Below are 72,089 nucleotides of genomic sequence, written 5' to 3'. Positions count from 1 at the left end.
CATACTTCATTTGTTATGTAATCCTGAATGTTAGTGATATCAAAGTCCATTATCTTGTTGGGTAGGTTGTCTATTTTCTTTTTCATTTTGTACTAGTGTTAATTTGTTTTGCTGTTCCATTGATGGTCTTATCTGCTCTATCTTTGGTACATAACAATATTATAGTATCTATAAAGGGAAGGTAATTGTTATTATATTGTTTAATATTAGATTTAGTCATACCATATGTGGCTTTCTTTGTCATATACAATCTTGTGTCATAGTTAATTGTTTTTCAATTTCATCTTTTTCAGTGTTCTTTGGTCTCTTGTGTATGTCAATCAATCTATTTGTCTATTTCCCTTGGTTAGTTTTATAAGTCATTTGACTACTTTGTCCCTTGTGATTTTCATTAATGTATTGATACAATTATCTACTCTTTTATTGATCCTACAGTTCATGTATATATATTTTAATATACAATGGAATCCTCAACATATTATATGTTTATATTAATAAATGATCTCTGTCTATAGCATTATTCCCATTGTTGTTGACAAGTTTCTGTTAATTTTACTGCATTATATATTGTGCACATTGGACTGTATTTTTTAAAGGATTTATATGATCAATATATAAATCATTTACTCACTTGCAGTCTCATTGTCAATGTTTTATTTGAGAACTAAATAGAACATTATGTTAATATTGTTTGTTAAATTATCATTTGAAAATAATAATTATCTAATGTTTGCATCTTCTAAGCTTTAAGAATTTCTGATAGAAGTATCCTCTTAATTGTTAAACTGTCAATGTTGTAATATGTCTTTAGAAAAATGATTCATAGTAATATTGTATATTATAATTTACTATTCATATTTTGTACAACTCTTTTGGAGCAATTGAAGTTGAACTATTTTACAATACTTTTGTTTTTTTAGTACATATACCATATAAGATATATCTGTGTATTCTCTAAAGACAGACAATTCATTGTATAATTAGCAAAAGTATTAAAGTTGCATACAACTTTCTTTATGTGACATCAAGTATGTGAAGTCTGGGCAATATATCAATGATGGCATTTGTAAAACATGTATTTCTTAGATTTTGTAGTCAACTTCAACTTCAAGAAACATTTTGCTATGTTATCTATTCTTGCAGTCATGTCTTAATGACTTATTACTACAATCTTGTAATATATATTATTCATGGCATCTGTAGTCGCCACGCCTATCTTCATGAATTTTTGATATACCATTCCTGTCTTTAGGCATTCGTATCCATTACTTTACATGTATGCATCCATTTCTTTGTTTATTCATCCATTACTGGAAAGATATCTATCCATTAGATATTCACCTGATCTTCATCCAGTGTTAGCTTTTAAAGGTGCTCCGGCATCATTTCCAGTCAAACCATATCAAAGACATTTACAACGCTATCTACAATGGAGTGATACTATTAATAAATTAGCAATGGAGTATATTAATGATGTTATGGGCAGAGCCAAGTTTATTGGAGTTCACATTAGAATTGGAAGTGACTGGTATAATATATCTTGTTATAATGTATGTATGTTTAATAGAATAGAGCTTGTGAACATGCAGTGATGAATTTGATCTATTAGATAAAGTTTACTTATATATTGTGGAAAAAAAACATTTAGAAGAATACACTGGTACTAGAAAAAGACAAATAAGGACAAAGACAATGTTATCCTAGCGTGAGAATATCCATTCACTTCAAACCATTAGACACTTTTTATATCTAACAATCTATTTTTATAGTTTTTATTAGTGGTGAATTATAGCAAAGCCTAGAGAAATCTTAGTATTGTTCAAAAGGATCCTCAGTGTCATCAGCTATAACAATGGTGATATGTATAGTTATAGTAATAGCACCAACAGCTATATACCAAACAAGGAATTACAGGAGGTACTCAAATTTTTAAATAATTACCATTTTAACCGTAACTAATATTTTTAATATCATGTCTTACTTTTTTAAACATATTGTCAATATCAAAATTTGAATACATCTAATAAACCAGTTTTATTTATGCTATGCTTTGTAATACCAATTGTATGTTTTATGTATAACCATACAACTTAAAGGAAGTTCGTGGAATGTTCTCTATAAAACACTGACCAGTTATACTAACATCACTTCCCAGTAAACATTGCTTCCAAGTGGTTAGTTCGATTTTATAAAAAAAGTTAGATTTATAAAAAAAAACATGTTGTGTTGCCCAAACGATTCCTACTCGCTCACCCACTCAGGCTTCCACTTAGGCTCCAGGATTCCCTGCTATTGCTAGCTGGGACCGCCACCTGGCTTGGTAACCCTCGTCTTCGCGAGGTAATCCTGGCTGGAGCATCGCCCTAACTTAAAACCAGCCGTACGGGATTCCAGCTCTTAGGGAATGTCGCATTCAGGAACCGGGAACCACAATACACCAGCCTCATCTCGTTTAAAGGGAGACTACCAGCCCTATCCTAGTCGCCTTTCGGATACTCCGTAGAGTATGCTGGTAACCATCTCAGAGGTCTGATGCATTGCAGAACGCTGGCCCACAACACAACCTATCCAAGGTTGTTTTTCATTTCCTTTTATATGTACTGCAGATTTTGTCTTCATGCTCTTGTGGGGCGCAATCCTGTCGGTTATGAATCTCATTAACGGTAACTATGAATGTTTAACGGACGAAGTAGGAACAATTTTGTAACATTTTAACATTGTTCAGTTTTGTGAAGTATTTAGTAAAGGTTTTAAGTTGTTTTAATGAAGAAATGTCCGCTCTGCTGTTACTGATTATAGTGAGGAAGATTTGCAGTGGGACTACTCCTCATTTTCTGCCTTTGTCAAGAGAGAACGTGATGTATTTGGTAAACCAAGTACATTTTGGGGCTACAAAAAAAAACTTAACTCATTAAAAGAGGAACTTTAAAAACATTTCACACAATAATATATAGTACATAATATCTATTATATCTATTATGTAATAGATATATAAGTTATTTAATACAGTTTTTTCTTATTTTTGGTCTGTGTAATTTGTCGGAACAAGACCATACTCCATATAGTGATGGATGTCAAGAGGAACCCTGGAGGCCATGATGTAATGATGACATCATACCTATTAATACTAATATTAACATAATAGTCTATATATCCTACTTGGTCCTTTAATAAAAGGTCACAACCAGCCAACCTAATAGGAGTCTTGACACTTCAACTAGAGCACAAGCTGGACTATATCATAGTGGATGTTACTAAATTGAGTTGGTAAAGGGTTAACTTACTGGCAATCAAATATCATCCCAAGACTGGTCAGACATAGGAGGATATAAATGGCCACACCCACTGCTATCAGATATGGTATTTCCTACCAAAAAGATCATGTGATTGTCATGTGACACACATTTATACCTTGCTGTTAACAACGTAGAACTGTGTAAATATTATTAGTATCATGAAGTGGATAAAAGCGTAAATACTGACCCACCAAGAACAACAGGATTATAAGGGATTATATCATTAGGAACCTAACATTTAACAATCACATGATTATCAAATGACTTGGTTACCTCAGGGACATCTTTAGGATTTCCAAGACGTGTTTACCTATTGACCATCCCGGTCCTTTTATTAATACATACAATTTTATTACATAATCCTTTTGTGGACCAAAATTTTTTAGCAATATATACAATATGATGGACCTGTAGTCACATGATTACAAATAATTACATCATACCTTACCTGAGCCCAGAAAGGGTTAAAGCGGTGTTATATTATGAACTAGTCCCATAATATATTTTTATCACCTTCAGGTTCAAATGTACCAAACCATTCTATCCCAGATAATTAATACACCAGCTAGTGGGCGGGTTATGATAATAACTGATAATGTTATATAAACACATACCATAATTTTTTGTCAATACAATAACGATTTCGACCTATATAAATGTAATATCTAATTAATACAATAATTATCAGGGGCTAACCATGATGTACTCTGTGATGTGATGGTGTATTAAGAATATATTCCAATGGTCCAAGTCTAATTCAATACACTAACAAGTAAACAAGTTATATAAACTGGTTTGTCCAGTTATAGACAATACCTCAGTATGGATCCAAAAATGATACAACAGATGAGTTGTTTATGAACTAAATATGTGTGGGCGGTATATCCTAGCGCCAGTGGTAATACACCCACTATAATAATAGAAATGGACATTATAATAATAGAATGGACACTATAATAATAGAAATGGACATTATAATAATAGAATGGACACTATAATAATAGAAATGGACACTATAATAATAGAATGGACACTATAATAATAGAAAATGGACACTATAATATAGAAATGGATGCTATAATAATAGAAAATGGACACATATTTATTTAATTGTTTTTACTTACAAAGAAGTAAACGTTGCAAAATGGATTGTCTTAAAAGCAGTTGATAAGTTATATTCCTCAGAACTATGATGATTGATGAGCCATCCAAAATATATTGATTTCTATATTATAATAATGTTATATAATTTATTATAATACATTACCATGAGCTAGTCTATGAAACCAGTAATATCCACAATCAAATGCTAGAACCGATATCCACCATGTAATGGGTGATTGCCATGGCAACGTAACAAGTCTCATATTCTCAAATACCCAAACATAGACATACACTTCAATTCCTCTGAAGAGAACTACACTGAGTGTTATCATGAACATACCATGAGCTACTGATCCAAAGGCATCATTGATTCTAACATGAGGTAGACCTTGTAACCATCTGATAATAACTTCAACAAAATTAGATAAAGAAGTAGGGCGTGGTCTATAACAAAATGTCGTTAGTATATTATTTTGAAAAATGGTTATCTAACTTGCTCTACATTTTTTGGAACTTGTTCTAGTCTCTCAAAGGAAGATGTGTTTGGAGATACGAGATAAAATAATGGAAGAAAGCCGTCAAAAATATCGACTAACTCCTTCAAGTGCACTCAAGTTACTCTCCATATTTTACTATTTTACGGAGTAAGTAAACGGAAATGTTCTGAATTTTGTGCAGAAAACTCTGTAAAGTCTGAATACCACGTGTAAGATACTGAGAATGGCTGAAGAAGTCCTTATTTCGAAGTTGGTGCTTCTGCCTTTTCTAAGCAGTTCTATTATATGGCGTGACTTGACTCTGACAAGTGTGCCTGGGATAGGCGGGTGTTGATAGCAGACAGGAGACAGTAGAATGGGTGGGAGCTTACCATTATGAAGTTAGTGGTCAACTCTCGTCACTCTGCAGGAAACGGAAGTATCTTATGTGAGCACTAAATAGAATAGTAATTTTATAATGTCATCGACAGCGCATATTCAAATGATTAACAAACTGGAGTTAATGGAGTTTTATCTTTGGATCTTAACTTAGCTAGTTTATGGTCTACGACTTAATCTTCCATAGAATATGGTCATTTATTGTTTCAGAGTAACTATCTATGAACTAGTATCACATGTGCAATTTTATTGGGACTGGTTCAATGGTCTATCGACTAATATTACCTCATCCTGAGACCATTGCCAAGGTAACGGTAATGATGTCATTATGATGTCATTTCTTATTTTTATAGGATTCTAAACTATCGCTACTGGCAAAGGTCTTCCTCCTTCAATTTTTATGTTTGCACAAATGATAGTTTTAAAGGTAACAACATGGCGTCAGTAAGTACAAGTTTAATACCTGTATTGACGTCATGTACCTCATTGATAACAATGGAGGGTGTGGCCACCTTCATATTGACATCATCTCATAGTAGTGCATTATATTGTGTTAAACTATCAGCTCTGGTACATCTGGTAATAATAATTATAATGTAATACTGAGATATCCTAACTATATAATAGGTTTACCTGAACGTTTCCAATACAACAACAACAATGATACAGGCGACTATGGAATATCCTTTCCCCATGGAATAAAGTAAAAATTAATAGTTACTACTAGCAATTACTGTCATAATGATAGACGTAACAACTGATGACCAACGCCCCCCTTAAGTTTAGATATACATTCTTTTAATGGAGAGTAGTGGTGTTAACTTTATGTTACGATCTTAGTCTACGACTGTGGTCCCCTTCAGGTGGGTGTGGCTATACTGATGTCATTAAAAAATATTATGTTGCTATTTTAGCAACGTGACTGTTTAATGGATCACACTTTAGTTCATTATTCCTCCAGTAGTGGGCGGAGTTAAAGTATTATTAATAATTATTACAACCATTATTATCACTTATTGATTATTCAGTAATGTAGACAAGTTACTATTAAAAGAAGTCGATAACTAGTTCATCTGAAGTTGACGATTTGCAGTGTATTTAGGATTATCACCAAGATCTCAATTGGTTAATTAATGGGGTGTGCAAGTAGGTGTGGTTTATCCCTTGCAGATCAGTGTCTTTCAATTGATGTTGATTGATAAGCAGGTTAGTCTTGGATCATATAGCTACGCTCCTTTTTCCTTGCCAAGTAATTAGTGATGGGTGTGGTTATTTTTATTTAATTGTTAACTTATATAGGGACTGTCACTTAATAGATTTGTGTTTATCAGATGATTACTGGTGGCGCGTCTTTACTAATGGGACAGACTCTCATCCAAGTCATTAATTGTTATTATAATGATAGGTATAATATATTATTACATATATATATTATATATATTATAGTCTTAATGGTAAAGTGAAACAGAGCTGTTCTCTTACCATATGCTTCATCAGAGATTGTATTACCACTCATAAGGTCCTAGGGTTAGCTCCCTGTTATTATTAATGATTATTAGCACATTATAATAGGAGGGATATTTGTTTTTGAATTATTTAAACCTGGTCATGTGACTCCTCAAGCTATTATTAAAGGATTACAAGTATCTTTCCCTCTAATTTTTATATTATTATGTTCTTAATTAGTTATATGGGTATTCCTGTGACGTGGGTAGTTCCCCTCGTAAATTAAGAGAACATGTAATTCACAAGATTGAAGAGGAGGTATATTTTTAAGCCACACCTTCTCGTTATACTGAGTATTATAGATACGTATTGCTGCAGGATCTCTAGAACTGAATCCATTAGAATATCGTGACCTGTGTTTGAAATGTTGGAGTAAATTTTTACAAACCTGTTGTATACAATACGAGCAAGTGGGTGTGGTCTTATTATAGTATATATATTGTGATGTTTGTTTTTATAGTTGCTACGGAAACCAGTAGGTATCCAATGTGATGCTCGTACTGGCATGGTGACATTGTTACAACAAAGGGACAATGTCATTTTTATATCCCAGTCAACTCAAGTAACCTCAGTCCCATACCAATATAGTCTTAGTCAACATGGGAATCAGTCTTCTGATCATTTTATTTGTTGCATGTGTTTCAATTGTTAAATGAACAGGTTAATCAGGTCACATGACACTCCATGATGTATAATTGTTTATGTAGTTGACACACGAGGTGTTTGAATCTTTTATTGTTGAATTATGTTGCCATGACAACCCATTAAGTCTCTCCCAACAAATTGCAGAAGTCTTATTGTCACAGTATTGTTAATTAATTAATTAAATTATAGTAAAAATGTAATTATTTGTGTTTTTATTAGAGGAGCTCTTCCATTTTTAACAAAATTAGTGAATTGTAAGATCATTGAAATAATGGTATTTCTTTTCTATGATATAATTAATGTAGGTTTGGTCTATTTTCTGATGTTACTATTGTTTTGGATCAAATGATTACTCATGTCATGTGATAATGAGGACATGTCACATGATGTGGTAGAGGAATCAGATATAATGGAAATATTCTCAAGTTTTTAGCGTCTCAATTGATTAGTTGTGGATTACGTGATATTTTGTTTACAAAAGTTAAAATGGTGTCATGACCTCATTATATTATTATCAATATGGGAACAGACACACTTAATAACTACATTAGTAAGTATATAATGCACTTAATAAACTACATTAGTAAGTATATAATACACTTATAACTACATTAGTAAGTATATAATACACTTATAAACTACATTAGTAAGTATATAATACACTTAATAATACATTAGTAAGTATATAATACACTGTAATAACTACATTAGTAAGTATATAACGCACTTAATAAACTACATTAGTAAGTATATAATGCACTTAATAACTACATTAGTAAGTATATAATGCACTTAATAACTACATTAGTAAGTATATAATGCACTTAATAACTACATTAGTAAGTATATAACGCACTTAATAACACATTCGTAAGTATATAACGCACTTAATAACTAACATTAGTAAGTATATAATGCCACTTAATAACTACATTAGTAAGTATATAAGCACTTAATAACTACATTAGTAAGTTATATAACGCACTTAATAACTACATTAGTAAGTATTAACGCACTTAATAACTACATTAGTAAGTATATAAACGCACTTAATAACTACATTAGTAAGTATATAATACACTTAATAACTACATTAGTAAGTATATAACGCACTTAATAACTACATTATTAAATAATAAAAAACTATTATATTTATATCTTATTTTATAGGAGTCTATTATCATACACTCAATACAAGAATAAACTAGTTCAGTTAATACACAATTATCATTTATTATATTGGCTATCACAACAATGACCACACCCCATCACTGGCACAACATTGTAAGACTCGGTTTATTATATAATATTATATCATTATTATTTATAGTGATATTAATAATTTAGCTGAAACTCCATATATCAGAGAAAACATCATTTGGTATGAAGATTATCAATTATCTATTATATTATTATAATTATTACAGTTAACGAAGGGACTTTAATTGAATTATTTTACATCAATGGGACGTAACTATTTAGGACAACTTGTTGGACAATGCATTCCAGGTACTAGTCCAGTTTATGCTTATTGACACATATGTTGCCATGGTTACTGAATCAAATGATACAACGACTGTATCCTAGACGTTATTAAATAACATATCTTAATAAGTAATGTCGTCTTTGATAAACAATCAGATTACATCATTTTTATTGTCGTAATATGCGACAACAGGATGTAACTGTCTGGTTTATTTCCTTTTGTTAATAAGTAATTAGTGATAATTAATTGATATAAATCTGTTTTGATGTCTTAACATTATAATATATTTAGTTGGCCATCAACCAAACAGTATATTAATATATGAATGTTTATTATATGGTGGTCAATATCTTAATATAGTGGTAAGTATTAACTAGTTTATGTTATGATGTTTATGATTGTTTACTAGACTTTCCATAAATATTGTCAACAGTTTGTTAAAGATGATATATCAAGTCAACAATTTTATTTGGGACAGAGTTTATTATCTTTAGGATTAGTTGATAAAGCTATTCAATGTTTTATTACTGCTAGTAAGGGAGTGGACATCAGGTTAGTAATAAGGGGGTGTGTGTCATATTTATATAGATTGTTGCTATAGAGATGGTCCTACAAAATGTATCAGACATGATAGTGGTACTTATTGTTGAAGATAATGAGCGACTAGAGAGCCCTACATTGTATTGAAGGTATCTTAACTGTTACTCAATATGCTACAAACTGTCCTTGATAAAACTCATTCAATGATGGTAAAGTTATATAATATGTTCTAATTTGACGATATCTTCTTAACAGCCTCTCTTCTGGTCAAATCATTTAAATATTCACTTATTTTGTGTCAGTATTATTTAGCATATCATGCTATAAGGAATAATCCTGATCCTGAAAGGTAATTATGATGTCATTATTGACCAATCAGATTGTTTTATTTTAGACAACGAGAATGCTTGCGTCTTTTTATTGTTGTATTAACTGAACAAAGGACACTTGTCATTATTGTGTGATTATAATTATACTGATTAGAAGAAGAGGGTTAGCTACTTGTATCTTATTATAATGTGTGTGTGTGTGTGTGTGTGTGTGGGATGTGTGTATGTGTGTGTGTGTAGGTGGAGAATGTGATGGAAATGAAAGCTCGTAGTGTGGATGTATTAAGTAATCGCTATTTATGATCTATTGTATTGTTATCATATGTCAAGGGAAAATTATTGGAAAGGTAATCTTACAGTCACACAGACAATATGTCATTATATCATAATAGCTGCACATATTCATGTATGAACAAGGTCGTCGTAGTAACCTGGAGGTCACCTGGACTGACATCATTACAACATCAAGTATATATGATAACGTACATATTATAATATATGTACATTGTATAGGCTAATAGTTACCTTGTGTCATGACATTACTTAAACTGTCTAATTCCAAGTAATCATTGGTTACTAATACCTGATAACTTACAAACTACTAGGAGTGAGTAATATTTACTATATAGTTATTTGAGTGCATATATAGAATGTCAAATAATACGTTACAAGATCTAATTAAGGAGTATGGTCTAGTTCGGTGCTAAATAACTCTTATTAGACATCAGTCAACACTCACTGAACATTTGTCAGGTAACATAGTTTATATAGTGTCTAGTCTAACACATATATTGTATTAGGACCTTATGTTAGTGCTAATGAAGTTTGTACATTGCTAGTACAAAAATGAATTGTTTGATGTATGCTATTAATTATCAAAACGTTATACTATAACACTTGTACCCATCTTTGAAAGCCCTTGCCGGTGCAAGGTACATGTGATAATCATGTGACAGTCATGTGATGCTGTTTACAGGTGTGCTCATTTAAGTTTGAATGCATTTAATACAACCAGTAAGTATATATTTAATGTTATTGTTGTTATTTGATGTAGTGAGAAAACCACACCCCCTGGTCATGGCTTCAACACAATGAAGCATGTGATACAATGACTCTTTCAAGACAACCAAGGTATTGTTGTTTTGATGTGCAAATATTCATATTATATTGTGTCAGTATATTAGATCAAGTTTGGAATATGTTGCGATATTATTTTGAGATAAATGTTCAACAACACAATGTCAGTTGTCTTCAAAGTTGTGTTGTAAAGAAAAACTACTCAGTAGAATATCATGTACCACAATGGCTTGTTGATAAAATGAAGGTATTATATATAAAAATGATAATTATAATAATATTATTGGTAATAGATTACTAATCCAGGTCAATTATTATATATATATATAATTTTTAATCGCCTTGAATCTGCTACTGAGTTGGCAATTGAGTTTATAGATGCTGTATTAGGACCTGGTAACGAATATTTTGGATTAACGAAAAAATAGTAATCACTTATAAAGGTGTTCATTTGCTGTATGTTGTTTATTGTTATTATATTTAGAATGGACTTCATGCTACTTGTCCCAGTGTGTGGTTACCGTATAATTCATTGGACCAGTTATTTACAAAGGTATCCTCGTCATCGCTCCATGAATTACATGATACACTGAAGGACAAATTAGAGCATTATTTGGAGGGTACTGCTGAAAATGTTAATGACAATATGTGATTGTAGGAATGAAAAAATAGTAACAAAAGAAACAATTTATACAAAAATGTCCTTACTACAAAAAGAGAATAATAGTTCAGAAAATGTTTATAGTTAGGTTGGGACCCTAAAGTGATGAAATTAAATATTTCGTTTTTGTGGCATTTAATTTTCGTTCATTGTAATTGCTGTTCCTTGTTCACCTCCGGCATTTAGTGCTTTTTGTAATTCACAAATGATCAGACCAAGTAACGACCCTCCAGATCACAAACAAACTGATAAAACATATCGTTGATTGTGGACCTTTCTTGATAATATTTTTGTCATAGTAATAGCGGAGACCACGACTTAATTTTCTCATAATTCATAGTTGGTTTGTTCTTGCGCTCTCCCCAAACGACGTGCTACCTCAGGAGGATCAACAATTTTAAATTCCCATTCTTTTTTGTATTCCATTTAATACAGGACTGACTCTCACGATCGGTAAGCAACTCTAAGAGAAACTGCCATAACTGAATTTGAGAACCAGTGTTAAATTCAACTTGAGGTGGGTCCTAAGATAAGATCAATTATTTATAATAATAAAAGATAATAAAATGATAAGATACAATATAATGATAAGATATAATGACATATGATAGTCTATGCTAACTGAACTGTGGGGAGAAGAACTTGTGGTAGCACCACTCAAAGATAACCCAGCCACTTTACTAGTAGTTGGGGTACGTCCTGAATTAGATGTTGCTGGGATACTACCAGATATGGCTTGTTAAGAATCACTTGAATTAACACCCAAAGATGAAGCGTGAGGTAGTAATGATGTTAATGGTGACCCCACTTCTTGTTGAGAGGTGGATTTTGAAGACTTTGCTGTGAAGTTGTTGTAATGTAATACTGGAGATAACTTTGGGTTATTGCAGCCGAGAGGTTGCTAGGCAACATAGGATTATTAGGAGTGATTGAAGGACTTGTTGCCTCTGAAGTGATGGGTATTGGTGATAAAGGCTGAGGTGATGACGTTACCATAGGACGGAATTTGATAATGTGGTTGCACTTGTAGCAGTTGGTGGTTTTTGTGGTGTTCCAGTGGGTGTGGGTCAACCCCACCAAAGCTGGATTTAAAGCAGCAGCTGTTTAGGGGTCTATAGGTAACCACACTAATGTATAATTACTAGTCCCTGGATAACAAACTAAACATTGGAAATAAACTCGGACTGTTGCCTCCTCCTGACACAGAGGATTAGTAGAAAGACTTGTGGGAGAAAATGCCGACAACCTAGTAAAGATAAACAAATATTGTTATTGTTAAAAGTAATCACATATGTTGTTGAAATAATGTTTGAAAAGTTGGCCTACATTGGGGTAATTTGTGGCAGACGTTTCTGGACCACTAGGATCTAATGCATTTGTGGTAGTAGAGGTACCATTAACTACAACAGGTTTTCTCTGATAAAGCCGTAGGTTTCACCAAGCTATAAGAGAGGTCAATATCTCTGAGGAGAGGTTAAGTTGATTAGCCAAAGTTGTAGGAGAACGTTAGTACTAGTTGATGTAGTAGTTGAAGAAGCGTCATTTTTGGCTACCTACATCAAATGAAAAGAATTATAAACGCACCAATCTAGACTAGACATCAGCCATTTTAGTTGATATTCATTTGGTCGGCCACAGCTACCGCTGTGTGAGAGGAAGGAAGCGCAACACACCACTAGACCTACCGGTAGCTCCCCCTTGACAAGATTCACGGAAGCTCCTGGATTGATTTCTGAAGACATTGTGGCGATAGAGACAGAAGAGAACAACAACTCTGGAAAACTCCTTTAGCGATAAAACCGCAACTAGTTAGTTATAGTCTGAATGTAATAAGATAATAATAAGTATTGTCGCTATAAAATATAAAGAATAGAACGGATACCTGATTTTTGATAAAACTCAAGGCAATGAAATCAGAGTTTAACCAGTAATAATGGAGAAGAGAAGATGAGGTAAGAAAGAGACTTCCTTTTGACAGACAAACTAAGGGAAGTTTACTTCCCTCGAGTGAGGAAAATATCACGTGACTAAATTATAATACCATGTGACTAAAATTAATAATAATAATTAATTAAAATTAATTAACTGCAAAAAACCAATGAATTTAATTATAAAAAATAACTTTCAGTGTGTGCATATGCTAAATAAGGAGTATGTATGACTAATGCATGTAACCCGATCATTTGTAGAGGAGAGGTGGACAGAGGTGACGGTAGCTATGGGGAATGGGCGGGGCTGTTAATGTGAACAGTCCTTGCAAGTTCATATCCTGAGGCATATAGGGAAGCACCGGGAAAACATCATCATATAGAGGATTTAGTTGTTGACAACGTTGACGTTCTATTTTAATAGGTTTAGAACCTTCAAGTGAATCACCTTTCAGTTGCTGTTGTAATTCAACAAATGACATTCAAGAATTGATCAAGATACACACAAAAACGATAGACATAGCGTTTTACTGGTACTTTGTGGATTATATTTTTGTCATAATAGGAAAGAAGACATCGACTAATTTCTCGTAATTCATTTTAGGTTTGTTCTTAGTCTGATCCCCAACGGTGGCAAATTCTTCAGGATCAATAAGTTTGAATTCCCATTTCGACCAGTCCCATGCTATAATTTTTGACAATTCTGATCTTCGTTCTTCCATCTCTATTTCAGTTAAAACAATTCAATAAAAAGGGTGCACAACTGAATAGGGGGCCATGTACCTGGAGAGGAGGTGGAGAGGAGTAATTAGTAGGTTTAAAAAGGGGGGGGTTTTTTTTGCTTTTACCTGTGTTAGGTTCTGATTTGGTTGAGGTGATGAACAAGGAGAATGACTAGGGAATAGGAGATTGGTGAACTGAAGAGGGGAGGGGCCAGGAGATGTACGGGAGATGCTACAGGACTACTATATGGAGTAGATAAATTCAGATCCACTTGGACTGCCCTGGACGTGATAAGGGCGGGTGGGGGTGGAGGAGCAGGCCACTCCAATTGTGTGCCTGTCCAAACATGTCCTCAGATTTCATATCTGAATAGAACAGTGTGAGAAAGTAGGATAGAAGTGATGAGAATCTTGTACTTGTTAAAGGTGAAACCCAGACCAGTTGAAAAATCTGTAGACATTGTAGTTGGAAGACAAGAACCCACCATCTGTAAATAACTCATTAGCTGTCAGAGGATAACCGCAAAATTTGATCTAAAATGATATTCATCTGTCTAAATTGAGAAAGACTAAATCTAAATTGACTTACAGGCACAGAAGCTTTGATTTTCTCTAAAAAATTATGAAGAGCAGGTCCACTCTCTTTAGCTAACCCTTGAAACGGTTGAGCAGTAAAATGAGCACAACTGAGCACCAGTGATCCCTTGAAACAATTTGTATATTAACCATCAACTGATACTCAGAAATACACCATTGTGCAAACTGTAGTACTTGACTCTCTGTCCATTGACTTGGATCTAGAATGATATATATATATAATTTACTGTTAGAGAAGCTATCCAAGTATCCATAACCAGGAGGCAACTGGGTGTCTGTGAAGAAACTTGTGCCCAGGAGTCATCGTATTGATGAGTTTAGATAATTCTCCAAATGAGCCAAGTAATCTAGCCCAGTAAGTTTTCTCAATACGTACAGGACGTCACAAGTTCACTACAATAAAATGAGAGAATATTGACTAGAATACTATTATAGCAAGACTAACAACAAATGAGAAGATCTGGCCATTATGCTCCCTTATCACAAATATGAGGGCATACAGTACTGACTAAAGACATGTTTTAGTCAACTAAAAACTTGTACACACAAGTATACAAATATATATTACTGGTCTGCTGAGAACAGGACATTGTGGTCTGACCTCATGTGACAATTAAATATTAATATATTTAACAACCCACACATTTCACATCATTACATTAGAAAGGACAGGATGTGGCAGGTAGGGCACTAAGTCTTTATCAAAGAAATAGAATTCTTAAAGAAAGGAAAGACCACATCACTGTGACACCCACAATAGTTCCTAGTCGAACCCATTAAAAGAAGTGGGTGATTTCGGTCTAGACAGCTACTTTGTATGAGGTTAGTTTAAGATGGGTGGAAGCCTCCTTACAGAAAGAATGTACCTGAGGTGTCATCAGGGCTGATAGGGATATTGTGGATGGTAAAAGGTGGGCGGTTGGAATGTTAACAGGCACTGGACAGAAACTACGACTCCTTCCAGGTTCCACCTAAAAAATTGAGCCATCATTAATGACAATTAGTTATAGTCTTTAGGTGGGTTACAGGTGGAAGTTGTGTAGTGTATGTAATATACAACTACGCACAAAATGTCTGATGTAGAAGAATGAGGCGAGGATGGAACGATCTTGGATTTACGAGAGGTGGAAAGAGGTTGGTCTTTAGATCTCTCGTCTCATCCTCATTTGGTCAATACTAATTGTGCGTTGGGGGAATACTAAACTAGTAATACACATACAGATATAATATTAATAGTAATATGTAGTGGTAACTTGCTTTAGGAGTGTGGTCATCAAGACCCATATGCCCTGGCTAAGAATATACAGTAACCATAAAGCTGACTGAGATCATTCTACCGGAGTATCCCCTAAACCTACAGTATTCTTCGAGCAGAATGTTCTATTCATATCAGATATATCATTATATGAGTCACTGAAGGGAAAATGTCTTGGTGGACAATCCTGTGACCTGGAGGATCTAATGGACCTCATTACAGCACCGATAAGAGAAATCAGTTACTATAGTAACCACAAAGTTAGACCTGAGTATTTTGCGTAAATCCTTGAGTTTTCATTGATGGGACGTCGACTGTGAGCCCTCTCATGCAACGATTCGCTCCAGGCCTATTAGTCAGAAAGGTGTTGGTGAAAACACAATCCTAGCTTGAATCCAGCGTCAGAGTGATCCTATATTAAATAATTATTAATTGTAGAGAACTTAGTAGTGAAACTAACATTTGATGGTTGGCGGGCAGGAATCGATGATGCCTTCATAGAGCCAATGTCCATGTCTGAGATTACACATGCACTTTGTATAATCTAGTACGTTAGCTTTAATGCGATAGTAGGTCTTTATTAGTGATAGAACCAGTAAAGTTCGAGAATATAAGCTTCAAACTTTCTACAAAAAGTCGACGATTCTATTTATGTTTCTGACACATGTAACATAGGTATATTGGACGTAATGCTCTGAGTAAACAACATGCCAAGGAATTTGATTAGTATGTATAACAATTAACGTTTGATCAATATAAGATTAGAATCCTATCCCTGCTTTGAGGTTAAACTATCGAGGAGTCTTGTAGATTGAAAGGGTGTATTTAGAAACAAGGAGCAGACTGGGATCACCACACGGAGATTGAGATTATAAAATGATTTGGCTTTGTTGCTTTCGTTGAAGGTTGACTTGGGTCTGTTTACCTTGTACAAAGGGTTGGTGGATTGAGCTGGTTTTATTTAGGTACAGTATCGGCTCCTGGATAATTCGTATGAGATTTAAAATTGAAGGATGAGAAAAAATCCAAAAAATTGGACTGATTCCAGCATAGTTGCTGGTTGTGTTATAATAGACAAATTATTGGAAAGATAAACGGTTAAACCCAGTATACCTCTTTGTTGATTGATTTCAAAATAATGCATGATGACAAGCTGTAGATGATGATGCTTGTATTGGCCCGTTGGATTCTCTTCCGAGAACCCACTGAAAACTATTAAAAATTGCTAACACAACCTTTATAAGTCCTACAATAGGTCCTCCCTCCATCAATAAAGCAGTATAAAAGACACGTTTGAGGCTCGACCATACTTGATAACTGCGATATTTTAAAACCAAATGGCCAAAATAGCTCTATTATGAGGAGGTCGATCACATACGATCTCTTATATAACATATATGGTAATAATGCACCTGTGACCACACCCAATACTCACCCAAAGATAAAACTTGTGACACCCAATTTAATAGGAAAATACGGAATCCTAACAAAGAGAAATGATAAAGAGAGGTAATGATACAATACATCATCTTCCAATGAGAGAGTTGAAGTGACGAAACCCGTTTCTTAAGTCCTCCACCCCGGCCCACTAGAAAATCTTACTTATTATTCCTCACTAATTATTACTTCTTTTTTTCAGCACTAGACTGTTTGTACCCCTTGTCCACTGAATTCTTGTCATATTGCTAGGACTTGTAGAGATAAGACTTGGTTCAGTATTGATATAAATAATCTTGCAGGGGCTGCAGAGGTTGGGTTGACTAGATGTATAGTAGATGTTGTCTGAGGAAAGATGTGATGTCTTAAAGTTATATAGCTGGTCCATAGAGAATGTTGTTGTTAGTTGATTTTGTACAGATTTAGTAGGAGTTGGTTTGGGTCTTCCTGAACTTTGTAAATAAGTAATCTCTGAAAAATAGATAACTAAAATACATAATAAGATAATGCCAGGTTTAATTAGATTGCACCTTTCTCAAGCTGTCCTTGGCTCAATATCGCTTGTAATTGTTTTTGTAATGCTAAAACTATAGTAACTACAACGGATATGTTTAATACTCACTTCAGTACTTATGTAAATTATTCTTGTTCTAGAGTTCAATAATGATATTTTTTATCCACAGTCATATCATCATCACTACAGCTGGACGTCTATCTGATATGCACTCTCTCTTGAGAAGGGATATACAATGTCTTTTTATGCTACGTGGTGGATATACTATATTAGCCTTAGGGCATAACTCATTATTAGATCCAAATCACATCCAATATCAATGACAATGTGCAATAGTTATACTTCGATCCATATTTGGAGTTGTGAAGTTTGATGAGCTACCATTGATCAGAATTATTTTTAAGTCGAAACCAGCCCCATTTTGACCGGGGATCGTTGAAATTTAGGAGTTTACCTTATGTGTCTATCAAACATGTGACACATATCCCCATGACAACCTTACATATCTTGACGATTAAAGCAAGGTTTCTAAAAAACTGTCTTACAACTTGAAATTGACCATATGAGGATTCATCAACGATCAGTAAGATAACAGTCTATGCAATTTCTGGTCTTCCAAGCTTCAATATATACTACCAATAGTTCTAAGAAGGGAATAACCAATGATTTACTTACTTCTGCAGATGGAACTACCGTCATGGATGCTTAGGAAGATTTGGAAGAAGTGCGGTTTTATAGAAAAAGTATTGGTGAAAACTAACCTGTCACTCATCTTGCGTCAAAGTAGGCGTTAAATAGAGTAAAAAGGCCAAGATTATCAGTGATCGCCCACTGGCCGAATCATAAATGGCTTCGGCAGCAGCAGAGACATCATCTTCGCCCACGGGCTGGTGCGAAATGGCAAATTGATGCTTTATTAGGTTTGGGAGTAGATGACAAATCTGCAGTAGTAGTAGGAGTTATAGTGGTTATGGTATGCTCATAAGAGGACAGCAACGTCAGAGATCAGATATAAATCGTCCACAGTGTCTGTGGAGTCAACTAGTCCTCCACAAGAAACCTCACAGAAGAGGTTCCTGTGAACTATGGGGGTGGGTTTTGCTATATTAATTTTACATGTAATTAAGTATGAATATTGTTGTAATAGTCTCCAGTGAGAACTCTAGAGGTTAAACTTCGTGGCAAATGAATTTGTTCAAACAGAAAACAGTTTGACGAGGCTATCAAATGTATGAAGAAGATTTAGCTTTATGTCATAAAGATTACTCCAAAAAATATCTGCGGTGATTTCAAACACAGATCAGCAGAATTCATTAGAGAATATGGTACACATTATACCTTCTTGAACATATATAATAATGATTACGTATTAATGCATCTACTGACAGAGGAGAAGGGATGTAGTGTTATGATAAACATTGGTGACATGTGTGTTAGATGGCATTGTGGAAGAGAGGACATTCATCATGCACTGAGGCTTACTATTAGACTGCTCGTCTATATTAAAGCCTTAATTCGGCGATCACTGCTAACGAAAGATCTTGGACCAAAGAGAGGGGGGGGGGGGGGTGATGCATTATTGGGGAAGTTGATGTTTGATATGGAACATACTATTATATATTATAGCTATTACAAGAGGATAATACTCGATGAACAGCAAATCAAGTTTGTGCTGAAAAGTACACAAAAACTTCTTACACGTATTAGTAAAGACTTGCTGATGAGAATTATAAAGTTAGTCTTAAAATAAAACAGTTACTTATTAATTTAATAATGGTTTATAGATATTAGGTCCTCTAGAACCTCCAACTCAAGGAGTGAGAGCTGATTTAACACTTATCTTTGGACAGGTACTATTATCTAATGTCATCAGTTTCCTTTATTGGTGGTTCTAGATGATATATCAAAAAACTACAACTAAGTAGTGTGGAATTCAATGATGAAGGAAAAGGACAAATTTAATGTTGAACCATTTGTTAGTGCCGCAACTCAAATTCCGTTCTGGTCTATAGTGGTCTATTGGAGTTATTGACCCAAGTATTGATAATGGTATTATATATTTATTAATATTAAGTTATTGTATAAATTTTGTTTATTATTGTCTGATATATTTAAACCACACGCTCTCTTATTAAGAGATCAACTTTATTGTTTATGGAGACAGATCAAGCGTCTGTTACTGATTTAAAGGCAGTATTAGATGTTCCTGGACTAAAGTCTGAGGTATTAATAAATATGATTTTATATTAATTTCATTTATCAAACTAGATGTATGCTATGGTTAATGTTAAATTAGCGCAATATATGGGGTTTCCGATCTATGACATTATGTTTATCAAAGATTGATAAAGTATTCAAATCAAACATCAGGACCATGCTGATATTTACAGTCACCGAGCTGAGTAGTCCATTTGATATAGAGATATTGATATTATTGTATGTTAGGTTGCTATGGAATTCAGATGATCAAGTATGGTGTTAAAAAGCTCGAGATGATTTGGAGATTGCTCTTAATTAGCTCCTAATACACCTCACACATTTGTACTGTTTAGGGGCAAGTAATTCTCTCTAATATATATCTATTGTTATATGTAACATTAGATCTTTTATACACGAGGTGGATTATTGTCCCGGTCTGTACATTTCTTAGAGGGAGCACGATCAAAATTTGAAGAAGCTTATAAAACATTTTCATCATGTGTTGAGGTATTTATCTTGTTTTCGCTGGTATGTTGTCATAGCAACATGTATATTATAACATGACGTGGGTAGTTTTTACAAGATTGTGAAGAAGTTGGACGCGTCAGAAGACTTTACTAAAGGAAGCTGTTCGCATTGAACAGACAATGCCTCAGCTCTTCTCTCTTTAAGTATATTATATTTAGTATCTCAGCAAGATATCAGTAAGGCGATCCAATCATTAGAAACTGCTATTGCTATGGATAGACTTTGTATTCAAGCTTATAAAAACATTTAGCGTCATTGGAAATGCAACGGTATATGACATACATTTGTAGATATAAACTATTGAATATATTTTGTTGAGTGGGAACAAGTAGAGCTGGTGAATTGTATGAGTTAGCTATAAATATTCTCGATCTAGTTGAAATGCAACAAGCTTATTTAGCGAGGGAATATATAGCACTCCAGTATATAATATATGTGTATAATGTGATATCTAGTATTGTTAATATTTAGAATCAAGTGTGTCAAGAATATGGTATTATCCTGTGGAATTAGTAGCATCACGTATAGCAGCTGGACAACAACAAATAACTAACCTGTTGTTATTATTATTATTATTATTAATATAATAATAATAATATTAGTTCTTGTTATTGATAATAGTTACTCGTTTTATCATAATTATTACTATTATAATAGGTTTATGTAGACACGCCCATATTGTATGACTCTGAAAATCGTTGAAAATGTATAATGACACTGATATCGCTACAACTGAAGACTTTGAGGGGTTACAATTGGTGTAGTTTGCTATGACAAGAAGGTACCTCATTAGATTCTATATTATAGAATACAAATACATATTAGAGTTTTTCAAAGCCAATGAAGAAATATCTTACTTCGTATGGCAGTCAACGAATACGTACGGTTGTTGTGTTTACTGATAATACTATTCTCAATAATCCTGTTGAGAAATGGCCATACTGTATGCATTAATTGCTTCTATTCCAAGGTACTGAATATCTATATCTATTATTATATTATTATTATTATTATCTTATTAACTAGGGGTTCCCCCTAGACAAGCAATAAAATATGTTGAACTCAAGCAACCCAAAATGGTTGTAAATGATCTTGACAAACAATACAGTTTAATGGACAGGTATATTAATAATATACAATAATAGTGTCCACACACACAATGATTTCTATTTATACAGACGTAAAGTGTATGAAATTTGGAACGTCATGGTATAGACGTCCCACCGTATGTTGTATTGGATCGCAATGATGATGAGAGTCCAGATATTGTAGAAATAGATGATGACACAATAGAAGTTAAAGGACACATTTCATAAACCATTTGTAGAGAAACCAATATCTGCAGAAGATCATAATATTTATATTTATTTTCCATCAGATTATGGTGGTGCTCACACATATTATTTAGAAAGGTTTACTGTTTTTATAGTAGTAGTATTAATGTAATATAATATTCCCTCAGGTATTAAATCGGTCTAGTATGTATTCCACTGAGAGTACAGTCAGAAAAGATGGATCTTATATTTATGAAGAATTTTATGCCAACTGATGGCTCTGATGTAAAAGTCAGTCTTCCACAGCATCTTTTGTAATAATATATTATAATAATTACTGTATTATAGTTCTATTACTGTAATAATATTATAATATATTATTGTATTATAGGTCTATACTGTAATAATGTATTATAATATATTATTGTATTATAGGTCTATACTGTGGGGCCAGACTATGCACATGCTGAAGCTCGTAAATCTCCAGTAAGCGTTACCTGATGTAATGTTATTTATTACTTACAATTGTAGGCACTAGATGGTCGTGTTTGATCGTGATGATCAAGGTAAAGAGAAACGCTTTCCTGTTATATTATCTGCACATGAAAAATTAATTGCTCGTAAAGTGTTTTAGCGTTTAAGGTATACATTTGGAATGAATTTACTGACATTTATTATAATATTATAGCAAACAGTTTGTGGTTTTGACTTATTACGAGCTAATGGCAATAGCTAATGTTTTGTGATGTTAATGATTTAGTTTGGTGAAAACTTCAGAGAAATATTATGACGATTGTTCTCAGATTTTCTGTAAGTAGATATTGTTTAGTAATGGAATACTCTCTCTATGTTGTATAGTGAAACTATCCTACTAAAGTAGCTCCACATTATATTCCATCTATTGCTCCATCAGTAGAATATTGGCTCCTGCAGTACCAGTACCTATTCTAACTTCATCTAATACTCAGTTAGTTATAAAACTAATATAATATTTTATGAAGTTTTTTAGATTAGAGCTTACGTTGTGTCATTGGTATAATACGTCATGCTGATCGTACTCCTAAACAGAAAATGAAAATGATTGTTAAACATGTTGACTTTTTTACTTTATTCAATGAACTGGAGGAATACAAAAAAGGACAATTAAAACTAAAAAACCAAAGATTTACAGTAATTTTTTATTTATATTGTCAAATTATTATTGGTTTGTTATATTTAGGAGAGTACTTGATATAGCGCGTAAATTGTTAGATAATGCTAAGAGAGAAGAAAGTGATTAGAAGAGAAATACATAAATTGAAGACTGTGTTAGAAATGTATGTTGACAAAAGAATATGCTAATAATTATGTCAGTGGGCGTTCTGACCTTTCAAATGTTAATTATATTATAATTTTTTCTAGCATGTACTACTATGGTGACATTAGAGGTTAATATGTTTATTTAGGTATGGTCATTTTCTGGTATTAATCGTAAAGTTCAGTTCAAACTGTTACAAAAAAGGACATTAATGGAACTCCCTTTCAAGTAATATATCTCTTTATTATAATGTATTATAGTGTCCTTGTTAGCTCCTGCATTATTACTTATATTAAAGTGGGGTGGTGAGGTTACTGCAGCTGGGCAAGCTCATGCTGAAGAGTAGGGAAAGCATTTCGTCGTATGTATCCTGGTGGAGTAGGAGAATATCCTCATTACCTGGCTCTGGGTTCTTAAGACTTCATAGTACTTATCGTCATGATCTTAAGGTATGTTTAGTTTGTTATACACTTTATATAACAGATATAGGTATATGCATCTGATGAAGGTCGTGTTCAATGACTGCAGCAGCATTTACTAAAGGCCTACTTGATTTAGAAGGGAATTTAGCTTCAATTTTAGTACAATTAGTGAAAGAGAGATCAAAATGCTACTATATGTGGGATACTTCAAATGATGCTACTGAAGGCCTTTCCAAGTATGCACATAAAGTATACAATATAGTTAATATAAATTTACAGAGTTAAGCAGACACTTCATCAATACATTCAAGGAAGTGAAGATTTCAATCAAGACTCTATATAAAGGTTATTTTTTATATGTACTGGTAATATTTATGAACTATTTAGTTGGCGCCAACTATGTCACGTCCATTACTAGATGCTACTAATGCTGTTAATAATCCACAGAAAGCATGTGAGCTGTGTATCATCTTGTCAGTCACTTTTAGAAGAATTACGGGGTGTTTCTCAACAACAACTCATCGTTAGTAAACATGATTGTTAACATGATTTCACTTTCTCTCTCTCAGGTGTGTTATATCATAGGGAGAAGTTTAGACTTAATAATAATTCGATGGTCAAATTATTAAAAGACTTTCGTCTTAAGAGTGGCAAGTTTGATATTAGTAAAATCCCTGATATTTATGATTGTATCAAGTATGGATTTACAAACAATAGGTAATTATTCATACTTTAAATTTAATGAATTACTTTTATTATTAAAGTGAATTAAATCTTCAATGTGGTCTACATTTATATAAAAAAAAAGTGTAATCCATTTAGCTGATATTGTCATACCTCAGGTAAACTTAATTAATATAATAATTTATATTTATTATTATTTATTACAGGAGTATGGTATTACTGTGAATGAAAAAATGACCTATTAGTAAAAAAATATGTACTTTATTATTACATAATATTAGAGCTAATTTGAGGCACACATCATCAAATGCAGACCCAGATTTCCTGCATCGTCTAGATCCAGAGTATGTTATATATAATAACATGCAATGATAATTAGTTTATATGTAAAATAAGAAAGTCAAGTGGAGTCATTAGTCCTAATCGTAGTGTTAGAACACGTCTTTTATTTTACAAGTGAATCACATGTTCATTGTTTAATAAATATTCTTAAAATATGGAGATCTTATGTCGTTAAGGAAAAGAATGATGTTATAATTATCAAATCAATCTAATTACAGGACAGTAAATGGAAAGGATCTGTTGAGAACTGGAGAACATTCCAGAAACTAAATTATTTATCACAAGTTGTCTTTATGGTATTTGAAAAACATCTCCAAACCTGCAGAAGTGAGGGCGGTTATGTTGTTGAAACATATGTCAGTTCAGGAGTAAAGTCAAGAGAACTGTTGTTAAAAGGAGAGGACAGTACCTCAACTTTCCCCAACAGTTAATACACCTAGAAAAATTATCCATAAATCATCCAGTTATTAGCTCTAAAAAATCGTTTCCTGGTGCGTCATAATCAGAGCCTAAATCACTACAGTTGCTTGGAGAGTCATCACCAGGACATGAAATGTTGTCAAACATCTGAAGTGATGTAGTGTCACGAGATGACGACTGCTTGCTACACACTTCCTCTGAAAGTGACATACAAATAAATTCAAGAAAATCGTCAAAAAAGAGTCATCAGATGAAGAGCTACTAGTGAAGAATCATCTGATTTTTCATAAGAGGCTCTATAGAATATCAAGGAAATTATAATGGTATCATTGTTAATATTATCGTACTTATTTATATTTATGATAATAGGGTCCCTGAGTTTAGTGTCAATATTAGAACCTTCGGCTTCCCATTTGCACAGTCCAGTTACCAGACATGGTTTCATTTCTTGCAAATTTATGTGAAGAGCCAGAAAAATCATTGGATTTGTCAATTAACTTAAAAAGTCCATCCGAGCATAATAAATATTTAAATAACTTTCTATATATAATTACTTTTTATCAAAGGATAATGTTAATTTTAATGGAAGCGGTTTTACTAGTTTACGGTAGATTTTTAAGTGATCACCTGATGCTGAGTGGCGTTTCCTTGAAATGTTTATGGCGTCGACGAGGAATCTCTATACTCGAGACTGAAGTAGCTCTACACAAAAACACCGGAAGATATCTGGATTATTATTGATGGAAAAAGTTTATATAACGTTACTAAATGGTTTGAAACTTCATCCAGGAGGAAATAAAGTCATTGAGCATTATGGAGGAGAAGATGCTACAGTGAGTTTTATTGTAAGAACGTCACAAGTATATTTCTTGTGATAGGACATTTCAGACTTTATGTTTGTCTGGACAACCAATACTAAAAATCAATAAACCAAAAAGCAATTTATATATACAACACAACAAACCAATCAAAATAGATCTAATGAGTCCATAGCAACAGCCAACGAAATAGCTGGAATAGAGTCCTCGACAGATGATAATTGGTTGAAATGAGCAAATTGATTGGTCATGTATTGTATATAATATATACAATACTAAAAATCAATAAAGCTATATTATAGCTTGGTTTTCTTTATTGATTTTTAGTATTGGTTTGTACAGAGAAACATAAAGTCTGAAATTCCTATCATAGCTATTACCTCTCTACCTAAGCCTTTTCAACAAGTATATTTGTTGTAGCTTGTTTTTGAATCTTTTCATACTAACAAGAAAACTAGCACGAGCTTATATGGTAACTATCATATTGGAGATATTGTTGAGGAGGAGAGAGAAGTAAGTGGTGAAATTTTATGCAAGACAAGATAACTAACTTGTTTGGTAGCTATCAGAAATTAATAAAGACTTTTTTACGACTGAGAAAAGAGCTTTTTGATAAAGTTCGTAATATATGATCAGAAGTTGTGACATTATTTAACATCAGGGATACTTCAATGTCAATGTGACCATTTTTACAATCTTGTTTTTGCAAGCTGTACTTTTTGAGGTTCTTTCTGTTGCTATTTTGTGGCAGTTTGGTACAGACTGGATACCATATCTGACAGCTTTAATATGTATTATTATATTCACAGGTAAAATCATCTTGTAGCTTGTAATATTGTGATATCTATTTACTAACTAGACACAAGCATTATGGTCACAACATCATTTTGGACACTTCCCTTTTGAGAAGTGGTCTTTAAACAGTTTTCTACATAATCTTACTTTTGGATTTTATCAGGGATGGTCTTGTAGTTGGTGGAGATACCGTCATAACCAACATCATGCCAAAACAAATGTTGGTTAGTCTTTATGGAGTCTAATATCTGATCATTTGAGCTTCTCTTGAGATTCATTGATTAGTGTATTATTAATTGAGTTAGTCCTCATTTGTGGATTGTACTATCAGTGAATGTTCAATGATTAGTGTATTTTATTACTAATTTTGTTGTGATCCTATTACCAGGGCGATAAAGATCCTGATCTTTGTGATGGTATTGTACTGATGTGGAAATGTAGTTGCTGAAAAGGTAAATATCCTGTCAACATTAACTTTAAAGTCACATATTTACTAGAAGATGTGCAGTAATTCTTGCTTGACATATGCATGATATATTGTAATTTATAGTTGTTGACTAACCACAGCACTCAGTTATAGTTTTAAAAAAGCTTGTCTATTTATTTTGTTCTTCTGTCAAAGACACCCTTTGTTTACCGTGAGGAGACCAGTATCCACGATTAGGTTCATTACAGCTCGACTTGTCTGACGCTAACTGTTCTCAGTTATACAAATTTTTTTGTTACTAAAATATGAGATATTGACTTTATAGCAAAAAGTTAAAGTTATACTTGTCAAATATTTACATAATCATGACATGTGAAATTTATTAATTTACTGTTTAAAAGGACAATTTGAATAGTAGCCGGAAGACCTATCCTATTATGTTATTAATGAAGTTGACAATGGGCTGGCTATAAATGTGGTACAGGAAGTCCATACGTTGATCCTTACTTGTTAACAATACACACAAGAAAGTATGGGTTTCCAGTGTCACTTTATTATTGCAATGTCATTCATCGATTGTATAAATCTTGTATAAATCTGCCCAAATCTGCCGGTCTGGCCTATGAATACAATGCCTTTTTGTTGGCTTTGACATTAGTCCTATGTGATATGTGTCTATGTGTATTTGTCCTTCAGATACTTGCGTTATATATAAGTTCCAACCCCTTAAAAACTTAAAAATCAAAAATACACAAAAAAGTATGGCATTCCAACTTGATAAACACTATGGTTACATTAAAAACATAACCATGGTTTCTTTTAATATTGCTTCCAGCACTGGAACTATGTGTCTTTTGAATAGCAATATAGTATGTGGCGGAGATCTTGTATCTTATAATTTATGCGCATGTACTTTAATATCGAAATGACACTAATATTCAGTATAAAAACAAAACAGCTTATAAATGGAACAGTACAATACGCCTATATCATTGTGACCTCAGTCAACGGTAATCTGCAAAAACAAATCATTTATAGACTTACATTTTAGACAAGTCTTCTTTTCAAGAGGAATAGTAAATCATTACAAGTCGTAAAGTTGATTTTACGTTAGAACTTATATTTTGGAGCTAGCGTAGAAGCGGCTTCTCCTGAACGATAGCCATAGTAGCTAGATACTTTGAGGCTTCGTAGGAAGCAGATGATTGGAAAAAAAAAAAAAAAAAAAAACCCACTATTAATTATTACAAGATAGGTGATATATTAATTATCGATATTTCTTTATACAGTGGGGCAAGAACCAATGGGGAAAATTGCCCTATCAAAAATCCAAGATAAATTTGAACACAGTAAGTAGATAGTTTGTAACATGATTATTTTATCTCTCCAAATAGTTGCAGCTGTTTATATTATGACACTTTACTTTAAATTAGAATGTGCAATTTATATCATCACTGAAAAAAAAATGGGAGGTATTTATATTAAATGTTTATTTTACATGTTTATTGTTATTATTTACTGTAGGACCTTATTTGGATGTCCATGTTTTATCTTCGTTGGCATCTTTTGTTTTCTACTCTCCTTGGAGGATTTTGGCCATCACTTGTATTCTTTTTCTTAATGAGGTTAGGATAATTATGAGATTGTTTAATCAAGATATGTTAATATAGGGGCTTTGAAAGTTATTGGTTCACACTTTATAGTCAGATCAATCATGTACCGATGGAAATAGTTATGGAAAAAGAATGATACTGGCCGACAATGCAGGTAATAACAAGTCATTACTATAAGTAATAAAATACTGATAATACTTTAGCTGAAAGGACTTGTAATACCACATCTAACTGGTTCTGGGACTGGTTTAGCGGATATTTAAACTATCAGATAGAACACCAGTAAGTTATATAATGCTAGTAGTTATATACAATTATTACATCATTTGCTAGTCTTTTTTCGAGTATGCCATGTCATAATTTCCATAAAGTTCAACCTTATGTAATGGAATTTTGTGAAAGACATGGGTTACAGTATTGTGTCAAGCCACTATGGACTGCTATCAGGGATATCACAAAATCTCTGGAAAAGTCAGGACGAGTATGGCTTTCATCATGGAAGATGGCTTCCACTAAAAATGACAAATCTGAGCAAAAATGACAATTTGTACAGAATACTTGTAGAGTTTAATATCAGTACTTATAACTGTACCTTTATTTGTGAAGCTGATATTGTAGTAATATCCACAAACTTGAAACTATTCCTTGTTATTAATATTCAATATTTTTATTTTTAAACTATTGATACAAAAGAAGAGTGTGGCTAAAACTATACAAAAGTTTGGGTGGTTCTTGGTGTAACTTCACTCTGATGACATCATCATTAAATGACAGTAGTGATGTCATCATATATGATGACATCATCTAAATCCATCACCTACACCCTAAACCAAACCTTATGACACATAGTGATGTCATCATCATAGTACAAGTTACATCATCATAGAGTTACACCAAGAAGGACCCAAAAGTTTGTTGTGTTTAAGAAGATTAAATTTACTATTGTTTAATCATAATTTAAATAACCATAGTCAATATTGATTTCATAAGATAGATATATAGCAACAGATATCAGAGCCTTCTTTTCATCAGTTGGAGGTATGTTCATATTGTATAATGTTCTTTTAAATATTCTCTGCTTTGCCCCACCATAATTTCAAATCTATTATGAAATATCTAACTTATAATCTAAATGACATTTACTTTTGATATTTAGTTGATGAAAAGTAAGGACTAATAGTATTGATCTTGTTGTTCGGTACACATGATAGTGCTATAGCTTCCAGGGATTTAATAATATACTGTAATTACTGTCAATATAATAAAGAATGAGGAACTTAGCTATAATGATAGAAGTTGTGCTCTAGTGGTATATAATTATTTAGATTTAGCCGACTCAATCACTTCAGTTCTTTGATTGGTGCTTTATACAGTCATCTCTCATTTTGTTTGTCCAGTAATATTTGTTAGGGTAAAGGGATCAAAAGATAATTTTAGAGTACAGATCAAAAATGGTAACAAGTGTACTACTAAAAGAAAGAAGCATAGCTCTCCTTTACCTAATGAAGTTGTATCAAAAGGAAAACTAAAGAAGAAAGAATTTGAAGTGAAATTTATTGAATTGAAGATAGTCTGGAACCTGGGGATTTAGTGTTGTTGTACAGAGTAGGTGAACAAAAACCACATTTTGGTATTTTTGTAAATCATCATTCAAGTTATGATTGTGATTTTCCACTCCTAATGATTAAAGGAAAAACAAAGCCACTGGAAGTAGCTCGATTTAATGCCACTCGTCGAGATGTCATGTCATTTCAGCTGTTACCAGAATATTTTATGGAGATTATGAGCGTGTTTTGCTATCCGAAGGTTAACATACAGGCGAGAAAATTGATTCTTTACAAGCACTAAATATGGCAGAGAAAGTTGAAAGAGAGATTAATATTCATCCCAAGAAGTTAAGATGATTACAGAGGCAGAAACACAAGAGGAACGTAGTTTAATAATGTGTACATTCACATTAGCTCATGTCTATAAAGAGTTGGGAGTTTTGCTAGCAAAATCCTATTGATTTAAATCCTGATACATTTCAGGATGCTCTGCCACTTTTCTGATCCAATTAATGTAAAATTACCTCCTGTTAAACTAGGTCCTGTAGCTACTGGTGCTCCACCTTAATATCTCAGATAGCGTAAGTCCTCAGTAATATAATCAAATGATCATTCATTACATTATATGTAGCAATGGTATTAGACCTCCACCTGACTTTCCCACAAAAGCATATAATGAAATCTGTAATGAATTACAAAATGGAGATATTGTTTTGTTTTCAGGGGCTACAAGTTCTGGAGCAATTATCAAAATATTTGATGGAGCTGTTTTTTCACATGTTGGATTGGTAAGTATATATAATACATGTTTAGTTGTGTAAATTGAAATATATAGGTGTTACGACCTCCATACACCAGTTACATCATGGTTTGGGAGTCCAGTACTAATAAAGCAGGGGCTTGTTGATGTTGATATGGGAACAGTTCATACAGGAGTGGAAGTTTGGCTCTCAAGAACAAAATTTTCTCTGGCTGGTATGATCGTGTGGCAATTCGTAAATTAACAGGACTGAGTGAGGAGCAACGACAAATAATGTATGATACATTTGAAGGTTAGCTACTGAACTAATTAATAAGGTTTTTATTTACATTTTAGGACGTAAGAAGCTTCAAGGAAGACATATGAAAAGAGTCAATTAGATTACATGATTATGTCTGCTGTTAATGTTAATAATGAATACTTGGAATTTCTAAAAAACCACAAAGAGGATTTGAGTTCATTATTTTGTAGTGAACTTGTTGCTCATGTATACCAGGAAGTTAATCTAATTGGTGAGTTTAAACAATAGTGACAATGAACCACACTTCAACATTTTATAGATATGACCAAACTATCAGATGAATTCACTCCTGATGATTTTTCCAGTCATCGTACATTGAAACTGAACTTTGGGCATTTAGAACCAGAGATATATATCAATATAAAAAAATAATATCCATTAAGTGTGAAAAAAACATTGTTGTTTAAACTCTTGCATTGTATTCAAAGACATTGTAGTAAACGGATGGAAACACAAAACAACTTTGTATCTTCATCAATTAATTTGTCTGCCATTTTTAATAATAATTATTAATCTTTTTTCTGTTCAATTTACGATATTGATTGGTCAACTCAAGTTGTGCCCAACAGTCAATACAAATGACATAATATAATTTGATGACCTAGTATATAACCACTATAGACTATAAACTCCAAGAGTATTTGATGGTTGTGAATTTTCTTTATAGGTCTGTCTTCTAACCATCAACCCTCCACGAATTAGGGAAATAAATTAGTACAGTTATCTGGTGAAAAAATAATAACAAGAAAACCAAACCATTAGATGAAAGTAATGCTATTTTTAGTGTTATCCCTTCCATGCTCCTTCCTGATCAATTTTACAACTAGTAATATTTTTATTAGTGCTCAGGAATTACCTCTTCAAGAAGAATCAACTTGTCTTATTGTATGTACATTTTGGCAGGACTTCAAACAGTTTGTCACATTTCAAACTTATAGATTTGAAATTAATCACTGTCTCTTCTAAAGTATTGCCTTTTTGTCCTAATAATTTTTATCTGACATTCTTCTTTTCGTAGTTCTTTCTTCATAATGTTCACGGTCTTTTCATTTCCTTATAGAAAGCTATTTTGATTTTATGATACAAGTTACCATTTCAACAATGCTTAAATAGCTAAAACCGGTATAAAAATTGTCTGGATTTTAGCAGCTGTCTACTTTGATAAGATTCATTTAAAGAATTGATGCTTCTGCATTTAATACAAGACTTAGAAGTATCATTAATGTACAAGTGTTTCACTATAGTTAGATTGAACGAATCTAGTTATTAAGGTATAGAGACAAGATCATTAGAGAGTAGAGTATTTTCCTGTCAAGTGAGCCATTTCTTTCCCATTAGTTAGTACCATACCTGTAGTTAATAGAATTGGGCAACCATTATTTGTAAGAGAACTGAATTGATGACTATGTGGCTCAACATTAGACATCAAGAATAATGAAATAAACAATAGACAAGACATATCTAGAATTAACATATTTCAATCTGCCAGAATATAAAGATATTATTAATACATGTGTATTAAATTAGTATCATACAAATAGATAAATAACATTCAACAAAATCATTGACAATTAGAAACAAAAAGATGATGAGGTATCCTTCCTAATTAATAATAAAATAAAATGATATATTATTAATGAGTTTACCTGTTCCCATATTGATTTTGATAGATCTTCAGCAGTCATTTGATATTATTTATAACAGAAAAAATAAAGATAGTGTTAGAGCAAATGCAAAAAAATATGCTAGCAATAAAATCTAAAAAAGTATATAGCAAGTGTACATTAATATATGAAAGAAGTATACTACAATGCAGCTAATATACACACACACACAGAGCAAAGATTCCAGTACTATAGTTCATTATCTATAACAAAACACATTATTTAGTATTAGCTACAAACTATACTTGTAGAACAATATACAAAAATTGAACAAACAATTACTTCCAACAATAAAATAATTAATAGATTGGTTTTCTATAACACATATCTAAGTGCTCTTAATGACAATCCAGTGAAAAGAACAAGTAATTCCACTTAATTATTCTCAGAACATAGTAATTAAGTGTGACTGTAGGTGTGGCTTGAACATTGTGGCCACATCCAATTTTAATTTTCTAGACTGACTCTTTCAAAGAACGTGATTGGCTGTTGCTCTCAAAACGATTTCTTTGTTATTCTCTACTATGGAGTAAGATTGTCTATCTGATCATGATCAAAATGTTTAGTCTAACTAAACATTTTGCAGATAACTTTGTCTTATGTGCAAAATTCAATAAATCTTTTGCCTTCTGTGCAAAATGCCTGAAGCTATGATCAAGACCTATCTTAATTGTTAATGGCTCTAGTCAAAGAATAAGATTTCCTAAGAAACTTGTCTATTTTTGTTGTTGTATTTGCATTTATGAAATATTTTTTGTGAAGATTTTTGTGGGAGAATCTTGTGTCTAACTTTTTTGGGGGGGAATTTTTTGCTTTTTGGGGGGATATTTTGGAGGCTTTACTTTAACTAAACTTTTTTGCATTTTGTGCAAAATGCAATAAACCTTTTGCCTCATGTGCAAAATAGAACAAACCTTTGACCGTTACGAGCAAATACAATAAACTTTTGCAAAAATGCAATAAACCTTTTGCCTTATAGGCAAGGTGCAATATGTTTAAACGTGTTCAAATAATAAGAGAAGCTATAGGGAAGATTTCACAAAGATTTCAATCACTGAATTTGCAATAAACCTTTTGCCTTATGCGCAAAATGCAATTAACTTTTCGTCTTATGTGCAAAAATGCAATAAACCTTTTGCCTTATGTGCAAAAAGCAAAAAACAGCCTAAGCATTTAGCATTTTACCTTTAATATTTTAAAGAACAAATGCTGTACTTTAACAATAGTAGGTGAATGAATAGTAAGGATCTTATAATAATAGCTAAGTAAACAATAACAAAAACCAGAGAAAGTAGAAATGTAAACAATAACAATAATATTCAAGTACACTGGATGTCTCACTACCAAACATATACAATTGTGAAAGAATAATGAATTAATTAATGAATATATGGATTATCTAATGAGGTAGTGATCACATAGAATTATTGGGTTATCAGTTAACAAAGTAGACTTTTCACTTGGGTACAACACTCAGCTGCTTCAGAGATAGAATGTCAAAGAAAATGTATTATTCTTTGTAAATAATTTTCAACATAAGTTTGTGTAAACAAGCTTTTAGTAATTTTTACAACTATCATCTCACAAATGTGTGAGTTGTGACACTTATTGATAATATGATGTATAAACAAGTCAACAAAAAACCACTGGTTGACTAATAAAATTTATGACTACTGATTTATAAATGTATAATTATTGTGCAAGTAGCAACTTATCATCATTGTTACTTGTTCTAAAAAGTAGTTTTCTCTACTAATTATTGAGCCATATATTCTACAAACACCAATATGATATACAATGAATCAAGTGTGTGAAATTAATGTGGTTGTACAATAATATACTTTACTATAATAATTAATTCTATTTGGGTCAGTCTATTTTATTACTAGCTATTGACTACTTGCTATGAGCAACAATACATTCAAATATGAATGATAAACAAAACTTATTTGACTCGTGTAATTATAATATGTTACACTATTTCTCTCATACAGTGTCAACAGTCAGAGATAAGAGATTTAGAAAATGAGCCTAAAATGAGAAATAGTCTTATCTTTGGGGTAGAAGAGATATATGGTACCCTTGTCATGATAATAATAAATACTTAGTACATTTATTGTTGTTCCTCTCCATCAATAAAACCATGTGTTCAGTAGTTATCAGAATTAATAGTGTAAAAAAAAAATTAAACTGACATGGTCTAAGTGCTAAATGACTTTCATATACAAGCCAGACATGGGGCAATCACTTGTGCTTGAAGCACTTTAAGCACATTTTTTTGGGGAGTGTTTGGAGGTGCTTTCAAGCATTTATTATGTATAAGCATTTATGCTTGTGCTTGTGCTTAAGCATTTTATAACATTAGTGCTTAAAGCACTTTTATAAGCACTTTTAAGCACATAGGCTGCAAGTATTTGCACTTAGCACATCCAATAATAATCTTTTGCAATCATGGTGTGTTGGAAGTTCCTGCATTCTCTGCTGTGGCAGTGTGGCTGTTTTGTGTAGCAAGTAAGATCTTTAGGTCAGAGAAATGCCAACTGGCAGATACTACATCATATAAAAACTAATGTTATATCATCTAACAATACGTATTTTAAAATTGACTTAGATAAAAGAATTGTTATATGAAGAAATTTTTGGTCAAAAGTACTTGTGCTTTAAGCATTTATATTTTGGAAGCATAAATGCTTATGCTTCTTGATTACTTCTTATTTACTTAATAAATCATGCTTTTTAGTAAATCATACTTTATTTAATAAATGAAGCATGATTTAGTAAGTCACAAGTCATTTAACAAATAATGAGTATATAAAAAGTAACTCATATCTGTTAACTGTATTATTAATTAAATGTATTCAATTTTAATAACAAACAGCAGCCCATACATTGAAAATAAGAAGTATGTTGTTTGGATTTGAATAATTTATTAGGTTTCTGTAAAACCAATGTAAGTAACCAAAAAGCTGAAGTTATCACATTTTAGATTTTAGAAATGAGACATCAACACAAGTGTTAAGTAATCTTGTCAATCCTTGCAATAAACTCATTACTTATCTTTTCTATAGAGGGGGGTCGTATGTAAAGGTTATGACAACATTGAATAGCCTCATTATAACAATCACTATTCTCAGCACCAGTTGTTGCTATAAACATAGTTGTGTCAGATGAATGGAGAACAGCTTTATAGGTCTGTGACAATGTAATGATAAACTCTTGATTGTCTTCCCTCCAAGATGATCTCATTATTATATAGGTGGTAGAAACCCACAGATTTTTTGTGAATAGGTCACCTTTTAAAACCTCACAAACAATTTGAGATATTGGATATATGCTAGTACTCAGAAGACCACCAATAATCATAATTTGTTTGATCACTTGAAGTCTTTAATTCTTTACTGATGTTTCAAAGGTGTTATATTAGTAGAATAATCATTCCAATCATCTTATTGTTGTTGATACCTTGGTTAGAACCAATAACACAACAGGTGAGCTAAACGTGAAATTTTCCGGTATGGTGATCAAATGAAGTCTATTTAATAAATAACAACAACATTCTGAAAATGATTCCTGAAAAAATCTTCGCTCATTTAACACTGTTTACTTAATAAGAAAGGAATAATGATTTAATTAAAAGATGGCAACCACAATCAGTACAACCTCAAAGAACGTTCAACTTCAAACATCACTGGTCATACATTTGGTTATTTTGGTCTCCTTTTGACATTAAGAGAAACTCTTTTACCTCTAATTACATGAATAATTAAATTTATCAAACTTCAGTGCAAGCCTGCAAGGAAAATGTTATTTTTGAGACTTCCATAAAAGCTGGTTGCATTGAACAAGATCTGCTAACATATAAGCTGATAAAGTTAGCTTTCTCAAATCTTTATTTGCCTTTGATGGCCTTTGTACGAGAAAAATTCTTTCATCTCTGTCAGTTCATTTGAAAGTCATGTAATGCATGTTAGTTATTGACACTCTGCTGTAAGAATTTGTTTTACATATATGGTCCATATTAATATACAGTCACTTTCTTATCATGTAAGTTAGGGCTCTCAAGCGTATTCAAACTTGACTACATTTTATTAGATATTACATTTTGTAATGTGGCTTTCAAAACAATTTTATGTGAGTGTATTTTAATTTTACTTCATTCTTGCGAAAATTCTATCTCCTCTGGTATCCGATTATTAATTGAAATGACTACTCAATAAAGTGTTGAATCTCCTCTGGATCTGACAGTCAGCCACTGAGAGAGATGTATTAGCTTTAAATTTGAACTCTTAAGTACAACAATTTGTTACGATCAAAATAGGGATGCCTAATAAGTCACCACTAATTGTACTAATTGCTATGATCAATGACAAATGGTGAGTCCTCCATCAACTATGCACAGCATATTTATCTACAGGAATGTGAAGTATATTAATGCACACTGTAGTTTTGTTTGAAAACTAATTTAAGCGTGTGGCCATTTTATATGCTCTGTATTGTTTAAAATTATAACAAACTGTTTTTATTAAATCTTAAGAGGTTCATATCTACATATATATATAGCATAATATAAAATAAACCAGAACATCAATACATATAGCTCATAAGATCAAAATAAAATTAAACTTAAAGCTTGAAACTGTAATTCTAAAATAAAGCAGCAATAAACTACACACACACATAACTAAAGATGTTGCACATTATATAATCAAAGGTATATACTGTTGACAAAATAACCCTAATAGAGTTTAAATATTTTGCAGCAGATATTTAATGTAAGCAATGTAATAAAACATAGATACATCAAACTGCATGTATATAATATACACACATATTACACTATCATTGTTGTGAGCAACTCGAAAACAAATTTCATGATGGCTGGTACTCCAATGATTGACCTTTATAGTAAAAAGAGAATATAATATTATATGATGTCTATTGTGAATAAGTTAATTGAATACCTTGATGGTCAGAATCATACTCATACAATAAAAAATGACAGATTCCATTAGCTACATTCACATTGTTTAAAGGTGGATTCTTAATGATGGCAATAATTGTGTCCAGGAGACCTCACGCTTCTCTGTTCTATCCAGAGCTGCAAAACTTCGATAGTCTTATATTATATGGTACATTGTGTTGTATATTTTCTAAGTCATTATACTCTATTTTAAGCTGTATACCAATTCTTCTCCACTCACAGTTTACACAGTCTAGTACCTTCACAAGGTTGGCCTTATCTGGTTTTGTTCTATAATGTCCATTTAAAATATGAATAAAACAAGCATGTATTTGTATGTTGACTCACTTAATAGCTCCTTAGGAACTTTTTCATACAAGGAAGTAATGTTGTGTCAGAAGTAGTAACTTGGCCTGCAAAAAATTACATTAGTATACTTAGTAATTGTTGAATAAACAGAGAATTGATATTTTATTAATAACACACAAAAACATCCCAACTAAACAGAGACTAACCTTGGCATGTGTTCTTAACAAAGTGATTTAGATGCATCTATAATGTCACGCTCAATTAATAGAGGTGAGGCAAGATCCTGTACATAATGTAGATAAAGCAATACCAATAAGACAGTCTTCAAAATTAAAACTACATGTACATTGTTATAAGTACATTAAAAGTAAATAAATAATAGTACATTCACTTACCAAAGGATTACGTCCAGCAAAGACACTTAAAATGCTACAGTGCTCCCTTATAGAGATGTGAGTACATTCAACAGATGATAAAAATGTATTACCACAGACATCATGAATGTGTTGAAGATAATCATGGTAACAAAGCATTACTTGTATCAACAGAGCTTTTGTTACCAAAGGATCAATGAGAAGAAATGGATCTTTAGTTCCTACAATCTCTTTGACATCAATTGTTGAATTGCCATCTCTGTCCGTAACATTAGCTTTAGTAAGAACAGCAAAAGCAACATATTTTATTGAATAAAGTGTGCGTTCACGGACCTTAAGAGTATGAGCAGTAGATACCTGATCTGGTGCAATCATATATTCATCACTTGTACATGAACAAAACTGGTTCTTAAGACTCCAGACTTCCTTAACAACTGTGTTAAAAACTTGGCGACTTTTTCTCCATTTCTTTGTTTTGATGTAAGTACTGTAACACAACGATTGTGTTCAGATACTTCAACGACAACTTCAAATATATTTTTCCAATATATACCATTAGTCCATACTGTACAAGGACAAACTAACTTTTGTACATCAGGGTTAGTCTCATCAATTTCACCAGTTTACTTCCTGGATCAAGGCGGTAAGTATAGGCAAGCCAAAGGAGAAGGACATGAAGAAATCGTGTAGATAGGAATTCATTGGGATCTGGACACCACAGACACCATCCTAGCCCATTCTCTATTTTGATATTAGTTGGAGGTTTAGTACTGATAAGTGCTGGGAAAAAATAGTAGCTCATCTAATGGCAGAAGCATTGATTCTGATAGTTTAGATTCAATCACGTGACAAAACTGCAGGCTTATAAGAAAACCAACTAACATATCAGTATTGTGATCAGGAAATGCTTTTTGAGAGCTGACAGAGGTACAATGCCAGTATTACTAGCCATATCTCGATATACATGCTTCATTTCTGCTGGAGCAAAGAGGACACCATTGATGTTTGAAAGTAGAACATCCATATCTATAATTATCCAACTTTGATCTTTCTCATTTCTGAGGAATAAAATGAGACCTTTGTCACTTAAAGTGGTCAGAAATTCAAGTAGCACTGACATTTCAGATGGAAGAGAAGGATCATTACGCTCTTTTAATAAAGCACATAACTCTTCTAAACTAATAGCTACTCTTTGAAGAAGCTGTAGGAAGGAGTATTGGACGTGGCAATAAAAACTAAATTTTGTCAGATCGATCAAGAACAGCTTTACAACTCTTTGACAAAGTAACAATAAACTCTTTGACTCCTTTACCTCCAGGACGATGGCATTCCATTGGTAGAAAACCCATGGAATTCCTGTGTATAGATTGCTTTCTTAACAACATCATGAACCAATCCAGATATTTCATCTAAGCTAGTAGTCAGCTCATCTAGTCGACTTCCAACAACAATAATTTGTGATCGCTTTGAACTCGTCATTCCTTTGCTGATGTTTTCAATGAAGTTAAACCAATAGTATAACTCTTTTCTCATTCTGGCCTGTCATTAATAAGCTTGGAAAGGACCAAAAACACAGCAGGTGAGCTAAGCATTAGATTTTTCAGGACAGCAGCATGACTACTGTAATATTCCCTTATGACCAGCGAGGTCATAGAGGACAACATTCCCCAATTTCATGACTTGTAAAGGTATGTGGTTTAATACCAGCTGTTAGTGGTTCTATTGTGACACGTTCGGATGTATGAAACTTGTGATCAGCTGGTTTCTTAGCTCGTTCCATGATGACAGCAGTAAGAGAACTTTTCCCTGAACCAATGTCGCCACACATAAAGACTTTACCATAGGATTCCACGGGGGAAGTCAGTTTTGACATTTCGTGAAATGGCTCAAACATTTTTAAAATTGCAAAACGATTCTTGTGATTTGGAGGAAACTAGTTCCATAGGTGCTTGTTGATAATTATTCTTGGACATTGGATTGACTCGTCCAGATGATAAAATAATCTTGATAGCATCAACTGAACCATTAGAACAAGCTTCATGAAGTGGTGTATTTCCACTCTATGTGAGAATGAATTGCATAAATGTCCTGTAATATTGTTGACATTACATTTAAAATGATAAATAGTACAAAATGAAACATTGTTATTACAATTGCATGTATTGACAAGGTTAAAGATATTGGTTTCTATATGATGGTTGGTATTAAGGTTGAAAATGATAAACTAGATTATACAAGTTGTGTTTATATTATTTAATTATGTATACTTAATAAGGTAATGAAAATGACATCTTTTAAACCAATCAAGAAAGGTAAATTGTTCATGACAATATTTTGAACAGATGGTAGATCCAATAGACTTTGGATTTTTGTCCATATAATGTTGGGCTTTATTTAATCCTCTTGACATGACTGAGACAAACACAGCCTTGATGTAAAACTAAATAGTAAATAATGATCTCTACATTGTCTGTTACATTATCTTAGGAGTTACAGATCAAGTGCTTGTTAAAACAATTTTTAAGAATGCAGACCTGTGGCTAAAATTGTCTATCATCAATAATTTTACTATATAATGTTCCATGAACTAGATGATAAACTTTTGTGCATCAGACTCCAAACATATTGTACTATCCAAAAAAATATGTTGCTGTTGAATGCTTATATCTATTAGATAATTGATAACTTAACAACTGAATTGCACCATTTACAATATATATATATGTGTGTGTGATTAGAATCAAGTTAGCCAGCAATGAAGACCAAGTGATTCCACATGGTCAATGGCCATCACATGTGTTGATAACAATGTTTGAGCTTAGTTTACAACTACTTCATAAACAAGTGTGATAGTAACAACACAAATGAACTAACTAACATATACAACTGTTGTAGTAACTGTTGATTCTATAATTTGTCGTTTTATTGTTTTTCTTTCTAAAGTCCAAAGCAACTACTCTCTATTACTAATTTAAATAAATGTGTAAATTCAATTGTCATAATACAAATGTGCATTGAAAGTTCAGCCTACTTTAGTTCTAATTAATCAGAAAACCATAAATTAACTACAAAAGACAATATAAACTAATATTATAGCATGTAAACATGGAAATTGACTGGACTGGGCACCTATATTGGAAAGGGCCTATATTAGAAGTTTTAGGTAACAACTTTGTGGCATATTACTATATCACATTTTTTAAAAACTCAATTCATATAGATATGTTATAGTGTTGCCATTCTATTTACTAGATCTCTGATGGCAAGATTTAGAAAAAGAATGCAATAAATGCTGTATGAATAAGCATTAGAAACAAGCATCAAAGATGATTCTCTACTTTTAGAAACTTTTAACTACTTTGAATCTTGATCAGTTGAATATATTTGAATTTTCACAGAAGCAGTCATTTAAACTCATCAGTTGCCATATACATCAGCAGTTACTATATGTGAGTTCATTTCATTGAAAAAGACACTTTAGATATTACATCAAATGATAAAGTATACTTTATGTATATGTATATATACATGGTAACTGATGGTCAAAACGATCTTAGTACCATGTGACATGCTGAGTACCCTCATCTCAGAAATGCCATCATGTATAAAGGATAGTTTTATCATTATTTTAGTTTTAATTATCTTACCTTATTCTTAACATCAATCTGAACATTTTATTCATAATTGCCCTAATAAGGTCAACATTGTTATTGTAGGCTGCATAGTGTAAAGCTGTTTCATCATCCTAAGAATACAAAGACAGTGTAAGAAGTAAACAGATTCAAATCAATCCTTACCACCTCTACATGTGTGAGGTTTACAGTACTTTGTTCATCTGCCTGTCTGTAACCATGCCAAAGTACTTTAACTGCTATAATTTTATAATTTAATTTTGTTATACAATGCTGTGAACATATGACAAAAGCTCTGCTTTATCTTAAAAGTGGAAGTTGTTGGGTAACAAAAAAGCTTAAAAAATAAGAAATGTTGAAAAATCACAGTCAAAATGGTACATGTTACCATCTAAACTAAACTACTAGTAAATACAAGATAGAATAATAAGAAAAATAAATGTGAGAAATTTTGCATAACAACTGTTGTTTCTAAAGTAACAGTGATAGTTCTAACTTCTGTTCACTTTCTTTGGTAAGACTTTTTGTATGAACAAAATACTATGGTATGTGCTAATGTTGTTAGGTAAGTCAATCACTATGTCAAACTCAATAAAATATGATATCAAGAAGCCAGGGCCTCAAGCAGAGATACTAATATAAGGTGATAGAACTTTCATGACATGTATGTATTATGAAAGTTAATTTTAACCACATATGCTCTTATATAATTGAAATAAAACACTTGGCTGCCCATTGACTTCATGGTTGACATCATAAAATCTGGAAAAAACCTCTTCCTTAGACTACCACTTCCCATTGCATAATACCTAATATTTGAACTAGCCACTCCTACAGAAGTCTCCTTTCTGAATTATCATACATCATGAAAAAAAGTCTGCATGGTAACAGTAAATTTAATAGATTTTCATGGGACAGAAATGACATATACACTAATATCATTGACATCCAATGAAATTTTTGTTTTTAATTTTAATTTTTGACATGTAAATGTCACATGAGCACTAAAGCTAGATTACTATTTTTTTGACTTGACATTGATATCATTACATTAATCCCTTTCATAAGAAAAAAGTAAAAACACAAGACTATCTTTGCTATGAATTATGGTAGTTTGGGGATGGTTTTTAAAATGGATTATACACTATTGAATTTAAACATGTTATACAGATCAACAATGTAACAAATTTTTCTTTCAATGGCTTATCACTGTTTGCACAACAAGGATACCTTTACAAGTTATGCTAGCACCATTGTTTGCTGATATTAACAAGAGTCTTTCAAAATTAAGGGATTGTAGGTTGGTGAATAATACTTGTATCATAATTCTCTTTTTTAGATAAACTTTTAGTATCCCATTTGAAGAATACCAAACATTAAGAAAACAAGTCATGAATGATTCCACTGATATGTCAATTCAATTTACAAACATGTGATACTGTCATATTAATTTCATTCCTCAAACCATCATGCCTTGTATCTTGATGTCCAATACAATTAATCAATTCAAATCTTGGAACAATCCTTATTATTATCATGTGACATCTAAAGCTACAGTTCATATTTCTAGACTTGACATGAAAACAGGAGATAAATGGATAAAATATTCTTACTGCAATATATCATAAATTACATATTGCTATGGGACAGTAAGCTTTAGTTTCCTTCTAGACCTTCCTCCTAAGCCTGTTACTTAAAATAAGGATGAAAAGCTAGCTTATTAAACTAACTATATATTTATTAAAAAGTAAGTTTTTGGGTTAAGTGGTACTAAGTTTACTCACCTCATCTTTAATATCAACAGAACAGCTATTGTCAATCAGTAGAAGTGCAATATCTGTATGGTTCTTTGAAGCTGCCATCCTCAATGCTGTCTGTCCAATCTAATAAAGGATATAACATATAAAGATCATGTCATCATGTTATAAAAGAGTAAATGATGTACATATAATAGAATTTTGTCAATCTTTTTTTTTACATCAAATGTAACATCAATTTAGTGATATGAGAAATATATATGTAAAATTTTAAGGAGGTACTGTGTCATAATTCAAGAAAACTGGCAGTCACAACTCTCCATTTAACTCCAAGAATGCATCCATTCACAAGTATTGTTAATTCACACTTTTTAATTAATATACATTTACTTCAATTTTTTTAGTCCTATCATCAATGAAGTGACAAAATGTGTGGTTGTTGCCATCAGGAAGGGCTACTTTAGCAAACATTTCCTCATATTTTTTTCAAAAGGATATCTCATGTACCATTAAGGGCCTGAGAATGGTTTTATCATGGTATGGGTATAATCAATATTATGTCAAACACAGATTTTATAATTGTAAAAAATAGTTATCATGAACAGTAGTTTTTAAGTGTCATATTTATCATTAATTTTAAATTATTGATTCTTTTCTCACAAAATTAGAATGTGAGGTGACAATCTGTTACTTGTCATATCACCAATAGTATATGATTGAATGGAGTATGCTAATGACACTAAGACCAAGCATTTGAAAGAAATGCACCATTGCCTTTTTGCAAAGTGGTATGGCAGTTATGGGACAAACACGTGCTTTGGGAAGGTACGGAAAAAAGAGCAACATTATAAAATGATGATGCTCTCATAAATACTACATTTCTGGTCATAATTAGTGGAATTTAAAAAAATGAATCAATTCCAGTTTATTGATAAAAAAAGTTTTTTAATATCTGAGGCATAAAGAAACTTTAAAAAGAAAAAAATCCATCTAAGAACTTTTTGTTATTGAGAAATGTACACCTTGTGCACCAATATCTTGGAAATAGTTGATAAGCTAACATAAGCTAGTTGATTATCATTGGAAGAAAGGTATAGAACTTTCCAAGGGTGAAATTATGTTTAGTCAAATCATAAACTCAAGGTCTGTGATCTTGCTGAAGATGGTTTACCATGAGTGTAAAGATATTGATGACCATAGAAACTTGTTTGATGAAAGATATATTATTGATATGTCTGTCCATAGTTGATTGGAATCGACAGGTTTATTTCTGAGAAACTGCTTGGTTTTTCTGAAATATGGGAATATTAGTAGCAGTCAATAATGTAATAGTAACAATAGCAAATGATAGATAGAAGAAGAAGTAGCAGTTGAAACTGATGAGAAGTACCAGTACTGCTTGGTTTTTTTCAAAAGAAAAACGTAATAATCTCATATGTCATCATCCATATAGCAGCTAAAAATCATTGTAGTCACTATCTATATCCTTCGTAATCTTTAGCACTACTTCTGGATTATTCATAGTTGGAAACTGCACCATTTGGAACTAGTATTCCATAGCAACTAAGCAGTATGTTGTTGCAATAAGCAAAATTACCTATTGGGACCCAAAAAGTGCGTTCAGCATTTTTAAGCAAAAAAGGGTGGTGCTCTATATGGAGCCTTAACCAAATGAAGGATTAAATGTTGAAATAATTCTTATTTCAATTCTAAGAATCCACCCTTAAAATTACAACACAAATAATGAAATTTGCTGAAATTATTTGAAGTTTTACAGTAAATTATGAGTACATTAATATAGTCTATACCTTAGTAGTAATGTTAATATTGGCTTGTTTAGCAAGTGATTCTTTCACACCTTCCAAATCACCTCTTATCGAAGATTTGAGTAGAAGAGTGTCCTATAGAAGAGATCACAGTGCATGATTTATGCCCACATAACATAACATAGTACTAATACATTATAATTCACTGAATATTATATTACATCATACATTATATGTAACTGATTAATAAGTTATGATGTATACCTAAATAATAGTATTATCATTACTAATAGATAAATATTACTATAATTGACATATGTTGATATTGTTAACTTTGTTTCCCATTTATTTTCTGACAAAATATAACATCTTTGCTTACAGCTTTCACTGCATCCAAATTACTATTCTCTTGATTCTGTCAATAACTTCACAACATTATCTTTACCTCCCCAGTAGGCAGCATGTAGGGGAGTTCTGCCATACTAAATAATAAGACATGCACTGTGTAATGAAGATGCAAATTGATTTTAAAAGTAATCAAGCTAGCATAGAAGTAATAATAACTCATTGTAATTATAAATAGATATTTAAAGGTTTATTGATATACACCATGATTGCAAACATAGTTGAGAAATGTCAATACATAGAAATCATTCTTTGTCAAATTCCTATGTGGCCAAAGTGATTTCTATTAATTGAACAATCAACAATATTCAGTACGTTACATGTCAATATTTATATAACTTAACATGAATATATAATATGTTACTGACCTTGTCTGGAACATTCACTTGAACACCATGGTCTAGAAATACTTTTACAACCTTATCATGACCATTGTAACATGCTATGTACAATGGAGTTATGCCATCCTAAACAAGATATAATCATTGCTGTCACATGCGAGTACAAACTATATAGCAAAAGTATTATTAAGTTGACATTAGAGAACTTCACTCTTAGTTAGGTAAACTTTACTTGATGTTATCAATGTGACAGATGTAATAGAGTGTAGGGCATGTACATACAATAATACACTACAATAATTACTTCATAATCCTACCAGTATATATTTTGATATCTTTCTATGCTAAGAGATAGTAGTACAATTCAGTCCCCAATATCCAAGAATTATAATTAATGAATAAAGTCCATTTTTCAATAATAATGTATAAGTAATCCAAAACATTGAAAAAATCAACAATGTAGACAATGTTAAAGAGAATGAGACAAAACTGTCTAGAATCTTTATGGATACAAAGATCTGTGCAAAAATCCTAAATAACTAGCTGACCAATGTACATTTAATGGTGTGTTTTTAAGCAGAAAAAAAACCTTATTATTATAATTCTTAGGTATGGATCAATTGTCTTTGACATAATAATTGTATACAGATCAAAGTAGATAGCAATATCTATCTAAATAGTGGACATGTCATTGTATGGTGGAGTCCAATGTATGTTGATGGTTTCATAGCAATAACCTTTATCTCAGATTTTCTAGTTAAGTATAGATATAGTGTTAAAACTATACAGATAATAGGAGAGAATGTATGTGCATACATGAGACAATAGGTCATTTCAAAACAAATTAAATTAAATTACTTTTAACAGTTAGGCTGAGATAGGTGAGATAAATAGACTGATTTAATGGCATCAATAACTGTTATTAAAATATTGTTGAACTATATTAGAAAATTGGTGTGTGATGTTGATATTGGTTTATCCAAACAAGCAAGTCTTTAAAAAAATTGTGGATGCCAATGGAATTCTTTGATGCAAAAATTTTCATTTACTTACAACTTTTTGGGATATGGCCTACTGGAAGGCATATGAATGTGAATTGTATGTTTTTGGTTATCACATCTATCCTAAAATATCAAAAGCAGTTGCTGCAGGGATTTTAGAATGTAATAAAGCCACAAAACAAAACACAGACATATTGCTACTAGGAAAGAGAATGGAAGAGTCATTTGATAGTTTTGATATTAGTGAAGAAAGTATCGTATATTGTTGTTGTTTGTACAAAGAGAAGGATGCATGTATCTATTGCAGAGTTACTGGAAGAAGAAGATACTCGACTAAAGATGGCATCAAAATTTCATATTTTGTACTATTGAATGTTGCTCTTACAGTAATAATACTAATCATGTCTTTGTATTTATCATTATTATTATTCATTGTTCGTATAATTTTGTGGGTAAATATTTCATGGATAGAGGACAACCAAGAAATGCTTTTTATAAAAGAATGTCCAGACTTACTGTATGTATTACAATATGCTGACAAGGATTTATAATCATGGAGGACAGAACCAAAGGGCAGGTGATTGTAAATTTGATATAACTTGAGTAAGGTGTGTTTAGGGTAAGAACATGTGAATAGCTAATCTCACTGTACCATACATAATTCTAAACTGTTATTAAAGTATGATTGAACATAGATGTTCAATTTTATTAGTATTAATTTGTTTTGGCAGACTGTAACTATAGTGTGACTACTTGTAGACTAAGACTATAGCCTACATCATTGGGTGTGGTTTGTTTCAACAAACTCACATGTACTTTCATCTATTTAAATACTCATTTATAACATAGACAGTCTCTTAAACTGTTCCAAATCACACTGGAAGTTACAATAAATACAACAAGGAGCGTAGTTCATTGTGATTACATATAACCATATCTATTGTTATCTATTGTGACACTTTCTCACTTTTAAAAGCATTATGTTATTTCATACTCAAGACAATTAGTATTAAAAGCTCATTTTATAAGTTTGTACATTTAACAACAACAGTTAAATCTAATATATATACTTGGGTACTACTACACTATAAGAGTTAATATATTGATATAGAACTATGTATTTATACAGTTATACAATAACAATATACCACTCCCCTTGCAGTAGTCACTACATTTATAATATAATGTAATATATTGTACAACACTAACATCTAGAGGTACATGTATACTAAATTCTCCAAATATTTGATTGTTACAGAGTTATTTTAAATAAGAGAATAAATACATAATTTTTGTTTAATTGCATTTTGAACTTACAGAGTATCCTCAATTTTAAAAATTCCCTTCCTTAATTAAACAAGGGAGAAAAAGGGACTTAATAATTTGAAAGAAATGTCTTTGCTGGGTGTTCGTGAAGGTCCCATCATGATGTGAATGCAGTAGGTCTATAAAATTACCCTTCAGTGACATTAAAAATCTTTTAACTCAAGAAACATAGTTCACCTATCATACCTAGAGCTACTGTAGAAAAATCAAGCTTAGCAAACAAAAATTTTGCTTGATGCAACTGATCAAATGCTTCAAAAATTGCGCATCTGTCATTACTAAAGACTTTCACTATTTTAGAAAGATTCAAAACAACAAGTTACAGTTTGTAATAAGATGATTCTGGAAGGACAAGAAGGAAAATGAACAAACAAACAGTTAATGTTTGTATATTTTTTCATCTATGACTCAATAAATCAATACCTACATTGAATAAACACCTTCCTTGCTTAAACAACAGCTAAACAAGCTTAATAAATACCAACAAATACCATGAAGTTAAAGGAAGAAATATAAAATTTAATTTTAATGGAAGGATCAGTACAATTGTATATAGACAACTTACTTTGTTTGCCATATCAGTCCTAGCATTAGCCTTTAGTAATACTTGTACAACTTCACTGTTCCCTTTCTTTGATGCAGCAAAAAGAGGAGTCTTGCCGTTCTATATAATATATAGAGAGAAAGCTAAAGTAATGTGGAGGAATATCAAGCTGAATAGTGAATATTATTTGTACATGGATCATCTAAACAGTAACAACATACATATGTAGCATTATAGAAAATATCATATAAAAAAACTAAATTAGTAGTAAATGTTTGTGTGTTTTAATATCAAAGGAAAACTGGTATACATGTAAATGTACATGTACAGGTTGTAGTAATATGTGTAAAATAAAAGTACATGTATTACATATAGATGTGTAATGTGTTTTCCATGATAAAGTGTTTAGCTCAGGAGAGTTGTGTCAATTTTTGATAAGCCTCAAAGCATCAATATATTAAAAGAAAAACTGAAATTCAAAATAGTTTAATACAGTAACTTAAGATAAATCAATGCTTATCAGAGAAACTATCACTCAAAAGCAACTGGCTACCATGCATCAAATGTATCTGTGGTTATTGAACACTTTTACACTTAAAAAAAATTAAAATAACATATAATTTGCTATAAAGTGACTCTAAAAGGCAATGAAGTGACAAAACAACAGTAGTATTTGTATGCTATTTGTTGGGTAAGTCTTAACACATTGTAAACATTATAATTGGTTTTGATTTAACAATATATTGTTTTACATTAATCTCATAAAAATAAAAAAATAAAAACAGTATTATGATAAGTTTATATTCAACTTGCATAACCATGTATTGGATAAATTAACCAATCAATTCTTACAGTGATACAACTACATTCAATAAACACCTGCCTTGTTTTAATGGCAGGTTAAAATGGCTCCGAGTTGAATAAGCATCAAAGTATTTAATCAAGGAGATACAATCATTATCTTAACATGACAAAACTTACATTGTTTGCTATATCAGTACTAGCATTAGCCTTTAGTAATGATTGCACAACTTTTCATTGTAGCCTTTCTTTGATGCAAAATACAGAGGAGTATTGCCATACTATATATATACAGAAATAAATGTCTTATAAGGAACGTCAAATTAAATAGTGAGCATAATCACATCATGTTATATTTAAATTAATTATAATAAAAGAAGATAATATGTTAAAACTAATTAAGATTGTGAAATGATCAGGTCACTCAGTATAACTACTGATACATAGTACAAACTAATGCTGTAAAAAAGTGCTATATATCATACGTTATGTCTATCTAAATATAAAATATAAATATAAATAAATGTTGTTAATAGTAAACCTCTAACATTAAACTGTCAACTTTCAGTGTTTGTGTCACTGCACACATAACGCATAAAATATTGTATTATAAATAGTTGTTGCAAGCTTATTAGGAAAACCTTTGCTTGAAGCAACAGTCATGTTTCAATGTATCTATAAATAGGAGCCACTTTTGTTATTATAAAAGTCTTTTCAAAAGAAATCAAGCTTATCAGAGAAACATATCACTCAAAAGCAATTTGCTCTCATGCATGAGATGCATCTGCGATTAGTAACCCTTTTATTTATTTACAAAAAGATTTAAAATGACAAGTTATAATTTGTTATAAGTGACTCTCAGAGTTTATAAAGTAACAAAAACATGTACAACAGTAACATTTTTATGTTGTCAAGCAGAGTAAATCACTACAAACATTACTTGGTTGATTTAACAATATATGTTATACGATCAATATTAAGGTACATTAGGAATGTTTAGTTAATACATACATTAGAATAAAAATATTATTATTTTTACTTTACATTTGGGTTGATATAATCATATATTGATTAAATCATCTGATCAATTTTTATAGTGATATAACTAGATTAAATAACACCTGCCTTGTTTTAATGAGTTGAATAAATATCAAAGTATTTAATCAAAGAAATACAATAATTACTTACAAGAGACAACTTACATTGTTTGCTATTCAGTATTAGCATTAGCATTTAGTAACAATTGGATAATTTCATTGAAACCTTTCTCTGATGCAACAAAGAGGAGTCTTGCCTTCCTGTATATATACAAAGATAAAATGTCATGTGAGGAAATCAAATTAAATAGTGAGTATAATCATGTACATGTTACAATTAAACTAAATTAATATTAAAGGAGGATAATGTATTATATGTTGTATGTCAAAGGGCAAATGGTATACATGTAAGTGTACATATATAGTTTGTAACAAATATTGATAGAATACAAGACATACACTTGTCAAAGAAAATGTCCAAAACACGTACTACACATGCCACAATAAAAGAGTTTGTTAAAGCAACGTAAAACATTTTGCTTGCTAACAATGAATCCATAACATCAATTCTTTAAAAATCATGTAAAAGTCAAGTGTATTATATGCAATCTTAGTGAAACTATAGTCACCTATAAGACATTTGCTCTGTTCACTAACAAGACAACTAAGTATAGAATATTAAATGATCAAGACCCTCAGTAAAACTACTGACACACTAATACTGTAATAAGTGTTATGTCATATGTGTTATGTCTATCTATCTAATAAAAAAAAGTTGTTGTTAATAAAAAAACCACACCCATAAAGTTTAATATAATATATCACTCCACATGTAAGGCATTAAATATTGTATTACAAATACAAGTACATCGTAGTATATACATTATGACCAATTGTTGCAAGCTAATTAGAAATAGACTTTGCTTGAAGTAACAATCATATTTTTCCAATGGATCTGTGATTAGTAAAGTATATTGTTATTATAAATACTTTTTAAAAAATTTTCATTTGCTACAAAGTAACTCAGAAAGGTTATTCATTAAATTTGGCTTTCTATTATAGTCAGGCAAAGATTTAACAAATAAATGTCTACATTGTATGGTAAAAGTAAATTGTACTTGTTACATTTAAGTGGATTCAAAAAACATGTACTACAATAGATATGTATACTATGATAATGTCAGGTTAGTTAAACTCAGGACAGCTGCATCAAGTTTTGACCATGTCTCAAAGCTTAATATAATGAGAATCTATTGATTAGGTAAAATGCACCTCTGACAGAACAGCTCCAACTACTGCTAGGTAATCTGAGAAATCAATTTTCAGGGCTATCTACCTTAAGAAATTGTTAGTTTTGCTCAATACCCTGATTATAAGCTTATATTTACAGACCACACTCAGTCATGGCAATTTTTCAGTCAGCCATTTGTGAATGATTGCAAAGAAAGTCTTGACTCCATGAATTTAAAAAGGCTTTATTTTTAAAAAGGGTATAACTGCATAACTATATTTATACAATACAAAGTCTAAAAACATTGAGTTATATAAATACTTGCTTTATACATGTACTGCATACAAGTGCAACTTCACATTAACTTTAAACCTTGTAAACAACTATATCATCATATTAATACACATTGTCCTTTATTCTGATTATAATTTATGTATAGGTAATAAATAGATCTTGTAATAATAATTTATAAGTAAGATGAGGATATAGTACTACAACAATATGTTAAGGTGTTTATTGCACACTAAAATGCAGGAAATAGAATCAGATAATTTTTATTTTGCTTTAAAACAAGTAACACATATTGTGATAATGTATTGAAGCTGTTAGCCAGATTACATTGGAAACATGAGCTTTTGACTGTTTTACTACAAATAAATTGACTTTTTAATGTCAAATTTACAATCTATAGTTCTTCTAAATCAGGCAATCAGTCTAGGCTTTAAGTATGTTTGCTCAAATTTAGGACTTTCTTGTTCACTCCTATAATGTATTGTGATCTTATCATTATGAGATCATAATGATGTTTACTGGTGTTCAGAATTATTAGTTGTATAAATTATTACTTAAGAATTACCTATTTTTGCTAATTTCTTTTTAAAGAAATAAATTAAACATTATAGATTTGTAACTTACATTATTGACAATATCAATATTAGCTCCAGCTTTAATTAAAAGATCAACAGTGGTATTATCACCTCTAGAACATGCTTTGTATAATGTTGTGTGTACCATTCTGTACACAATAAAGAATACATGATATATTATAATAAAATGTATTTTAAAAGAGATCTGAATTGACATCACACTTTTCTTTTAACATATGTTATAATGTTATTAACCTTGGTATGATTAAACATGTTTGTGAGTATACATGGAGAGATAAGGGCATCAGTGCACATCTTCAAATTCAACAAAATAATTTTACTAGTACATGTACTTGTAAACACAACATATATATCATGTATATAGAGACAGAATCAACCCTACAGCTGATCCTAATATATTGTACTCTTATTTAATCATTATGGAGAGTGGCTCTAATGTTGTAAAGTCTTATAGAACAAGTGCAACATATATATTGACAATGTTAGCTGGGCTAAAGTGATACTAAAATACTGAGTTTCTTTTGTCAATTTTCTTTAAAACATTGGAAACCAGGTTGTACTGCTGACTGGGTTGGTGTAACAATAGCCTGCGTGAATCAAAAGTCATTATTCTTCCTACTCATTAGGAATTTTAGTCCCACCTATTTGTTATTAATTAACATATCAAAATATTAGGTGGACTTTTCAGTTTAATAACTTAGTGATTTAAGAGAAATTGTCTATAGTTAGATCCAAATAAGTTGGATTATAATGTAAGTCAAAAAAAATTATCTACTGTAGTTCTAAGAAAAGGCTATGTTTTGTTTTAGTTTTGAATTACCCTTGTTATATCTGACAAAGTTGCTAAGGTCTAATTTTTATAATTCCCCTTCTGTGAACTAAGAAACATATAAATTCTTTAATAACTATGTATGTACAGTATGTACACCAATTATGAAAGATATTTCAAAAGCACTACTAAAAGATCACAGAAGTTTTATTTTTTTACTATTATGTAAACATTAAAATATTCAGTACAATTGCATATAAATATTTATTTAACTTAATATGATTGCATTATATATCATGACCTGTCTGGAACATCAACTTGAACACCATGGCAATTGAAATAGTTCTACACCTTTATCATATCCTTTGTGAATTGCTATGTCCAATGGAGTTTTGCCATCCTAACAAACATACCAAAAAACATTATGAAGTAATATTAGAGAATATTCCAAATATTGCAGTCTTAGCAACAATTATGCTTTCAAATGTATCTGTTATTAGTAAACACTTTGACTATTATAAAAAAGGTTCAAAATGGACAAGTTATAATTTGTAAGAAGTCATTTAAGAGGTCTAAAAGAATGAATATGGTCTTAAAAATATATTACTAAAACTAAACCACTAAACATTGAATAGATGCATTCAATATGGCATGTGAACTACATATTTAAGAAGCCCATAAAAACACAGTTTAATTTTTTAAAAGTCTGCCAGAAAATATATAAACATTTAGTAATCAGGTACCAAACTTGTTTATTTTAGTACAACTTTTCATTTAATTATCTGTCATTTATTTCATGAAAATAGTAAACTTATAAGTATAATCATGTATATAAATATAAAATTATATAAAACCATTTTAAATACTAAACCACACCTCTAAGTTTTACATGCCACACACTAAGTCATAGTATTAATGCAAATATAAATTGAATTCCAAATACAACTACATCTACAATGTATTGTAGTAAGGATAATACTATCACTCATTTTAAAGACACTTAACACTTTCATAAACACATTATCAAATTCATTTGTGTTTTTATGACCAAAGTAACATTATTAAATTCTGTTGTGCTACTTAACTTAAAATGAAACAAATGATATGTTACTGACCTTGTCTTGAACATCCACTTGAACACCATGGTCTAGTAATACTTGTACTACTTTATCATGACCATTGGAACATGCTAAGTGCAATGGAGTTATGCCATTCTAAATAAGATATAACATTATTGTCACCTTAGTAAAATTGGATGGTAAAAGCGAATGATACAACAGAACATTCATATTCTGTTAAAGTTACTTCATCATAGATTATGTCTACCTAATATAAAATTACATATAACTGTCTTTAATAATAAACTACACCTCAAAAATTTAATATAAACTATGAAGTCATAACAACTACATTTGCAGTATGTACATTATCACCAGTCATTGCAAGCTTAGCAACAATGACACTTCAAATCTATTTGTTATTACTAAACACTTTGACTATTAAAAAAAGATTTAAATTCACAAGTTATAATTTTGTTAACAAGTAATTTGGAAGAGATGTAAAGAGCAGTTAACATTGTATTTGTGGCCAGGTAAGACTATATAAATAAATGTTGAAATAACACCTCTTGTCCATTTTAATACCAGGTTAAAAGCTTCCAATTACATACAAATGAACACAAAGGTATTTACAGTAATTATCTTAATAAATGACCAGTAGTATACATAAGATAACTTACTTCATATAAAAGATCAATCCTAGCATTATACTAAATAACACACCACAATTTCACTGTACCCTTTCTGTGATGCAAAATGGATAGCATAAGACCATCAATATATATATACAGAACTAAATGTCATGAGGGAAACTTGTAATTAGTTATCATGACCATAAATATATATACATAAAACCATTTTAATATAAAAAAGCCAGTTACACATCTAAGTTTTATATGCCACACACTTAACATAGTATTAATGCAAATATAAATTGAATTCCAAATACAACTACATCTACAAATGTATTGTAGTAAGGATAATACCATCACTCATTTTATAAGACACTTAACACTTTCATAAACATAATTATCAAATTCATTTGTGTTTTATGACCAAAGTAACATTATTAATTTCTGTTGTGCTACTTAACTTAAAATGAACAAATGATATGTTACTGACCTTGTCTTGAACATCCACTTGAACACCATGGTCTAGTAATACTTGTACTACTTTATCATGACCATTGGAACATGCTAAGTGCAATGGAGTTATGCCATTCTAAATAAGATATAACATTATTGTCAACTTTAGTAAAATTGGATGGTAAAAGCGAATGATACAACAGAACATTCATACTCTGTTAAAGTTATTTCATCATAGATTATGTCTACCTAATATAAAATTACATATAACTGTCTTTAATAATAAACTACACCTCAAAAATTTAATATAAACTATGAAGTCATAACAACTACATTTGCAGTATGTACATTATCACCAGTCATTGCAAGCTTAGCAACAATGACACTTCAAATCTATTTGTTATTACTAAACACTTTGACTATTAAAAAAAAGATTTAAATTCACAAGTTATAATTTTGTTAACAAGTAATTTCGAAGAGATGTAAAGAGCAGTTAACATTGTATTTGTGGCCAGGTAAGGCTATATAAATAAATGTTGAAATAACACCTCTTGTCCATTTTAATACCAGGTTAAAAGCTTCAATTACATACAAATGAACACAAAGGTATTTACAGTAATTACTTAATAAATGACCAGTTCAGTTGTATTACTACACTTACTTCCATTTGTACTATCAATCCTAGCATTACCTTTAGTAACATCAACAATTATACTGTAGTATTCTGTGATGCATTGCAAGCTTGTAACATTGCAGCTCAAAATCCTTATTAAGCTATATATATATATTATAGAAAGATTAAATTATCATGTTAAACATCAATAAGCAGTATGATCATGGCTATAAGTGATAAAATTATAGTAAAATTGCATTTTAAATAAGGTAAGGCTATATAAATAAAAAGCACAAAAAGTCATAGCATTAATGCAAATATAAATTGAATTCCAAATACAACTACATCTACAAATGTATTGTAGTAAGGATAATACCATCACTCATTTTATAAGACACTTAACACTTTCATAAACAATTATCAAATTCATTTGTGTTTTTATGACCAAAGTAACATTATTAATTTCTGTTGTGCTACTTAACTTAAAATGAACAAATGATATGTTACTGACCTTGTCTTGAACATCCACTTGAACACCATGGTCTAGTAATACTTGTACTACTTTATCATGACCATTGGAACATGCTAAGTGCAATGGAGTTTGGCCATTCTAAATAAGATATAACATTATTGTCAACTTTAGTAAAATTGGATGGCAAAAGCGAATGATACAACAGAACATTCATACTCTGTTAAAGTTACTTCATCATAGATTATGTCTACCTAATATAAAATTACATATAACTGTCTTTAATAATAAACTACACCTCAAAAATTTAATATAAACTATGAAGTCATAACAACTACATTAGCAGTATGTACATTATCACCAGTCATTGCAAGCTTAGCAACAATGACACTTCAAATCTATTTGTTATTACTAAACACTTTGACTATTAAAAAAAGATTTAAATTCACAAGTTATAATTTTGCTAACAAGTAATTTGGAAGAGATGTAAAGAGCAGTTAACATTGTATTTGTGGCCAGGTAAGGCTATATAAATAAATATTGAAATAACACCTGCTTGTTCCATTTTAATACCAGGTTAAAAAGCTCCAATTACATACAAATGAACACAAAGGTATTTACAGTAATTATCTTAATAAATGACCAGTTCAGTTGTACATAAGATAACTTACTTCATTTGTGAGATCAATCCTAGCATTAGCCTTTAGTAACATTTCCACAATTTCACTGTAGCCTTTCTGTGATGCAAATGAATTGCAGTAAAACCATCCTATATACACCTTATATATCTCTGATATACAGAACTAAATATAATGAGGGAAAAAACATCAAATTGTATGTTTAAAAACTAAATCATGTAATAATATATAATTATAAAAAAAACATTTTAATATACATTTTTAAAATATTAAACCACACATCTAAGCTTTATATGCCAAAACTAAGTCATAGTATTAATGCAAATATAAATTGAATTCCAAATACAACTACATCTACAAATGTATTGTAGTAAGGATAATACCATCACTCATTTTATAAGACACTTAACACTTTCATAAACACATTATCAAATTCATTTGTGTTTTTATGACCAAAGTAACATTATTAATTCTGTTGTGCTACTTAACTTAAAATGAACAAATGATATGTTACTGACCTTGTCTTGAACATCCACTTGAACACCATGGTCTAGTAATACTTGTACTACTTTATCATGACCATTGGAACATGCTAAGTGTGCAATGGAGTTTGGCCCATTCTAAATAAGATATAACATTATTGTCACCTTTAGTAAAATTGGATGGCAAAAGCGAATGATACAACAGAACATTCATATTCTGTTAAAGTTATTTCATCATAGATTATGTCTACCTAATATAAAATTACATATAACTGTCTTTAATAATAAACTACACCTCAAAAATTTAATATAAACTATGAAGTCATAACAACTACATTTGCAGTATGTACATTATCACCAGTCATTGCAAGCTTAGCAACAATGACACTTCAAATCTATTTGTTATTACTAAACACTTTGACTATTAAAAAAAAATTTAAATTCACAAGTTATAATTTTGCTAACAAGTAATTTGGAAGAGATGTAAAGAGCAGTTAACATTGTATTTGTGGCCAGGTAAGACTATATAAATAAATGTTGAAATAACACCTCTTGTTCCATTTTAATACCAGGTTAAAAAAAGCTCTAATTACATACAAATGAACACAAAGGTATTTACAGTAAATATCTTAATAAATGACCAGTTCAGTATGTACACATAAGATAACTTACTTTATTTGCAGATCAATCCTAGCATTAGCCTTTAGTAACATTTCCACAATTTCACTGTACCCTTCTGTGATGCAAAGCTGCAGTAAGACCATCTATATATATATATACAAATACATTATATATGTTATTTAGGGAAACATCAAATTAGTATAATCATGTATATAAATAGGGCTAAAATTACATAAAACCATTTTAAATACTAAACCACACATCTAAGGCTTTTACGTGCCACACACTAAAATCATAGTATTAATGCAAATATAAATTGAATTCCAAATACAACTACATCTACAAATGTATTGTAGTAAGGATAATACCATCACTCATTTTATAAGACACTTAACACTTTCATAAACAAATTATCAAATTCATTTGTGTTTTTATGACCAAAGTAACATTATTAATTTCTGTTGTGCTACTTAACTTAAATGAACAAATGATATGTTACTGACCTTGTCTTGAACATCCACTTGAACACCATGGTCTAGTAATACTTGTACTACTTTATCATGACCATTGGAACATGCTAAGTGCAATGGAGTTTGCCATTCTAAATAAGATATAACATTATTGTCAACTTTAGTAAAATTGGATGGCAAAAGCGAATGATACAACAGAACATTCATACTCTGTTAAAAGTTATTTCATCATAGATTATGTCTACCTAATATAAAATTACATATAACTATGTCTTTAATAATAAACTACACCTCAAAAATTTAATATAAACTATGAAGTCATAACAACTACATTTGCAGTATGTACATTATCACCAGTCATTGCAAAAATTTTAGCAAAATCAAGCTTATAACTTCAAATCTATTTGTTATTACTAAACTTGAATTCCAAATAAAAGACTACATTACAAATGTAATTTTGCAACAAGTAATTTAAAGAGATGTAAAGAGTATAACATTCATTTGTATAAGGAATATACTTAACACTTTTATAAACAACACCTTTGTTCCATTTCATTTGTGTTTTTATGACCAAATTACATATAAATTAAATTCAAACATGTGCTATTTAAGGATTAAAATGAACAAATGATATGTTACTGACCTTGTCTTGAACATATTCTTGAACACCATGGTCTAGTAATACTTGTACTACGTTATCACGACCATTGTAACATGCCAAGTTCAATGGAGTTATGCCATTCTAAATAAGATATAACATTATTGTCAACTTTAGTAAAATTGGATGGTAAAAGTCAATGATACAACATAACATTCATATTCTTTGTTAAACGTAATTCATCATAGATTATGTCTACCTAATATAAAATTACATATAACTGTCTTTAATAATAAACTACCACCCAAAACTTACAATAAACTATGAAGTCATAACACACTACATTAGCAGTATGTACATTATCACCAGTCATTTCAAGCTTAGCAACAATGACACTTCAAATCTATTTGTTATTACTAAAATACTTTGAATATTAAAAACAGATTTAAATTCACAAGTTATAATTGTGTTAACAAGTAATTTGGAAGAGATATAAAGAACAGTTAACATTGTATTTGTGGACAGGTAAGGCTATAGTAAATTGGAAATAATAACACCTACTTGTCATTTTAATACCAGGTTAAAAAGCATCAATTACATACAAATGAACACAAAGGTACTTTACAGTAATTATCTTAATAAATTGACAAGTTCAGTGGTACAAGAGATAACTTACTTTATTTGTGAGATCAATCCTAGCATTAGCCTTTAGTAACACTTCCACAATTTCACTGTAGCCTTCCTGTGATGCACTATGAATTGCAGTAAAACCATCCTATATATCAATATACAGAAATAAATGTGTATGTGGGAAACATCAAATTAGTATAATCATGTATATAAATATAAAATTATATAAAACCATTTTAAATATTAAACCACACTTCTATGCTTTACAAGTCAAAACTAATTCATAGCATTGATGCAAATATTAATGGAAATCCAAATAAAACTACATCTACAAATCCAAATTATACTAATAAGAATGAACTCACACATCTTATTTGCAATGGCATACATTAAAACACAATAGCTAATTACAGCACTTACAAAAACTAACTTTATAAAATTTTAAAATGCTACACATAAGTATAAATGAACAAATGATATGTACACAACAACTTGTTTATGAGACATCCAATTGACTAGTTTCACAATGCCTCTAGTAATACTTGTACTCACTTTATAAGCACCACTGTGCATTATGATTGCAAGTGAAGCTTTTATTATAGCCATATTAAACAAGTCAAACACTTATTGTCAAGTTGAGTAAAAGGATTAAAAGAAAATTCTACAATTAACATTTCATACAGTCAGAGATGAAAATTCATTGTTTCAGGACATAAGTCACAGTTGGGGACTTTATAATCGGTAAATTGGCAAAGCCAAGGACAAAATTCTACCTAGCTACTTAACTTAAAAATAACTGGTTATAATGAGGCAGACTACATCTTGAAAGATTGTAGGTAGAACACCATCAGTCGGACATGGGTAGGAAATACTTTATTTGAAGTGGAACATGCTTATCTAAGGAGTTTTGCTATTCTAAATGTAATATAACATTATTGACAATAAGACGAGTAAAATTGGATGGATCGATTCAGTGTTAACAAGGGAGATTCATAAGAGATGTAAAGAAATTAACATAGTATTTCTGAAAAGTAAGAATGCATAAGTACGCTATTGAATTTGACAGAACTTATCTCGCCTCCAAAATTGTGTTAAACGACGCTGCAATTACATCTAATTGGCAGCGATGGAGGAGCTGATTATGCAAAGACTATAATGATCCGGATTATTTTTTTCGCTATACAAAGGCATTTAATGTTTATAGAGAACGCGTAACAACTCACTTAGCATTTTCAGCCTGGAGAGGATTTGAAGGCCCTCAGTCGTCTGAATCCAGACTTAAAATCGCTAGTGGAGGACATATAGATTTTTTGGTATAAGTGGTGGCACCATTCCTTGATCACAACAGAAGCTTTTATAGAACTAAGCTACAAATGAGATCTGTAGCGGTAAGTGTCTACGACAAGCATCCTTGACTCGGCACTTGAGGCCATTTTTTTTTAAACAGCCGTATCCTACCATTTTATGACCAACAGGGGTTTCTAATTAAATTCCCCTTCTACATCTAAAATGCCATTTGGAGTAAGAATGAACAAAAATGTTACTCAGAGACGAAGTTCCACTTAGGCAACACATGTCCAAGAAGGACTGACTACTAGTGTCCAAGAGGACCTAGTTGTAACATGTTAAAAAGGACAGAGATTGAGTACTTTAGTAAAATGTAATAATGAGACCCCATGTATATCTTGTCTTTTTAGTAAAGAAAAATTTTTAAAGTATTTTGTCAATAGTACATATAAGCGATTGGGTTACAAAAGAAATGTCATCTTGTATTCTAAAAGATGTATTAGCCAATGCTCCAAGGCAATAGCCAAACAAAAATGGGAAAAAGTTACTTCAGGTCAAGGTGTTACAGACCTAAGGGTAACAGTCTAGATTATTATAGTTTTACTAATCATTCCCTCCGAGACAAATGCATTTGCCAGGAAGGCAAGAGTCACTTATGAGAGAACAGATAAAAAGTTTATTAAAAAAGAGGCCATACTTTAGGGTGACACCCCACAGCATCCTCAGTGCATCTAACAGATGTTCCTTATCCCAAAAAAGGACAGAGCAATGAGGCATGTTTAATCTGAAAAATGACCTCAATTCAAAATGGCAAAAACATACATGATACAACAGATCAGGAAGGAGATTGGATGGTGAAATGTATTGTATATAAAGGATGCCTAAATGCCCTGCCAATTAACAGTAGGATCGGAAATGATTGAATTCCAAAAAAAGACCTACGAGTTCACTTGTCTCCCATTTGGCCTATCAGCTGCTCCCAGATGTTCACCAAAATAAGTCAAACCATTGGTGGTCTGGATGAGACAGTTGGTTGTCGGATGATAACGTACATAGGACAATTTGCTGCTAGCGCCATCTAAAAAGAGGATTACAAATGGTTTACTGACCAGGATACTGATGGTGGTCTTATTCGAGGCCCTGGACTTCTCTGTAATTTTCATATTCTGTGTTGGATCCCCAGCAGTCATTGGAATTTCTTTGGTTCCGGATCAATTCCAGATCCATCGCTCTGTCCAATGGAGTGATTTGCACAGAATTCGCAATCAATAAAATATGGCCCAGACTTCCATAACAGGGAGGGAGCTAGCACAATTGAACATTGGGAGAGCCAATTCAAACCGTTAATCCAACTATATCATACATTTCTATCGGGCTAAAAATAATAGCAAAACATGCCATTTAAACTACACTTTTACACTTAAATATACTCAGCCATTGCTGTGACAACAAGATGAGGGAAAGTAACTTTATTAAATTCTCTTGAGCAGTGAAAATTTAAAAAATGAACAAATGATGAAACCACTGTCCTTGCTTCCTAAATTCAGACAGATGCTTCGAAATAAATATTGGGAGCAGTTTGTCACATCCGCAAATGTATTGTAAGTAAGGATAGTCTGCCATACAAATAAGACACTTAACAGTTGTTGTCAACATTTTATCAAATTCAATTGTATTGTGCCATGAGGCGATAGTAACATTATTGAATTGTTCACCTACATTTAAAATGTACTTTAAAAAGCTAATGACCTACATCAACAATTTTAAAAGACACTAACACTTACATAACTACTTTATCAGATTCATTTGAAAGAAAGCTAAGAGTGGAGTTTGAAGATCAATTAAATTATCATTATTGTCACCTTCCAGTAAAACTTGAACATCATAGCAATGACAAAGAATCCAGGCTTATAAGGGATCGCTGGGAATTGGAACTACAAGTGCCATTTCAGGCGGATGGGAAAAGGTACTTGGTATATGATCAATATGAATACTGGATTTAATATAAACTATGAAGTCATGACAACTACATTAGCACATTTTATCACCTGTCAACCAAGCTTAGCATCAAAGACACTTCAAATCTATTTGTTAAGACTAAACACTTTGACTTTAAAATATGATTAAACCCACCGTTATAATTTTATTATTAGTAATTTAGAAGAGATGTAAAGAGAAGGCCAATGTATTTGTTGATAAGCTCTATATAAATAAATATCAAAAATAACACCTACTACATTTTAATACCTGCTTAAAAGCTATTACATACAATGAACACAAGTGCATTACAAGTAATTTGTAGGTAAACCCAGTTCCTCTCCATTTTCAGGGTGACACAGTTCAATTGGCTGATGACTAAATCCTGGCATTATGCCTTTAGTAACATTTCCAACAGGTTTCAAGCCTTCGTCAATATGCATCGATGAGATTGCAGTAAAAGTCATCCTACAGTAATTATCTTTCACAAGTGGGAGTGATGGTTGTACTCAAGATAATTTAAAATTTCTAGTCCTATAGCAAATATCTTGAATTCCAAATTTCACTACAGTTAAATGTATGTAGTAAGGATAAGTATTTCATAAATTATTACCATACACAAATAACACAGTTCATTAAACATTATCAAATTCATAGGTAATCAACAATATAAATATACATTATCTACAAATGTATTGTAATTCGATACTACCATCAACCATTTTATAAGACACTTGAAACTTTCATGACACTGGATCAAATTATTTGAGTTTTCTCAAATAAACAACATTATTCTATCAATGTTGTTGTACTACCTTATTAACACCTTGTCCAGGCCTTGTCTTGAAGCACACTTAACACCATGCTCTAGTAATACTTCTACTACTTTACGACCATTGGAACTGCTTTGTGCAATGGAGTTTGCCATTCTAAATAGATATAAGCATTATTGTCATATTAGTAAAATTGGAATCTTCCTAATCCACAACAGAACATCATACTTTAATAATGTGGTACTTTTCGGGAGATTATGATCAAACCAAATATAAAATTAGATATAAGGATTTAATAAAAACTACACCTTGTTTCTTTAATATAACTATGAGGTCATAACAACTACATTTGCAGTATGTACATTATCAACAGTCATTGCAAGCTTAGCAACAATGACACCTCAAATCTATTTGTTATTACTAAACACTTTGACTATTAAAAAACATTTAAATTCACAAGTTATAATTTTATTCAAACAAGTAATTTGGAAGAGTGATAAAGAGCAGTTAACATTGTATTTGTGGCCAGGTAAGACTATATAAATAAATGTTGAAAAACACCTTGTCCATTTTAATACCAGTGGTAAAAGCTCAATTACATACAAATGAACACAAAGGTATTTACAGTAATTACTTAATAAATGAACAGTTCAGTTGTACATGAGTTAACTTATTTTTCTTGTTTTATCAATCCTAATTAACCTTTATGTAACATTTTTACAATTTCACTGTAAGCCTTAGTTTTTGATGCAAATGAGTAGCTGTTTTTGATTTATATATATATAATATACAAGTTTGATATAAATGTATGATCCTCCTCATATCAAAACATTTGAATAATCATGTATATAAATAGCTTAAATTATTAAAACAATTTTAAATACTTAAACCACACCTCTAAGCTTTACATGTCAAAACTAAGTCATAGTATTAATGCAAATATAAATTGAATTCCAATACAACTACATCTACAAATGTATTGTAGTAAGGATAATACCATCACTCATTTTATAAGACATTTAACACTTTCATAAACAAATTATCAAATTCATTTGTGTTTTTATGACCAAAGTAACATTATTAATTTCTGTTGTGCTAAATTAAAATGAACAAATGATATGTTACTGACCTTGTCTTGAACATCCACTTGAACACCATGGTCTAGTAATACTTGTACTACTTTATCATGACCATTGAAACATGCTAAGTGCAATGGAGTTATGCCATCCTAAATAAGATATAACATTATTGTCACCTTTAGTAAAATTAGATGATAAAAGCAAATGATACAACATAACATTCATATTCTGTTAAAGTTATTTCATCATAGATTATGTCTACCTAATATAAAATTACATATAACTGTCTTTAATATAATAAACTACACCTCAAAAATTTAATATAAACTATGAAGTCATAACAACTACATTTGCAGTATGTACATTATCACCAGTCATTGCAAGCTTAGCAACAATGACACTTCAAATCTATTTGTTATTACTAAACACTTTGACTATGAAAATAAAAGATTTAAATTCACAAGTTATAATTTTGTTAACAAGTAATTTGAAAGAGATGTAAAGAGCAGTTAACATTGTATTTGTGGCCAGGTAAGGCTATATAAATAAATGTTGAAATAACACCTCTTGTCCATTTTAATACCAGGTTAAAAGCTCCAATTACATACAAATGAACACAAAGTTGTTTACAGTTATTACAAACTATGAAGTGATAGTACTACTAACACTTATAAGCCATAAAGTACTATATATCAGAAATACAAGTACATCAACAAGTATATTTTAGTTGTATGTTCATTATGACCAGTCATTGTAAGCTTAGTAACAATGACACCTCAAATCTATCTCTTATTACTAAACACTTTAATTATCATATAGAAGTTTTAAATATATTATAATTTTCTCAATAAGCAAATTGAAAGGGCTAAAAGTGATAAAAGCCAGCAGTTAACATTGCATTTGCGGCAAGGTAAGGTTATATAAATAAAAAAAAAAAATCATAGCATTAATGCAAATATAAATTGAATTCCAAATACAACTACATCTACAAATGTATTGTAGTAAGGATAATACCATCACTCATTTTATAAGACACTTAACACTTTCATAAACAAATTATCAAATTCATTTGTGTTTTTATGACCAAAGTAACATTATTAAATTCTGTTGTGCTACTTAACTTAAAATGAACAAATGATATGTTACTGACCTTGTCTTGAACATCCACTTGAACACCATGGTCTAGTAATACTTGTACTACTTTATCATGACCATTGGAACATGCTAAGTGCAATGGAGTTATGCCATTCTAAATAAGATATAACATTATTGTCACCTTTAGTAAAATTGGATGGTAAAAGCGAATGATACAACAGAACATTCATATTCTGTTAAAGTTATTTCATCATAGATTATGTCTACCTAATATAAAATTACATATAACTTTCTTTAATAATAAACTACACCTCAAAAATTTAATATAAACTATGAAGTCATAACAACTACATTAGCAGTATGTACATTATCACCAGTCATTGCAAGCTTAGCAACAATGACACTTCAAATCTATTTGTTATTACTAAACACTTTGACTATTAAAAAAAGATTTAAATTCACAAGTTATAATTTTATTAACAAGTAATTTGGAAGAGATGTAAAGAGCAGTTAACATTGTATTTGTGGCCAGGTAAGATATATAAATAAATATTGAAATAACACCTACTTGCTCGATTTTAATACCAGGTTAAAAAGCTTACAATTACATACAAATGAACACAAAGGTATTTACAGTAATTATCTTAATAAACGACCAGTTCAGTTGTACACAAGAAATAACTTACTTCATTTGTGAGATCAATCCTAGCATTAGCCTTTAGTAACATTTTAACAATTTCACTGTAGCCAACTCTGTGATGCAACATGATTGCAGTATGACCATCCTATATATATATATATATATATATATATATGTATATACAGAACTAAATGTCACAAGGGAAACATCAAATTAGTATAATCATGTATATAACATGTAAAATTACATAAAACCATTTTAAATACTAAATCACACATCTAAGTTTTACATGTCACACACTAAGTTACAGTATTAAAGCAAATATAAATTGAAATCCAAATACAACTACATCTACAAATGTATTGTAGTAAGGATAATACCTCACTCATTTTATAAGATACTTAACACTTCATAAACATATTATCAAATTCATTTGTGTTTTTTTATGACCAAAGTAACATTATTAAATTCTGTTGTACTACTTAACTTAAAATGAACAAATAATATGTTACTGACCTTGTTTTTGAACATCCACTTGAATACCATGGTCTAGTAATACTTGTACTACTTTATCATGACCATTGTAACATGCTGTGTGCAATGGAGTTATGCCATCCTAAATATATATAACATTATTGTCAACTTTAGTAAAATTGGAGGGAAAAAGTGAATGATCCAACATAACATTCATATTCTGTTAAAGTTACTTCATCATAGATTATGTCTACCTAATATAAAATTACAATCTTTAATAATAAACTACACCTCAAAACTTTAAATTAAACTGTGAAGTCCATAATACATACACTTGCAATATGTACACTATGACCAGTCATTATAGTTATTTTTACAAAGAACAAAGTTAACATAAAGAAACAAGTTAACAATTAAATAATATATATTGTACATTATATAATTGCATTGATACTTGACACTATAAACAATAGTTTATTGTATAGTGTAGGAAACAGGGGGGGGCACATGCCCTCCCCCCCCCCCCCAATCAACTGATTTAGATTAGACAATTTTTAAAATCCTTATCCTCATAAGCCTCAATTTACACCTTGTAGACGCACATTGTATGAAAAAACATTTCAAAAATTTTTGTCAGTGTAAAATGACAGAAGAAGGTTATCTTTTGGTTGTTTTTGCAAATACTTCATTGTTAAACTGAACAATGTTAAAAATGTTACATATATGCTTCCAATGACAAAAATTGTTCCTACACCTATGTATTGTTGGATAGTAATATGTAACATATAAACTGATAAAAGTCATGTACTTATCATATGATATTAAGTACATTGCTTGAATAATTTGTAACATATAACATTATCTACAAATACTTACCTTATCCGTGTATATTGGGGTCTGCAAGAATACAAAGCAAACAACTGATTGATATTAATCTGTCCATTATTAGGCAGCATGATGTAACATAGTCCTGCCATACTAAGTAGAGACAGAGAAAGTATCATATAATTTAATCACCACTGTTCTAAATGTAACATGTATCTATTAGATAATAAATACCATTTGTAGATATCAGGTTCATATAACACAGTCACATGTACAATATAGACTGTTCATCAGATAATTGTGACATTTTTTACAGTTCACATCAATATGGTGTCATTCTTGATAGGATAATGTTTAACTCTGTACTATAAATTGGTATTACTATTTCTATGAACATCATTATAACTGTTTGTCATATTAATGCATATTGTTAAACAATGTCTATAAGTCAGTAATTATTTAATTATGTCATAACCTGGACTTACTTCATCTATAGCATTAACATGAACAGAGCCATCTTCTATGGGCACTCTTTATTACATCCAAGATCACCATTACGAGCTGCCTCAACAATGGTATTCCTCCTAATATAAAGAAATAGAGACACTACCAAACTTATTTTAATACTTCGTTATATCACTGACACACTAGATAGTAAGAGTAAATTTCAAATGAAATGACTATTTATTTAATTTTGACAGATCTCACTTAGCTAGAAAATCAGAGACTCTTAAATTGAAAATCTTCTGCCAAAAGTTTTAACCATATTATTAAGTTGTCTTGTATCATTTTACGAGAGGAGTTGGCTATGCAAGACTAGTCACACACACCCAGCAGGACAAAATGGTGGACAAGAAAGAGTTCAAAACAGTTACAGAATTATTTCTACTTTAAAATTTATTTAGTGATTTATGTAAATTTAATATGTGTTGATTTTACTTAACTTTACATTATTGTCAGAAAGTTGGAATTTCCTCAATTCAATTTATTTGATTATAAAATCATTATTTTTCCATCTTAATGAGCTAAAGACACAAAATAGGATGAAAAAAAACAAAACCAAATTTTATACACAAGATATAACACACATCAGATAACATTATAATTTAGTAAAATAACAATAACAAATCTCACAGTATGCTCAATTTTAAGCCAAAGGCATAAAACTGACCACTAACCAGTAGTAACAGACATCGTGATATCATTATATGACACACCCACTTAATAAATAGGACATATGCTTTCGCCCACATTTCCAATTAAGAAGATATTGACGTATGAGAAACGTGCTATGAAGATACTGAACAATGACTCGAATAAAAAGTTCCCTCAGAATCCTGACTGGTTACAAGAGAGGACAGTGAGTCACTCTATGTAAGCAAAATTTTAGTCATAATTGACCCTTTTTGTCAGTTTGTGATTTAGATCAATTAACTTTTCAACACGTGACCTGCCCCCAAATTTTCCTTTTTCCACCAATGACCTATTTCTTATAACATAATGGTAATGAACAAGCCAAATTTTTTAACTTGTACTTAAAAGTGTTAGATAAAACTATATACTTGTATATTCCTTGTAAGAGTCACAGGATGTATATATTGTTAACAGGATATGGGGAGGGAACTATTTCAAGTGGTAATATCGAGAATATCAAAAGTAGAATTTATTTTGAGCCTTCCTTTTAAACCTTATCATTGATACACTACATCAGCATTCTATTGTGTTCACCTTGCTGGTAAAAAGTTATAACTTTCTAATAACTCAACCAAATTAAAAAATTTCCAAGTCATGTGTGGTCTCCTGGTGACCATCTGGGTTCTTTTTAACATTGTTTTCTATATGATACGACCCACAAGAACAAAATTTTTACCATAACCAAAGTATAGGAGATACCACTGACCATGATGAATGTGATATCGTGAATTTTATTAATCAATAAAATGGCTACCACTTGAAGAGAGAGCCAGTATGTTAAAATACATTCAAACTATAAAGGTTAATCATATAAATAAAAAGTACTATACTACTGTAGCTAATAAATTTGTTCTTACAAAAAAAAAGAAAAATTAACTCTACACACAGACACGTGGGCTTTTATGATAACTCGAAGAATAACATCACAAGTATTTAATAAATGCGTGGTATGTGTTATGCGTACTAATTACACCCACTACTAATTTCCGGTGGCAAGGTGAACACAAAACAGACTATAATCCTATTCATTCATTATAATGTAACATACTTTGCTGACCTTTAGTGCATTTACTCTCTGACTTTAAAGTATAAAGTTTAGCATAGCAACAAAAAATGCTCTTAAAAACAGAGACACAACTTTCTATGAAGTATCTTTAGGCAATTATTAATTTAGTATTAATAGGCATGTCCACAATAATTAATTTCATATATAAAGGATTAATAATGATAGTAAATACTTCATAGAAATGATCAAAAATGTAGATGTCTTTTAGTTTTTCCACTTAATTAAGTATGCATGCAATCAGTTGGTGTAAGCTACAATTAAGTTTAAAATGTACAGAGATGATGGAATTTAATATTACAGTAAAGAGGTTCTATAAATGAGAATTGGACTGGAATGTATACAACAGACCTAAAATATGCAACCAAACTTGGGAGCCCAACCCAACTGAAAATATCTCACTGACACTTGATTTTAAGAGACTGCTTGCACTACTCATGCTCTGTGTTTATTAAGTCACAAGTAATGCCTAGAAATGGCACACATTCAAAGAATGGAATAAGGAATAAGAAATTGAAAGTCATAAACTGGGTTGTTAATTTTTTAATACACAAAGGTACAAGGAAGAAACAGTAATTTGATTTTTGTCCTAGGCTCTATGGAAGCTCCAGATGGACATTTCAATTTTATTCCCAATTTCATTTAAACAAGGTTATACAGAATTTGAATGTCTGTCCTCGGCTTCCGTAAATAATACACCCTACAATATACAATCAAATTCAGGAACCCAACTCAATCCAAACTAGAAAACATCTCACTTATGCTCAGTTCTATGAGACAGCTTGTGGTACTCACACTCCACATTTCAGTAAGTA

At 31.1% G+C, this 72,089-nt stretch overlaps 1 protein-coding gene and 1 pseudogene across 1 annotated transcript; one reads left to right on the top strand and one right to left on the bottom strand.

Annotated features, from left to right (window-relative positions):
• Positions 1-21,539: 21,539 nt before the first annotated feature.
• Positions 21,540-25,149, top strand: LOC121391522 (annotated as a pseudogene).
• A 13,268-nt stretch (positions 25,150-38,417) lies between these two features.
• Positions 38,418-69,089, bottom strand: LOC121391521 (ankyrin-3-like; the record flags this gene model as incomplete). Its single annotated transcript, XM_041523119.1, has 12 exons — positions 38,418-38,436; positions 42,354-42,451; positions 44,123-44,221; positions 45,904-45,996; positions 46,635-46,733; positions 57,471-57,569; positions 58,100-58,165; positions 58,585-58,686; positions 60,283-60,381; positions 60,914-61,012; positions 66,034-66,132; positions 69,069-69,089. Coding segments are annotated over 12 exons (993 nt in total), but the record flags the coding sequence as incomplete, so codon positions are not given.
• Positions 69,090-72,089: the final 3,000 nt, after the last annotated feature.

Source organism: Gigantopelta aegis, unplaced genomic scaffold, assembly GCF_016097555.1.
Source record: "Gigantopelta aegis isolate Gae_Host unplaced genomic scaffold, Gae_host_genome ctg2585_pilon_pilon, whole genome shotgun sequence".
In the NCBI taxonomy this organism is placed as follows: Eukaryota; Metazoa; Mollusca; class Gastropoda; order Neomphalida; family Peltospiridae; genus Gigantopelta; species Gigantopelta aegis.
Note: the sequence above shows the minus strand (reverse complement) of the source record. Positions and strands in the feature narration are given on the sequence as shown.